This window comes from Carassius auratus, unplaced genomic scaffold (genome assembly GCF_003368295.1).
Source record: "Carassius auratus strain Wakin unplaced genomic scaffold, ASM336829v1 scaf_tig00021147, whole genome shotgun sequence".
Classification (NCBI taxonomy): Eukaryota; Metazoa; Chordata; class Actinopteri; order Cypriniformes; family Cyprinidae; genus Carassius; species Carassius auratus.
In genome coordinates, this window is record NW_020525085.1 from 297,435 (window position 1) to 369,523 (window position 72,089).

General features: G+C 36.3%; 1 protein-coding gene across 3 annotated transcripts; it reads right to left on the minus strand.

Annotated features, from left to right (window-relative positions):
- Positions 1-5,902: 5,902 nt before the first annotated feature.
- On the minus strand, positions 5,903-37,504 carry LOC113076756 (protein FAM168A-like). 3 transcript variants are annotated; one of them, XM_026249451.1, is made up of 9 exons: positions 37,122-37,501; positions 21,281-21,403; positions 18,387-18,478; positions 16,026-16,106; positions 12,727-12,852; positions 10,966-11,108; positions 9,806-9,980; positions 7,224-7,354; positions 5,903-7,109 (listed from the first exon to the last, which is right to left on the minus strand). In XM_026249451.1, exons 2-8 carry the CDS (start codon positions 21,349-21,351, stop codon positions 7,242-7,244), a joined length of 801 nt encoding a protein of 266 aa, XP_026105236.1. In that variant the 5' UTR covers positions 21,352-21,403; positions 37,122-37,501; the 3' UTR covers positions 5,903-7,109; positions 7,224-7,241. The 3 variants fall into 3 exon arrangements, with proteins under 3 accessions (XP_026105236.1, XP_026105237.1, XP_026105238.1); XM_026249452.1 differs by lacking the exon at positions 21,281-21,403 and having other exon boundaries at positions 37,122-37,504; XM_026249453.1 differs by lacking the exon at positions 12,727-12,852 and having other exon boundaries at positions 37,122-37,498.
- Positions 37,505-72,089: the final 34,585 nt, after the last annotated feature.

Here is a 72,089-nt window from a genome sequence, read left to right on the forward strand (position 1 = left end):
CTAAGTAATTCTCCTTAAATGACGTTAGGAAAAAAATATCACATGTAACTTCAGAGACGGCCCCTAAATTTGATTTGGTTGCTGATGTCTTTTCCACAGGCATAGATGTCCATTCATCAGTTATGAGTATTCCATGCAAACACGAAGGGTGAAAGGTCGTGAGCGCAGATTGGGGGAATGGTGGTGCGTGTTTTTTTGAGTAACTGGGATGATGTAAAAGGGATGCTATATACAGGCAGTGCACAAAAATTGTATTAACTAAACACATAACTAAACTAGGCAAACAAACACCCACTCATTCATAGGGAGGCTGGAAGTAGATGACTGAAACTATGAGAGAAACCAGATAAAGCAGTTATGTAAATGTGAAAACCATCAGCGATGTTTTATAACAAGGTTTACAGCTTATCCTAAACCTCTGTTTCTTTTACTTAAATGTACGATACTTGCATTGCTTTGGCCTTGAACGGGTGTCCGGATGCAGTCTCGGATGAAAGTCTTGATGGTTTTGAGGTTCGATGGTGTAGGAGTCTCGATCACTTTCTTCCGCGTTTAAAGAGTGATGAACTCCAAAAAGATGTTATTTTGACTCTGTGGCGGTCGGGAGAGTTTTCTCCAAGATGGAAGGTGTAGAAGAGCTAAAAGAGACATCAGCTGAGATCCAAGGAGCGTTGGTGAATGTAAAGACAAGGCCGAAGCATGGTGCTAGCTCACATCCTCATCTTCTCAGAATCTGACAGAACCACAGACTGAGAACAGGTCACTGGTGTGAGGGCTTTATCTTCTATCGAGGTCACACCTCCGGGGATCAAGGAGCCAATGGTGTCTTGGACTTTTGGAGGGAAACTTTACGACGCTTTGTCTTTGTCTCCAGCATGGTGTTTTGAAAATGAAACTCAATTGGGTGGGGAAGAATCTTAAATATTCTTATAATGTTAATGTGTTGCATCGACATATAATATACACTCTCATAGATACCAAACATGGTATAGCTGAGGTTATATTAACTTGTGATCTATCATAAGCATGCATAAAACATATACAATACACAAAACCAAATACAAGAAAGTAGTAATCATACACTATGACCTGGGGATATGCATGATAGAAAAAAATGGCCTATAATTAATGTAAGAAGTCATGCCGCATTATGTGTCTGAGAGAATTAAGCAGTAATGAAGATTCTCTCTAAAGATCTGATCGGGCTCAGGTGTCCTGGCTGTCATTCACAGACATATAGTCTGGTGTTGGATGAGGGGTTTGTGATTGTTTCTTAATCTAATGAATAATTGATTTGTTAATTCTAATGAACAATTGTGTGTAAATGCAACAAGTTAATAATTTAAAGAACCATTTTCGAATACACTAATATTTTTTCGTTACTAACATTAAGGTTCCATGAAAAACATTTAAAAATTTCCATTCCACAATCATCAACCTACATTTTTAAGAGTGTTTGATGATATTTGAGGACGCTAGGCCCAAAATACCCATAATTATATTCCTTTCTCTTCTCTCTTATAGGTGAATCCAAATCTGGCCTCATTTTAATCTTGTTTCTTTTTCTTTTGACCACGTTTGTCAAAGTAGTGAGTAAGGAAATCAAATAAATAGTGTTCCTGTAGCTCAATTGGTAGAATATTGTGCTACAGAGCGCAGAGTTGGGGGTTCGATTCCCTGGGAATACATGATAGGTAAAAATTGATAGCCTGAATGAATGCACTGTAAGTTGCTTTGGATAAAAGCGCCTGCTAAATGCATAAATTTAAATAAATGGGAATGGGATTGGGAAACACATCACATTGCCCACGTAGAACTTGTAGGAACACGTGCATTTATGTTCCAGTCATGTTGAGTGGGATGCAGAAGTTCAGGTTCTTCAAGACATCAGGCCTGATTAAGATCTAACAGACATTTCCGTCCATGACAGGGCTGGATTATGGACTCCGGGGCTCTTGAACTGCCTCTGAAACCTCAATCTGTGTGGTCCGAGACCTCCAAAGGAAACATAAACATGAAAATAGTTGAATCCATCTCTATCTGATCTCCGGTTGCCGGGGCTGATTCTTGATCAACAGAGACCCCAGCAGAGGGCCTGTATGATTCTGCACACATGCACTAATGCTAATTAATGAGGAAAATTGGATTGTGGGAAGCATGCAGCTGGGATAACTGGGGCGATTAGGGCAGGAAATGGACACATGCAATACAAACGACCATTACGTCCTTTCTAAATTTACCCAGAAATGACCTCTAATAGTGTTTTTGGGACAGATTCCACAGTCTACTAAATCTTCACTGGAAAACAACTTCTGGGGAAAAAAAACAAATATAAAACAGAGCATTCATGGGAAGGCAAATATAACGTGCTATATTGGTTTCAAAGCAAAAAAGTTATATTGATGATTCAATATTCTTAATAAAGTTATATTTCTGTCACTATTCTTTTCTATTCACTAGAAATTTTCAGGGAAAAAGGCATGATACTTTTTTCCACATAAGTCTAAGCTGCTTGAATAGAGTTCAGAATTTTCAGAAGATGCATAAAACTGATCAAATGTGACAGTACTTTATAATGTTACAAAAGATTTCCATTTCAGCTAAATGATTTTACACATGTGCTTGCGAGTATATGTTAAAATTTCAAAATAGCTTTTAAGTGATTTCTCTGTGTCATATGCATGGTAGTTATTTTACTTTACTTTTATTTATTGTTATTATTACTATTGCGATTATATCTTTTTTTTCTGTGTAAAGAACTTTGAGATGGACCTTTTAAAGGTGCAACAGAAAATAAAGTTTATTATTATTATTATATTAGGAAAAACTGGGAAAGTTTTTGCCATTAATGGGAGAAATGTCTTAATTAACCTGAACTCACCCTATCTATATCATCAATGCAACTTGAAAAATATCATATATAATATTTAAGCATATAATAACAATTAACAATAATTCAAACATTCATCATCAGTATTATACGTTGAGTGTGTGTGGTAGGAAAAAAAAACAATATTTTTTTTGGAAAGATTTTAATAGTTATTGAATGTTCTACATCTTACAGTAAATATTATACAATTACAAACTTGGCTTAATTATGTCACAGAGATCACTAACTGATCTTCAAAAACAAAACAAAACAATAAAAAACCCCAAAATAATAAAAACAGTTTTACACTTCATTTCACAAGCCTGATGTGGGTCTCCTTGCTCAAACGGTTGAACGGCACGGTCCGGACCGCACTGGCCAAAACACGCTCGGACCTGCCACAACCTTGCAGGAATGAGATCTTGACGATGCCAGAACCACGCAGTAGTGCCTAATACATACTATATGGTGTAAGGGCTCTTTAACACTCACTGAAGGGAGTTAGATTCTGGAAGACTTTCCCCTTTTTGCTCTACATTTAGGATGCAAACAATGAAGTCTTATTCTCCGTACAGGTCAAACACAAAAAGCTGTTTTCCTAAACATTAGTGTGAAATAGCAACCCTTCGTTTGTTTGCATTTAAGCCTATGGTACATAGCACAGGTTTTCAGCAAGAGCGTGAAACCAGTGCCACGATTAGTTAAGAAATACCTTAATTAACATACTGGTGAGGTGACACCGACTTCACTAGAGCTAATAACCCATTGCATGCATCACGGGCGCTAGTAAACAATCCTTTGATCGATGCCCTGAAACCAAAGAACAGAACAGTGCATGGGTTTGCAATAGCAACATCAGAACGATCCAAACAGAAAACAAAAAAAAGGAAATCAAAGCCTCTTCCACACCACGACCAAAAAAAAAAAAAAAAAAACAACACCCAGAAAAGACCAATTGATTTCATACAGAAGACAGGTGGATTTATTTTAGAATGGGAGAAATTCAGCAATAACCCTCACTGGAATAATTTGTGGTGAGCGTTACTTGCTATTGGGAAAATACAAGTGTTCAGGATTAAAGGAATAATTCATCCAAAAATGTAAGTGCAGTTATCATTTTGACTTCACATAAAACAAGATGTTTTCAAACAGTGTTTCATTTTTGGATGATCTGTCCCTTTGAATTCACGATGACCCTGCATTAAAACATTGTAAAGCCTCTTCGCTACCATCTAATTTTCACAGAACGCTGAGTAAAAGTCTGCCACTTTTTGAATCGCAGCTTCAGATGGCTGAACTCGGTACTCCGTGTCATTTGGCCGAAAAGTAGAAGAGAAAGACAGATTGGGGAGATGCATGAAGAGGAAGAGGAAACCCTTTGAAGACTTGTGCTCTGAAATGTCTCGACCACATGGACTGTATCACTCCACCCCAGATCAACTATAAAGATCTCCTAGTTAAGAAAAATGAACATCGATCATTAGTTCAAACTTTAAATAACACTTACGGAAAAAGCGCCTAAATTACATGTCAGAGTTGATGGTAATGTCCTCTTATTCGGATTTAAAACCCTTTATTCAGGTTGCAGTGTAAAAGGTCACTCAGAGGTCTGACGGCGGTCTGCTTGCGTTTCAGATGAGTTTCATATGTCGACTACAGTGATTAATTGCATCAATCAAGTCTTGTGATGCAAACTTAGGCAAAGACACAGAAAATATAGTTCACTGCTTGATATAATACTGTATAAGACCAGAAAAGGAAAGAGTAGGGCAGAAAAATGACATCATATGTCATCAAAACATGCTGTGAATTATGCAATTTCATCCAATAATTAACCGATGAGCCAGTTTGACTCATTTGCATTACTTATTGATGACTTCACATGAATAAAATTCAATCGTTACACAAATATTACACACACTGAAGGACTTTTGACTCGCTTTACCTGCTTTTGCCAAACAAATCTGCTCTTACTAAAGGAAAATGATCATACTGCAATGAAGTTACAGTCATTTTCAGATGAAACCTGTCAAGAGCATGTCTAGGTATTTCACCCTAAAAAGAATACATATATTTTGCATAAAGAAAATGAAGCCTATTTTAGATTTTTTCTTCTATTATTATTTTCATGACAATTTCCTTTATAAATGTAGAAATATTATCCACGCATCATGGTGATATTTGTTGACAGCAAATATCTGTAAAAAAAAAAAAATCTATTACAATATTGCAGAAATTCTATTTAGAATAATAAACAATAATAAATAAAATATAAGGGAAGTATTACATGAATTACAATATGTGGTGAAATTAATTATTCTGAAAATAAAAGGAAAAAAAGCAACAACAAAAAAAGGCTTCACTTAATTTATGCAATTATATATATATATATATATATATATATATATATATATATATATATATATATATATATATATATATATATATATATATACATATTCCCCATGAGATTCAGTCACTCTGCGCCCTCACTCTCTCCCTTTACTTCAACGAAAACTACCAAGGGGTATGTGCTGTAATGTTAATGTATTATTAAAAGCAATCCATAAGCTGCAATTCAACATGATGCAACCATGCTTTGCGAGGGCATAGTTTCCATCTGATTACACTATACTGCATTCACCCGCATGACACATGCATTACTAGACGTTATGACTTTCACATAAGATCAGACAAATCGCTTCTTCCCACTTTTGAGTGTACTATATATCGAAATAGTGGTTGCTTAGCCAACAAAACACTGAAAAGAGTGATACTGTTCTGTACTGACAATAATATTACTTCCAGAGACATTACCAAGACTAATGGTTTGCAGAGTAAATGCTTGATTTTCTTAATTACATCATTTAATATGAGAGTGTACCGTATAATTGGTTATTACGTTATGTCTATTTGTCAATGTGCAATGCTTCGGTATGATAACATTTCATAGAATACTTCGATACGTCACTTCTGAGTACACTATTCATGGATACAGGCGAGGCCTCGGGATAAGAAATCAAAATTTTCTCTTTATCTCTCTAAAAATGCGGTAAATTACAATTAAAGGCCATTCAAGCAGGCCCTTCGTATTATTGCATTGAACAACTCCGTTTCTACGCTTAAAATCTGTGCAACTACAGGCCTAAAGGCCCAAGGATTCACAGAGGACCAGGGGTTAGACCCACTCTCGAGCCGGAGCTGATTGGAAATGAATGCCGGAACGCCGTCCCTCCCTTGTTTTATTCGCTTATTTTTTATTTTGTTTTTTAGTGCTACCTACGATACCATAAAGTCCCTTTGCATGGGATGCGATCCTAATCGTTCCGTCAGAGTAGCGTCCGTCCTGTCTGGCCTCAAAGTTGGCACACGTTTCGATCGGGTTCGATGTCAGCGGGATCGACATCGCACCCAGAGGCTCCAGCTAAGTGCCACTGATAGATTTTTTCCCTCAATATTCACTGTGAGCGCATGCGCGCACACTAATATAATCGAATATACACGTTATAGTTTGGAAGCTTACGCTATCCTGACACATAAGCTAATAAAGTAACCAGCTCACGCAAACGTTCTCTATTTAGTGAATAACTAAGATTACTGAATGTACTCGATATCCTAATGAAGGTTAAAGCACGTTTGCACTGCCCTACTAATGATATATTCCTTACAAATCTACATGAACAGCTACAAGCTGGAAGACACCCTTGTTATCGATGACAGAACGAAATGGGAGAATTGAGTTTAAATGAAATCAAATGATTCCCAAGCGCTTTGGGAAGGCTGAAATGAAACGCCGCTGTATATAAATAAAATGAAATAAAAAACGAAACCCTGTGCTGATATCTAAAGTTTATCAAATTTGGCAGCGTAAGTGGATGATTATGATCCGAGTGTTGCTGATATTGCGTCGGTACATTCCTGCACGCACATCAGCGTTTATACTGAACACAAAGACAGATCGTGATTGGTCGAAATCATTCTGGAGTTCTTAGAGAAGTAACTATGGAACAATGAAGAATTAAAATAACCTAATGCAAGAACATCATCCCAAAAAATGAGAAGAAAAATAATAAAACAATTAAAAATTAAATAAAAGGATAAAAAAGCAGCTTTTACAAAAACACGTGACCCTTGCACTTTTTTTCTCTTTTGTTCTTGCAAACAGACGTGGCGCCTCACTGTTGAGCACAGAGCGCCGATGTAAGACTTGAGTAGTTGCATACAATGTTTGACTCCAGATCTGTGAGAGAGAGAGAGAGAGAGAGAGAGAGAGAGAGAAAACGAGAAGTCGGCGAATGCTCCTGCACTGGGTGGGTGGAGCAAAGATGAATGAGTCATGTGGGCGGGGTCTCACATGATTGGCAGGTGGGCTCTACCAGTGAGGTGGAACGTAGCTGTATCCAGGTGTTCCTTGTGGTCGGTACGTTGGCACGGTGACGGGGTGTCCTCCGATCTGAGTGTGCTGAGGGGTGGTCAGCAGTGTTCCTTTTGGGAGGGATTGAAAGGTCATTTTTTTCTTAAATCAAAATTATTTAATTACACTATTACACAAAACACATTAAGTCCTGTAACCAATAAGAACAATAGTGTGCTGCCTTGCTGCTGAACTAAGAGAGCCTGTAGTATGTATGTAATATAGCCTTTAGTAATAATATGTAATTTTTTATAAATCTAATTAATAAATAAAAAAATTATGTTAATATATTTTTCAAAAATATATTTTTAAACAACTTTTATAAATGATAAAAAGTATTTTTTATAAAATATGAATTTCATTAAAACAATTTTTTATTAATTTCTAATATATATATATATATATATATATATATATATATATATATATATATATATATTAGAAATGAATTAAAATTTTATTTTTAATGAAATTAATATTTTATTATTTTATTATATATATATATATATATATATATATATATATATATATTAGTGCTGTCAATCGATTAAAAACAATTAACTAATTAATCGCACAATTTTTTAAAATTAATCGCGATTAATCGCGATTAATCGCAATTAAAAGACTGAAACTTTTTGGATATGTAAATGTAAAATGTAAATAATTAATGTAAACTCAAGACAAAGAAACTATTTAAATTCAAAATATGATTGTTTATTGGAATTTTTGTTTAACTTGTAACACAGATTTTCTCATGTAAACAACATACCTGCAATAAACCATCAATATCCTCCAAATTAACTGTTGGTTTGAAAGCCATATTTATTACAGAAATAAAAACACAGGCATGTAAGTACCATTTGAATTTCAAAACAATCAATGCCAATAAAAAACAAAAATGATTTCCATGTTGAATTCTAAGTGGACTGCAAAAAATTCCAAAGTATAGTCATTGCCAGTGCTTTAAGTGGGCCAGTACGCACCAGTACGGCCACTTCCAAATATAGCTCTTGAGCGTACCGCCACCTCTCCGTGCGCCCAGAACGTGCTTGTAGCATACCGGTACGCTCATTTGGATATCTGTTTTAATAGAGGTTTTAATCTTTTACCTGCACTGCCGATTTTCAGAGCGCCCTTCACAATGCAAGCTTCCTAATTCATCCCACCCAGAGCAGAAACTACATTACCCATTCAGACTTAAGTTATACAAGTGAATAGCGCATGTGTCGCTTTTCCCACTGTTAAGTGTCAACAACTCAACGTGGCCGGAGAAGGTGTGTGAAACTCGTTGTGAGTTATACTAAAGCAAAATCTTGAGTATTTATTGTCTGATAAAAATTAAAAACTGTCTGCGGAGGTTGAGTCGTCCTGCAGCCCCCGCTGGCTGCTCATTGGCTGCAGCATCTATTTTCTAAGTTCTAATAAAAATACTGTAGACGGCAAGGCACAAATTTAGATATTCATTTATCTAATTAATCTATAGCCTATGCACAAAGACAATATGATATGTTTGTCCCCTTTTTGTTTTAAAGCTTGATGAAGAGAGAGAGCGCAAGTTGCTGCAGCTGCGGGGAGGACAGTGATGCACGCGCACAGGAGTGATTGACAGTTCGCGGCACTGTGTACAAAAAATACTCCACTACACAATTATTTCGTTATTTTCGTTTAAGCTTATTAACGTTAGCGTTACAGAAAGGTCATGATTTTAATGTTGCTGTTTCTTGTGGCAGACTGAATGAAGAGTAATGTTTCTTGTGGCAGACTGAAGAGTAATCCAGCAGAGTTTTATACTGAAACTTTCCGTCTAAAAGTCCTTCCTTGGTCTTATCCATATTTCTTTGCACGTTGAACACACATAGGCCACAACTGGAAATAAAAAAAACTGCAACCGCGTTAATTGCGTTATTTTTTTTAACGCGTTAAATATTTCAAATTAATCGAATGCGTTAACGCGCTAATTTTGACAGCACTAATATATATATATATATATATATATATATATATATATATATATATATATATATACACATACACACACACACACACAATTATAAATAGTGCTTTATTGTAATTTAATACTTGTGATAAATCTAATAAATAAATTAAAAACATTTATTATATAAATGTTGCATTAATTTAACATTTTTTCATTATAAAATTCCCCCAAAATATTAAGAGATATATAATGAAAATAATATATATTTAAACATAGACATATATGTTGCTTAATAAAAAATACACCTTAATGCTGAACTAAAACAGTAGATGAAATAGCATTTAAATAAATTAGTTAATAAACTAAAAATGTATTAAAGACATTTATTCGATAATTTGTGAAACCTACTGTTTTTTATAATAAAAACTTAATTTTATTTTATAATGTTTATATACCTAATATACCTATTGATGAAGTAGGAGAGTAGTAGCTGTATTTTTAATACACATTCAAGTACATATGAATTAAATTTTTTTAAATATAATTTTTTTAGCTTCAATAATATTCTAACTTTTGAGCGTCTCACCAGCAGACATGGCCATCGTTGTCCCGGCCACCATGCCCATGGCCATCCCATTGGAGCGAGGTGCGTGTACAGGAGCGGGGTAGATGGCGGAGGGGATGCTGTTGGGCTGGACCACGGTGGTGTGGTGGATGACATGAGGCTGGGCGGCGTACACAGGCTGCGTGTAATAAGCACCCTGATGACGAGATCAACTCAAATTACAAAAGACCGGTGACGGGAGCTGAAGGCTCAACGTTTAAAACCTGTGAGGGATGATTCACTGGACTGGGATGGTGGGTGTTATGGGAACAAATCCCAAAACGCCTGGATGTGTGGCAAATAAAGGGTATAACCATATTTTCCGGACTATAAGTCACACTTTTTTTCATAGTTTGACTGGTCCTGCGACTTATAGTCAGGTGCGACTTATTTCTCAAAATTAATTTGACATGAACCGAGAGAAATGAACCAAGAGAAAACATTACCGTCTCCAGCCGCCAGAGGGTGCTCTATGGTGCTCAGTTCTCCTGTAGTCTACACTGAAAACATAGAGCGCCCTCTCGTGGATGTAGACGGTAATGTTTTCTCTTGGTTCTTGGTTCTAAATAAATGCGACTTATAGTCCAATGCGACTTATATATGTTTTTTTCCTCATCATGACGTATTTTCGGACTGATGCGACTTATACTCAGGTACGACTTATAGTCCGAAAAATACGGTAAGCAGACTACAAAACATCAACCATTTATTGCACTCAAAATAACAATATGGTACTTTTTGGTACTCAAACAGCATTTGCATTCCATTTTGTGATGTGAATTATTTGGGTGAAACAATATTCTTTGAGGAAAAATTAACTTATTTTTTTTAAACTAGGATTTAATTTCACATTTGCTGCTATTATTGCTGTCACCTTTATTGTATTCCTATTAAATGCATTAACTATTAGCAAGACTTTATAATGCTTGCATAGCTATTGTTTGACCTCGATGACGTGAGCTGAAAATCAGTGTCATTTCAGGTCAGGCTAATTCATATTTTCTGAAAGAAATTTACATTTTTTTTTTCCTGATGCAGAATAAGTCAAGTTGGATTTCTTACTTAGTCAAAACACAAAGCATTTTGCTAATCATGGATTGTGGAGTAATGCCAGCTGGTTCCAGGTTAGAATCGGGTCTTACCTGCGCATAGAGGTTCTGCTGGGGATAGGCACTTCTGATGGGGTACATGGCCGTCTGGTAGGGGTTAGGAGACGGGGAATAGGGTGGAGGAGCTCCATTGGTCTGAGTAGGGGGCACTTTATAAGGTGTTCCTGCAGTATATCCTGAAACAGAGAAGGAGACAGAGAAAGAAAGCATTAGGTCAAGCAGGCATCTGCCACAAAACAATGGAATAAACACTATTTATGTCTAAAAATATATTCCTGTCCATGTCTCCGGTTTCCAACACCTCCATATCGCCACCTTCTGGTGATCAACAGTAAAGCACACTAGAGTTGCAAGGATGGAGTGCACTGTAATTCTACAAAAGTGTGCCAAACTAAACTAAAACACATATGAAGTGCACACATACACACACACTTTCCCCTTTTCTACACACACTGTCTGTTAGGCTTTTATTGGAAAAATGTTGACACAGTGCCCAAGAATGTGACTTCAGCTGCACATATGGGAAGAGTAGATGGCTTGAGGCGTTATTAGTTAGACAACACACCAACAGATTCCCTTCATACCAAAGACACACTGTCAGACATTACTACACGTTTGATCAACCATTGATGCAACACACCGGATTCAGCTCTCTTTCGTCTAGCCGAGCCTTTCAATCTGTCTAATTCAGTCCCACAACACTCATTAACATTGCAGTCTCAACTCTAGAAGCCCTGCTGACTGTCTGTGGAAAGAATGAAACCTCACAAACTCTAGTGAGCTGCCTACCTAGACAGTATTTTAAGACATCACAAAAGAAACACTAAAAGAAAATCTGTCGCATTTCAAAATGAATTAAATCCATACTTTTTTTTTTTTTTTGTACTATACTTTTTGTACTTCAACTTATTTCATATCACCTAGTTCATGTTCATTTAGTTGATGCATTACAATAACTATAACTGAAATCAAAACTAATAAATATGACAAAACCACACAACAAAATTACTAAAATTACTTAAAATGAAAATAGAAAATTATTCATAAAAACTGTAACGGTATTTCAATGATTTGCACTTTCGGCCAAATTAGTATAGTATTTCTATTTTGCAGTAAGTATGCAATGTGAAAAAAATCATCCATTATAATAATAAATCAAAATAAATATAAAAAAGGCTTGTTAATTAATAGGCATAATACTTACAAATAATGTTTTTTATTTTATTATTTTTAAATTATAAATATTGAACAAATCAATATAAAAATATATTGAATATATATATATACAATAATTCTATTCAACTACAAAACAAAATGAGTATTCAAATTATTAGTAATATTATTATTATTCAAAATGATAATAAACACGGTAATTTTTTTCCCTTGCATTTACCAAGTCATAATTCAGGTCTTAAAATATGGAAATCTATATGAATACCGAAAATTGCATCCCCGAATGAAATAAATGAAATAAATATATATATAAAATGTATTTGACTTAGGATGCTCCCTTAGAAATCAGTTGCCTACGTAAGCAGCAGAGCAACTCACTGGGTTTGGAACAGAACTTGTTGTAAAGTGTGTTTACACAGCATGCGTGAAAGTCTTTATGTGATCAAATCCTGCAGGGCCAAAAGTGTGTGTGTGTGTGTGTGTGCGCGCTCACTCAGGGGAAACAGAACAATAAGGGCAAGTGTTCTTTCTGTGCCGTGTGGGGAAAGGGTGTGTGTTTGTGTGTTATAGAGTCACAGGGAACACACAGCAGTTACAGTAGAGTATAGTAATGATATTTACTGAATGCTGTAGATGAGGCCTGGTACTGCCTGCTCTCTGAGCCAGCGTCCATAGCCAGGTCATAGGAGCCTTCTGCGGGCCCCGGAGCAGATGCCGTCTGGGGCCAGGCCTGCTTCACCAGCAGCACTGTCCCAAACAAACACAACAACACAAGAAGGGTTACACACATGTGTCACTATTGTGTGGCCAAGTCTTAATCTCCAAAATCTGCCTGACTGCCTGTCTGTCCTCCTCTCAGTCCATCAGTAAACCTGCATTAACAGAAACACCAAAGTAGGGTTCCAGAAGTAGAAATACCATTCAATTAAAGACAGATCCACCATAGCAACCAACACTATCAACCCACAATCCTGAAGCAAGCAGTTGCTGAATTAAGCATGGAGAGTTTTGCAGGGCAGGTAAGTGAAACTACAAGTTTCCAGCTAGTTTCCTAATATGGGACGTGGCATTGTGTAAAACACGACAATAAACTACATGCACTTTGTTCTACATTTATTTATATTCTTCTCTAATGGCAATAAAAAAAGACAGTAGTTCAAGCAGTAACGCACATTCAAATCTTCAAAAACAAAGAATTTTCCATTCCAAAAAACAAAATAAATAAACTACATTCACAAAGATTTTTTTCTTAAAAAAGAAATTACAAAAATTAAAACATTAAAAAAATTCTGCAAAAAAAAAAAAAGATGGTTCAATTCCTCCCAAGAACTGAACATCACTGAATATCAATAAATCACACTATTGTTCAGAATCAAAACAATATCATACTGCTTACTGAATGCTATGGAATCTGCACTGTACACAGTCCAAAATAGTAATAATAATAAAAAGCATATAAAACAATAAGCATTATTCACTTCTATCTGAAATGGCAATATGCTAGATTGCTGTATTTCCTATCCTTAATTCAATTTTGCATCAAATTCAGTTCAGAATGACGGAAACCTGGCATACAATTCAGTATATAACATATTGTATCTTTAATTCAGCACGTGGAGTCTAGTGAGATCATCCCAGCAAGGTTCATTTGCACTTTAATCCAAGTTCAATCAACAAAGAGACGTTAAAAATAATCTATGGTTCATAACGTTTTTTTTTTTAAAAATGGAAGATTCAGTGTGTGATACTCCATGTATTGTGCTACAAACATCTACTGCACATTTGGACAAATGTAGTTATTGTTATCTGTGGTGTTTGTGATGTCATGCTACATATACTGCAAAAAAAAAAAAGTATTAGAAATATGGTAGAATGCTAACACGTATGACTTGAGTTGACATAGAGGACCTCAAAGGGAGGTCATGAACTACTGGCCATTAGATAGCCACACACCGGGTCACTCCAGGAGGACTGTCTGTCATAAGATTGATGGAATCAGCTGTACGTCAGATAAACGCATCAGCAAACTGATTAAAAGGTATTTCTTCCCAATGCAGCAATCCTACCAAAGCCGCGAGGGGGCGATTGAGTGAACTCATGCAATGTTCCCAAACACAAGAGAGCACAGAGGGGCCGAGAGAGAGAGAGAGAGAGAGAGAGAGAGAGAGAGAGAGAGAGAGAGAGAGAGAGAGAGAGAGGGAGAGAGAGAGAGAGAGAGAGAATGGCATGGGACTCTGCCGCATAGACGCTGCGCACATGATTTTACCGCATTATTACAGCTCTGCGTTATGCATGCATCAGGGCTTTAGATCTGATTCAGATATCTATTATGATAACCATGATACTAATAATGATTCATTATTATATGGTACTGTTGGAAGTATGGTCTAAAAGATCCATACATATAATAGATAATAATATACATTTTGCCCATACTGATAACTAAAATGGCAAAATATAGCTGATAACCCATTATAGTCACGTCAATAACGTGGGAAAACCTTTCACTAAATGTAAAGCTGGCACTGAACATAATTAGAAAACTGACAATGACTTATAATTATGAGAATATTTTGTAATTATTAAAAGAAATTGAAATACATACAAATAGCTAAGCTTCATCACCACTGATGTTTTTATTATTCTTTATTTTATGGTCATGTGAAATATAGAAATAATGTTCTATTAGTGAAGAGAGAAAATAACATACATAAAAATCAATAATAAAAAATAATGGATTTTGTCGGTAGGATAACTAAAATGAGGCAGATTAATTGCTAAAAGTTTTTAAAATCAATAATATGAATGAAAACGCTCCAGCTTGTAAAAATGTGCAAAAATAATGACTAAACCATTAGCATGTTTAGTAATATGCATTAGCATATATATATTTAGCATTTAATAATCACTAGCCTTATGGCACAGACTATTATCTTTTTTGTAAGATGTATTTTAATGGTATGTAATGGAGATACTGGGTGGAAACCAAAGAAACTTTTTGAGGAAGTGTATCAGATTGTGTAAATAAAGTGTTGATCAACCAAATCACATTCAAAAAAGCCAGAAACTACACCAAACATAAAAAAATCTGAATAGAAATACATACACACACACACACACGTTTCTATCAGCAAAATGTCAACTCGATCTCTGATCTAAGACAGGCTGTACAAGCATCTGAAAATGGCAGGTGGCATGTCATAACATTTCAGACAGAAATTCTACAAGCATCTGTTCAGCGTGGCTCTAATCACAGCTCAGACCTCACAAACCAATCCACTAGAGCACCATTTACATCCTGATCCAAAAGTGTCTGCTAACAGCACAAATCTGCTTGAATTTTTGTACAAAACAATGTTAACTGACATGCTAAAAGCTGAGTCACCGCTGGCTCAAACAAGTCTGTTAACACAATACTAATGGGAAACGATCTGCATTAAAGTCAACCTTCTTCACATGACTCATCCTCACTGTGTCTGGTTTGTCTCCAGACTGAATTTCACACTCAAATGAAGCAGATCTACACCTGAAAAACTGAAATGTAATTTGCATACATCACTCTAGATCAAAACACAAAGAGATTTATAGACTAAAATCATTTCAGGAAGCAGCTCATAAAGAGACAAAGCAGTGGCTTTATGAGTTACACTGTTACACGGATACAAATGAAGCCATTTTTCGAACCCTTATGTTATGAAGATGTTGTATGTACGTCACAAGCTAAAAGCAGCACTACAGTACAGAACACTGTTGAACTCTTTCAGCATCATCAAAACGAGGCTATAGACAGTGTAATGTATTAATGCTTCATTGGTGTTAATGGAGCACTAATGTGTTCGGCATCATGTGTTTTTTGCTAATGTAAGTGTGTAATACTCCATGTACACTGGCCAGCGTTGAGAAAGCATGTGTGTACACACCTGGTGGGTATCCCGGGCTACCTGTCTGATAAAGATTGGCTGTGTAGGTCGGGGCAGTCGTAGGGTAACCTCCTGGATAACCTGCACACGGACAGAGACAGCAGTTGAGAAATGACACTAAAACATCTTGAAAAACAGCATGAAATCAAAACGAATGGCCATTTTTAACGACCGAATGGTACTTGCTAATAAAGTAATGTTTAAGCAAGATAATAAATCGAGTAAATACTGTGGATATATGTCATTTGTACTGATATTAAATGATGTATACCATTGTTCAAAAGTTTGCACAATTTTCTCTTATGATCATCAAGGTTGCATGCATATGATTAAAATGCAGTAAAAACAAATGGTAAAATATCATTACAATTTAAAATACCAATTTTTCTATTTGAAAGTATATTTTATTCCTGAATTTGCAGCATCATCACTACTCATTACTCTTCAATATGCTGATTTGCTGTTTAGAAACATTTCTGATTATCATGTTGACAACAGAAAACATTCTTCTGATGAATTGAGAGTAGAACAGCATTTATTTGAAATAGAAATCTTTTGTAACATTATAAATGTCTTTATTGCCACTTTGGATCAATCTCATACATCCTTGATCAATAAAAGCATTAATTAAAAAAAAAAAATTAAATATATATATTTAAAGAGATGTATTGGTTGAGCACTAATCAAAACCGACCTTTTTAATACAAAACATCTGGAGATTTGATCAAGTACATGCATTCGCTGGAAATCAAACCCAAGATCTCGGCACTGCTGATGTTTTTGAGCATAAACCAAATTAGACAAATGTTTCAGTCATCAGAACATAAGTTCATGACAGCAAATGCAGATTCCTTTCTGCTCAGTTTTCCAGACGTACTGATGCAAGTCACTCTCTGGAACCTGCGCCATCATAAGAAAAGGACAGAGCGAGTCGGAGAGAGCGAGGCGAGCTCTTGATTGGACAGGATGGGCACAGATGGTCTCCATTATGACTAGTCTGTCTCAATAAGACACAGTCGGATGAGTGTGAAAACCAGCGCATCGCTCTCATACAGAACAGCATGAGCTATCAGACGTACAGGGCATCATGGGAAAGAGCGTTCAGGTCTGAACAGCTCGCAGCCAGGGATGCATCTGATCAACACTGAAGGATGCAGGTTCAGCTCGTCAAACGCGAGTCTGTGAGATCACCCGCTTCTTACGACTTCTGCAACACTGACATATTATTAAACTGAACACTGAACTAAATTAAGCTGAATAATACTAACTGTGATTCATAATAGTTTCATCATTTATGATTTGAAACAACCTGTAATGCATATGTACATTTATATTAATAAATGTGACCTGACTATAAGCTTTTTAGAACATTTAATTAATAATAACCTAATTAATGACTGAAATAAATATTTGCTATTAAAACGGATTAAATTATGATGAAAGATTACAAAGACCGATATATATTTTCTTTGTAATAACATGCACTGAGGAATCATTAGCAACAAGAGCAGAAACGTGTGCTAAGAAAGTGAATACGCTGAAATATTCGTTCTGTCTTTAAAGCTGAAATTTGTCATTTTTGACAAATGAATTCAATTAATAAATTCAAGACTACGCTAACTAACTAACTAATGTCCAGCTCCCCTCTGATTGCATAAGTGCAGCAGAGTTTTGAAGAGTTTTAGAAGAGATCTCAACAATGTCTTAAAATGTGCATCGAAACCAAAGTCGATTCATTTCCCGTCAAACTACGTTGCGCAATAATCTACATTCATTGTATCAGCTTATATCAACAACGGTCACATCTGTCTCTATTCTTATTTTTCCTAAAGTATTTTCTAAAATAAAACTGACACTTGAATCTTAAGTGAGAAAACCTCTAATTAATAACATTTTCCTCTCGGTAACGGCAGAAAGGCATTATGAAAAGACTGAAAGCGAGGGAGAGAGAGAGAGAGAGAGAGAGAGGTTGGCATGTAAACAGTCTCTATTGACCCAGAGAATCCCTCCAATAAGAGGACATCAAATATGAGCCACTGTTGCCATAGCAGCAGACAAAACACCTGCCACGAGTGACAGAGATGCACACGGCTCTACATGCATGAACACACACACACACACACACACACATACACACACAGAACAGAGGTGAGAGTAATTCACACACTGCAGCATTCCTGCTCATCAGACAAACCCTGCCGTCAGTGATGATAAAAACTGCACTTATTACAGAAATGTCCTCTTATTGCTGAATCATTACATTATAATGAGAGATCTTTTTTTTTTTGCATGCACTGTTGAATTGTATGGAGTAAGACATGAATTAATAAAGCACGGTGTTGTGTGTCTCTCATCACATACCTGCGTATGCCATATTCTTGGGGTTTCCGTAGGGGGTTCCCGGCTGCACTGGACTGTACACCGGGTTCATGGTGGAAGACAGCCTGTTCTTACTGAGAGAGAACAAGACATAGAGAGAGAGAGCGAATGAGTTAGAGCAGGGTTGATTTAACACAATCCTCTGCCTAAACAAACCAAAATTATGAAAATACACACACGCACTCATACGCACGACTCAATTTGTAGCCCGTACATGATGCATCATATTTCCTGTATAAAACACGAAAAGCCCATCGCAGACCATTTTTACCTGGTTTTGAAGAATTATGTCAAGCCTGGTTTAAGCTTCATATGTGTTTGACTGCAGCTTTTCACATGATTGGGTTGTATTTGGATGATAAAACCTTGGGTTTCAAATTAAGTATTAGATTACCATTAATGTTCATTTACTTGTCTGAGGTAGTTTAAAATGTTACTTTGGGATCAGTAAGATTTTTTTCATTATGCTCATGATGGCTGCATTTGTTTGTTCAAAAATGTAAGAAATTCTGTAATATTCCAAAATATTATTACAATTTAAAGTAACTGGTTTCTATTTTAATATATTTTTAAATGTAATATATTTCTGTGATGCGCAGCTGTATTTCCAGCATCATTCCTCCAGTCTTCAGTGTCACATGATCTTCAGAAATCATACTGATTTAATGCTCAAGAAATATTTCTGATTATTATCAATGTTGAAAACATTTCTTCAGGATTCTTTGATTCTTCTTTGAAGGAACAACATGCGTTGGAAGTTTAATCTTTTGCAACATCATAAATTGTCATTTTTTAAATATCAATATAATGCATCTTTGCTGAATAGTATTCATTCATTTCAAAAAAAGGTGCAGACTACAAACGAATGAGCAGTGTTTAATCAGTAACTACATCTGATCATTTTACTTCTATACTCTACACACCATCTGAAAACATGTAAAAATAAAGTGGTGGCCACTCTACACTTTTACTTCTCATACGCATACAAAGACAGGAAAAACCCTTTATCTTTCATTGTGCACTAAAGTTTAACTTTGGTCAATCCATTAGCGAATTAGCAAAGCCACAAAGCCGTGAATTAATTTTTCCATCAAAATAAGCAATTTCAAAACAGTTATCATTTATTATTTACTATGCAATGTATTAATTATTGAAAACACAAGTCCTGGAGTGTAACATCACATCTGGTAGCTAATAATCCCTGCAGGGTCTGGAAAAATCTTGCATGTGATGGATATTTACCAAGACTTCAAAAAGAATCATCTCAAATTATGTAACTTAAAAAAAACAAAACAGTGCTAAACATGGAAACAGCACTAGATTTATATTTCCATCGTGAGACTTAATTTGTGATCAGATGCTTATGGCAAACAGTGTGTGTGTGTTATCCTCTCTCATTGTGCGTCTGTGTGAGTCTGATCTCCACTGACCACTCTGATGGATTCATCAAGTCAGTCAATCAGGGGAATGACAGGAATAGAGGAAGAACAGTGAATAATAAGGGAGGATCATGCGTCAGATCCCTCTCCTCGCACCTCGGCCACACACGACGGAAACAGGAGACGGCCGCGGGCACAGAGCTGTTAGCATGTGTTCAGATGTGCCATGAGTGTGTCACGAGCTCGTGTGTGGGAGAGGTGATATGTCAGAGGGGAATGTGGCGTCAAAGCGAGTGGATTTATGATCTATGATCACACACTCACGAACACCATCATGAAAGATGAAGATCACCACATCCAACTTGGATACTGCATGAAACATATCAAAGATTCAAAAAGAATATAGCTTTCAATTGCCCTAAACATTTTATAAGCATGTAAAAATCACTAGTAGAGAAGTATATTATAATATTGGAGAAAACAGCATTAAGTCATGAGAGCTCATTAGTTACAGTGGTTTTTACTATGTTTAAGGGGGATCAGTTACTTACATCGAATAATCATTGTAACACATGGCCTCTCATGGCTTACTGCTTTAATAAACAAGTATACACTTAATTAGAGACTGAAAAAAAATGACATTATAATACTATGGATGAGCCCTGTTTAAAAAGGCACTGTAAAAGTCAACACACACACACACACACACACACACTTGAATACTATTGACAACCATAACCATGTTTATTGTGATTATTCAGCAAAGATACATTAAACTGACTAAACTTGACAGAAAATTATATTTGTTCTTGAAATGTTTCTTGAGCAGTAAATCAGCATATTAGAAAGATTTTTGAAGAATTGCGTGACACTGAAGACTGGATGAATGCTGGAAATATAGAATAAATTACATTTTACAATATATTACAATACAAAAAAAATGACTGTATTTTTCATCAAATAAATGCAGCCTCTGTGAACATTAAATATATATTAAAAAAAAATTACTGACAACTTTTCAACGGTAGTGTATATTTAATAAAGTATATATTTAATTGAACACGTATTATAATACCACTTTTTAATTTGTGGTAAATTAGGATAAAACTACCCTTTATTGCTTACAGTCAACATGATATCAGAGTCTATTTACTTTTTCTAATACACATTATTCCAGTGACATCACTGAGACCTCTTGTTTTTTGGCCACACAGCGGGAATCCCCTGATTCTATAATGGACATTTTCCATTCGGATGTGATCTGGAAATCTATGACATCATCATTATGAAAGCAAAATGGGTTATGAATGACATTTCACGGTGACTTTAATAAGAGGTACAGAACCAGCAACGAGCAGGTGAAACCCGTGTGCCGCTCTGACACGAAACACAAACTCAGAATCCTGACATACAGCTGGAATCAGAGTGAACACAGCATCACTAACGCAACACAACACAAACACATACACACACACACACACGAGCACTAAGACTGACCTCTTCACGTTCTGACTGGTGTCTGTTGGGTACAGAAAACTGAATTTGTCAGTGGAATGCCCGCTTGCCATTCTCAGTGAAGGAAAGGCAAATGAAGGAGGTAGGAAGAATGGATATGCAAATCTGGAAATGACAAAAAAAGAAGGAAACAAACAAAAACGAGAGCAGGTCGTGAATAAAAGGCAAACCATCAAGCACAAGCACAGCAGAGCAAAGCAAAACACGGCAAAGCAACATAAAGCGAGCAAAGCAGTGGCCTGAGTGAGCGAGCGAGAGAGAGAGAGAGAGACATAAAGTGACAAGCAGCAGAAATCAAAGCTCACACACCTTCACACACTGATGGACAGATCAGTACGGGGTGAATGATGGTGTGTCGGGGACAAGCGTTCTGGGAATGTTCTCGCATACATGTAGATTTGATTCAAACTGCAGTCAATATTCCTTCCCTTAATAAGCCTCAAACAGCTGAATAAAACATCACAATAATCCTGCGAAGCCAAAATCCACTAAATTAACCGCTGGACTAGAGTGGAGTGGATTACTTGTGGATTATTATGATGTTCTCATTCTGACGGCACCCATTCACTGCAGAGCATCCATTGGTGAGGAAGTGATGCAATGCTACATTTCTTCAAACCTGAGGAACAAACAAACTCATCTGTATATTGGATGGCCTTAGGGGGAGTAGGTCTTCAGCAAATTAATATTTTTTAGGTGAACTATGCCTTTAAGTAGGAATGTTTGCTTTGCATAAATGTGCTTAAAGGGACAGTCCATTAAAAAAAAAAGATTCTGTCAATTCACTCACCATGTCATTCCAAACCTATATTTAAGTTATTATTTTGGGGAAAATAAAACACGATATTTTAAAGAACATTGGGAATGGGAACCAAACAAAATAGAAGCCTATTGGCTTTTTTATGGACAAACTATCTTCATTTATGTTCCACAATGTAAAATTAAAGACTAGACAATATGTTACCCATGATTCATGCTCAACAGAGGCCAGATTTTTCTAAGATTTTTCACCAATGCATTTGCATGATTTATTTTCATGAGATTTTTACAAATCACTTTACAAGTACTCCAATATGAACCTAAATAAAAGTATATGCATTGGGTTGCATGACTAAAAATCACCAAATGCAACGAGAAGAATCAAAAAATTTCTGCACATGTCTAGGGTGCATCTGAAAGCACACGGTATCACCTCTCAACACATCAATGTCATATGCATATTAAATGCATAGTTAGCTTCCCAATTAACTGCTAGCTTTCCATTTTTATTGTATGAAGTTTTCATCCTACTAAGCAAACCTGTACAATTATTATAAATTCTGTTTTTAAAGCACTACAAAAATACAACTAAAGTGGGATTCTTGTGGAGCATTTGACATACATTCACAAATGCTGGATTGTAGACTCCTGTAATGTCTTTATTTATCTTTTATTTCTTTATGTAAAGTAGTGCAACCAGGTAACAATAATGCATGCAACAACAGCATGCAAGCAAACCAACAGCGCTCTCTAGTGAAGGTACTGTGCACCTGCGCTTGCCATCATCAGATTATCATCACTTCTGTTTAATGGACGATTTAAAGTGACATAAAGCAGGTTTGACTGCACTTTGTGCATGTGCATGGTGTGTTTTATGTGCATGGGTGGCTCTGAGGCGCTGGTGTTCTGCAGACCACCAGTCATTAATCAGACCGTGACAGATCACCTTGAGCTGCTGGAGGATGAAGGTGCCCCTCGCAGCAGCACACAGTCACCTCTCCTCTCTTCCTCAGTAGGCCAGAATGATTGATAGCATGGTGAAGGAGTCCAACGGGGAAATCTACTGAAACTGCAGGTGTGTGTATTCAGATAACGTTCAGACGTGATGTAATCGACTGCCTCGCGATTCAACGATTCTTATTCTTATCAAATATGCGGATGGAAAATAAAAGACCAGATAACATGATTCTTGAGCAATAGAGACAAGATGCAGGGATGCTATTCTTTTTCAACAATAAAATTGCATCTCAGTGTCATCAAGCTGGCAAATTTTCCATTCATAAAAATATTATTTAGTAAATTAAATATTTTACAGCAGAAAATAATTAAGAAAATGCGTAATCAATACAGTCATTTATTATAAACCATTTATGTTAATTGGAAAAAATAAACATGAACGGTAATGTACATGTATTTAGCAGATGCACTTATGCAAAGCAACTTACAAATACACACACATAAACATATATACATACATACATACACACACACACACACACACACACACACACACATACATATACATATACACGCACACACACAAAGGATCCTTCTCATGGCTCGATGAGCGAAATGCAGCACAAATCTGGAGGCAGAACACATTGACGTTCCCTCATTATCAGGAGCAGGTATTATTCACTGCTCTCTGTGCTCTTCTACAAGCCAAACACACACAGTGGCTCATGACGGGTGGAGAATGGGGTTGTGAAGAGCACACTCGGGGAACTAACCAGCATTAAACGGCACCAGACTGCTCTTCCTCCGTCCCCATAGAGTCGTTCATGGGAGAAAAGATGTGCAGGAAAATGGCTGACTGCTAATACACGGCTGGTTTAATAGATAGCAGAGCTCAGAGACGGCAATAAAAACATGGCATTAACTGATATTAATGTATGCAGATGAGAGAGAGAGAGAGAGAGAGAGAGAGAGAGAATATTACAGAGAAACTGGTGCTCAACACTTCCTTCTCGTCTTCATTAAGGGTTTCTTTTATGATCCTCGCTTAATTCTAGGCTTGGATATCGAGAAATGGTTCTGGATATTTTTAACAATTAAAAAATTTAATTAAATTATTTATTATGTTCGTTTACAGTTCTGGAATGTTGCTTTCTTTTATTCATGCAAATGAAACAAACTATGCATTTACAAACATACTTCCTCAAAATTATATATATATAAATATATATATATATATATAAATATATATAAATAATGCACAATTGAGCTTTCTTTTTGTAATTTTTTTATTTTCATCTTGACAGAAATGGACTATGAAACTGTAACTTTAAAATAAAAAGCATGCTGGATTGTATAAACTATTCTTTTTTTTAATTATAAATTTGTTATACATATATATGCATGCTTATTTATATTAATGTTAATTTCTTTATTGCAACGGTTATAATAAAATATGTAATTAGGCACAAACATACTACCTCAAAATTATAAATATATATATATTCATTTTACATGAACTGTTCCTTTAAGAAAAGTGTAATCACTATAATCTAAATCAGAATCCTTCTGTCATCTCTCCTCTATTTGACTGACTTTCAGCATCTCTCCTGTCCTCCTCTAAGAAAATCAATGCCTCCTCCATTCCAGCGTCTTTCCTCCTCCTTTCCTTCCCTCCCCCTTTCCCCAATCTCTATGAATAACTCTTTTTTTTTTTTTTTTTTTTATCAGGGTGAATCTGAACACACTGCAGTGCCCTTGAGCTCTCGCTCCTCTCCTCTCCTCTCCTCTCCTTCTCTCTCAGGCTGAACACCGTTATGTAACACGTTGCTCTTTATAACACATTGTTGAAAGGTGCATTGCATACTGCTGATTATATCTGCCCTGCAGCATCAGGAGACGAGAAACCAGATGAGGGGAAATCCAGGCGCTAATTCTGCCTATTGATACAGTATTCAAGATGATGTGGATCTGGATTTGATTTTATGATTCAGCATGAACAAACCATGTGAGCACAGCTTACTCAAAGCCTTTAGATCTACAGAAAGAAAATCCTACATTTAAAATGCATTCTACCTCTAGATATAGGTATATTGCAAGATAAAAGTAATCGGGACCAAAATATCAAATAATAATAATAATAATAAACTGTTTAATGGACATTAAAATATTATGCTAGCAAATCTTTTAAATTGGCAAGTAAAAATAAAATAAATTAATAAATCTAACAAAATAAATCTAACAAATCCTGTCAAAAATGTCTGGGTCATATTTGACTACAAAATCGTAAAAAAATGACATACAATTAATATAGACAAACACATAAATAATAATATTTTAGAAATCCTAAAAATCTTACAAATAATAAAACGTGTAAAAAATTATACTATTAAACTTATTTAAAAGGTTAGTACTGCCAAAAATCTTAAAATAAATAAATAAACTAAAAAAAAAGTTATGCTTTGTGATAGAATAAGATCACCGCTATCATTTTTTTTTTTTATGCAAACAAAAAAATTATATTTTATATATATATATATATATATATATATATATATATATATATATATATATATATATTGAAAACACATTAGACAGCAGTCTAGTCTGCTGGAGGTTGTCCCTGCTGACTGGGCAGTCAGGGTAAATCTAAGGACACACACTCAGCACTTTGACCCCGTGGTGACCCTGCGGTGGACACTGCATTGACTGCGCACATCAGCTTCCTGCAGCACAGGATGTGTTTTCCTGTGACTCTCAGACTGTAATTCTCTGTTCTGAACGGTGCGACTGCAACAATGAAGCAGCTCAGATTCTGTTGATGAAAGCACAACAAGAAGCAGTTCCTCTGTCTTCTGCTGGTCACTCATGACTTTCATTCACTCAGAGATCCTCAGGCAGGGGACATACAAGATTTCATTTGTTCAGTCAATAGCTGCAACATCATATCTCATTTTCACAATCCAAAGTTTTTTTATTTGCTAAAAATGTACACATAATGTGTCACTGAATGGTCATCGTTGGTGTGTATTATGTTATGTGATGTGGACAGTATCACAGCAGCTAGCACTAGATAGTATCAGCAGATGTTTTAAAGCCTGATTTCACTAAAAGCATAAAACTCTAGAGTGGGGCTTAGGTATGCACTAAACCACACAGTATATATTTAGTATAATATCCCTCATAAAAATAGCATTAAACATGAAAAGAATTTTCAAAAAGGGCCACATTGCTGCGTCATTTCATCATGAATCGATCTCTGCGTGCAGAACTCGTCGCTAACTCATGAGCTAATGTGAGGGTGGGACGGTTCTCCCGGTGATGAACACATCCATCTCTCTTCTGCTCAGCTCCACAGCACAAACAGACTGAGTTAATGATGGCACTGAGAAGAGTCTGACCACAGAGGTGGGATATCACTGACGGATGATGATTCTGGGAGCGCTTTCCTTTTACTAAGATGCACAACAGTCAAATAAAACATTCAGAAATGCATGTCAATTTTAAGTAAGAGCATGCAATATTAATGTGTAGGCTGTGTATAACGCCTGTTTAAGAGTGACAGAAAAGAACCGTTCCTCTTTCTGTCTTTGGGGGGCGACAGGAAAAGAGGGTTTTCTGCCTCCATTACTCTGATCTGACAGGTACAGCACACACACACACACACACACACACACATGGTGCAAGAGGGGGTGAAGCACAGGGGCGTCTGAATTATTTAGATAATAAGCGCTTAAAGAGCTGCTGTGAACAGAACAGACACCACCACCTGTGTATCTGTGTGTGTGTGTGTGTGCCAGTGATCACGCTGTGGGGACAAAACAGCCTCTGCTGTGAGGTCCAGCTGTGTGAGCCGTGCAAACAGTGGGAGAAAGACAAGCTAAGCATGCACACACAGCCCGGTGTCAAAGACTGACACCTTCACACCAGAGCTGTATCTCACAGCTCACAACAGATCAACTCAGACATTTGGAAAGTAATTCTGACTTAATAACTCACAATTCTGACTTAATAACTCACAATTCTGACTTAATAACTCACAATTCTGACTTAATAACTCGCAATTTAAAAATATAAATATTCATAAAATTGTAAATATAAATATTTGTACTATAATTATAATATTATACACAGTAATATATACTACTAATAATATACTACAGTAATGGGTACTGGAGAGGAGAATTCGGCTGATAGTGGAACCTCGGATTCAGGAGCAACAGTGTGGTTTTCGTCCTGGTCGTGGAACACTGGACCAGCTCTATACCCTTTCCAGGGTGCTGGAGGGTTCATGGGAGTTTGCCCAACCAGATCACATGTGTTGTGTGGATTTGGAGAAGGCATTCGACCGTGTTCCTCGCGACATCCTGTGGAGGGTGCTCTGGGAGTATGGGGTCGGCTGCTCCCTACTTAGGGCTGTTCGGTCCCCGTACGACTGGAGTAAGAGCTTGGTTCGCATTGCCGGCAGTAACTCAGACCTGTTCCCGGTGCATGTTGGACTCCGGCAGGGCTGCCCTTTGTCACCGGTTCTGTTCATAATTTTTATGGACAGAATTTCTAGGTGCAGCCAAGGGCTGGAGAGTGTCCGGTTTGGGGACCATACGATTTCGTCGCTGCTTTTTGCGGATGATGTTGTCGTGTTGGCCTCCTCAGACCAGGACCTTCAGCGTGCACTGGGACGGTTTGCAGCCGAGTGTGAATCGGCTGGGATGAGAATCAGCACCTCCAAGTCCGAGGCCATGGTTCTCAGTCGGAAAAGGGTGGATTGCCCACTTCAGGTTGGTGGAGAGTTCCTGCCTCAAGTGGAGGAGTTCAGGTATCTTGGAGTCTTGTTCACGAGTGAGGGAAGGATGGAACGTGAGATTGACAGACGGATCGGTGCAGCTTCTGCAGTAATGCGGTCGCTGTACCGGTCTGTCGTGGTGAAGAAGGAGCTGAGCTGTAAGGCAAAGCTCTCGATTTACCGGTCAATCTACGTTCCTACTCTCACCTATGGTCATGAGCTGTGGGTCATGACCGAAAGGACAAGATCCTGGATACAGGCGGCCGAAATGAGCTTTCTCTGTCGGGTGGCTGGGCGCTCCCTTAGAGATAGAGTGAGAAGCTCGGTCACTCGGGAGGAGCTCAGAGTAGAGCCGTTGCTCCTCCACATCGAGAGGAGCCAGCTGAGGTGGCTTGGGCATCTATTTCGGATGCCTCCTGGACGCCTTCCCAGGGAGGTGTTCCAGGCACGTCTCACCGGGAGGAGGCCCCGGGGAAGACCTAGGACACGCTGGAGGGACTATGTCTCCCGGCTGGCCTGGGAACGCCTCGGGGTCCCCCCGGAAGAGCTGGAAGAAGTGGCTAGGGAGAGGGAAGTCTGGGCGTCTCTGCTTAGACTGTTGCCCCCGCGACCCGGCCCCGGATAAGCGGAAGATGATGGATGGATGGATGGATGGATTATTTTATATATATTATCAATAATTGTTTAAGATTTTATTATATAATTTTACAATGTCTTGTATTGGTTTCTTTTTATATTAGAACACCACTAAAGAATTTATTCACTTAATAATAATTATTCATTTCAATATTGTATCATGATTGATAACCATGCATAATGGGTCTGGCTATGTCAGATCATCTCAAAACATGTATTAGTATTAACCTAGAACTAATTTACTGCTCGGCCGAAATGTTTTCGAATGAATCTGAGCTAAAACAACATCCTCTAAATAGCTATACAGATTTCATAGCCTGCCATCTAAACGTTAATCAATAAAATCCATTCATTTGCCGCAAAAATCAAGTGTTTTAAGGACTCCGTGAAGCTGTGAATGAACTACCTGACATTCAGCGATGACCTGAGTGAATAAAAATCCTCCCAGGCCGGCTGGGTTTTAACAAACCTCATTTCATCATCTCAAGTCTAGAAGATCAGATCAAGAGGCAACATTTACAGATTCAAGCTGCACGACAGTCATTTTCCAATTCCAAGTTCTGAACAAGAACAGGCTCTCCGTTCTCTACGGTAATAACAAGAGGAACAGTCAGACAAAGAGAAAGCTATTCATCCGCCGCTGCCAATCCACGCGTGAATTTCTAAAATCTAATTTGGTGAAAGAAGCGCTTCAACAGCTGAGAACGCTTCACACACACATACAAGCAAAGGACACACGGTTATCCACACACAGTCTATAAATACTGCGTTCCTACACCTGCTTTCTGCTTCCAGATGATTTCCTACAATTCATCTAAACGTCAGTTTCAATACGCACTATATGTGGGATTGCTTTATATCTGTTTCTCATATTGCAGATCACGTACACAACGTATGAACACGCTGTGTGTCTCTAAACAGTGTCAACATCAGTTTCAGGGATTTTAAACCTGTATCATTTTGGTGGTTACCTAACACAGAAAACAATTCTGATTTTCAGTCAGTTTTGAAAAACTTATAAAAGATTAATAAAGCATTTAAAGAAACTATAATATATAAATTCACTAACACGGTCATGAAATATAATATGCAGTAAAACTTTTACACTAAATAATTAATGTAAGTGTGCTTAACATTTTTCTTTCTTTTAAACCCTCAGGAATCTCATCTATTTTTGTGAAACTGTGATGCACTTTATTTTTTATAGTTCTTTGACGAACAGACAATTCTAAAGAAATGCATTTATTTGAAATACTTTTCTTGTAACATGTCTTACTGTTTGAGAAATACTAAAATTATTATTATATATATAAAATCCCACCAGCCCCAAACTTTTGAATAGTAGTGTAGTCTACTTTAGTTTCCCGCAGAATAAAGTCTGTGTAAACTGTGTGAACTCTCCTTTAGGTCGCACTGAACCAGGAATGTTCCTTTAACTGGGTCAAGCACTAACTTTTGATTTGCACAAGAGAAAACGTGTGAAACAGCTGCTGGAAATGTTGGTCACTTGTTACAGGCTAACAGGTTCAGGAGGAAAGATCTCACCTGAACGGACAGCCTTCAAGCCTTAATCTCTCACTCTCTCTCACAAACACTCATAAGAAGCTTAATTAGCTATTCATATACAATAGTCACACAATAAGCCTTCCACTCCCAGCGGTGCTCTAACAGGACCTGAATGAGAACAGGGCACGGAGGGGAGTGGTCCTGTCCCATTGTTTTAACTGCCCCGCAAGAGCTTGTCCTCTCCGATTCTAAAAAGGTCCATTCTGTCTCAAATCCTGCCTTTCACCGAGGCAATACCTCGATTTTGTATAGGACATTATCCTGCAAACAATTGCCTCAAAACCAACATGGTGTGCGGAGATGCCCCTCTCACGCTTCAGACCCCGGGTTCTTCTGTTGCCCCCCGACTCACACACACAGCGCCGCTAACTACAGCTCCGCAAGAGATGCATTTTTCAGCTTCTTTCCTTTCTTCACCCTGACACCTTCTTCCTCCGTGGAGAATGGTTGTCTTATCAAAGAGCTTGACTGGAACTACTACACACAGCATACTGCTTTCAAAGTATGCATTGTGAACAATATGTGGATCTTCTTGAGGTTGTTAAAGGCTGTGTTTATTTGAACAAAAACTATAATAAAACCATAATGTGAAATATTACTATAACTTTTTTCTCTTTGAATGTATTTGGAAGAAAAAAAGTATTCCTGTGATGCGCAGCTGTATTTCCAGCATCATTCCTCCAGTCTTCAGTGTCACATGATCTTCAGAAATCATGAAAATATTCTTATATGCTGTTCAAGAAACATTTCTGATTATTATTAATGTTTAAAACAGTTGTGAAAAAAATAAAAAATAACTGAAATCCCTCTCTAAATTTAAATCATGTGACAACAATGTAGCAAACTGCAGTTTAACAAATATCTCCCGCTGCCTAGTGCATGTTATTTCACACCAGAAGTGCATTTTATTCCACTGCAAACACATGCATTCACTGAAGTTCTCCGTCCTCCGTCTGCGTCGTCCAGTCTTTCGTCAAACCGCTGCATTCTTCAGATGGTTATGTGTGAGGGAGTTCACACTGAACACGCTCAGTTCTTGTGTGACACTAAATTACGTTTGCAAGGCTGTACGGCACCCAAGCACACACACACACACACACACACACACACACACACACACAGTGAATCACTCTTTACCCAAATGTGTTGGTTCAGCAGGATTTCTGTGCAAATTATGACAATGGAGAGGAGCCAGCGGCTGGTCGAGATTGTACCCCCCCACACACACACACACACCCACACACACAGGATAAACGAAGCTGTAATGTCCTTCATCTTATCAACGGTTATTAAAAACAATCACATTCCGATGATCTGACGGGCAGCAGGAGGACATGAAACTATGCCAGCAGGTCAGACCTGAAGGCACGTGTGTGTGTGTGTGTGTGTGTGTGTGTGTGTGTGTGTTTGCTGCTCGAGGGTCTACAGTACTGCTGAGAAAGCGAAGGTCAGCTTATATGAGTGATGGAAAGGGCAAATTAAAGAGATAAGACAGATTATCACTCTACTGAATACAATCTTCTAATCTAAAAACAGCAAGAGTTTCTGTAGATTGATTATACATGAACTTCTGAAAATACAGCTTCAACTACAACCAAAAAGCTTCTTCCGACATTGATTCTCAAACATGCATTTAAACAGATGTGATGTGACTCAACTTAAAATATGAAAAATACTTTTATAAAAATGTATTATTATAAAAAACTTTTATAATAAAAATGTATTTAATTAATAAAATACGTACAATTCACATAAATAAAAAAATAAATCTTTTTTTTTTCCCAGAGATTTTTTATGCAGCACGGAGGCAGCATAACTGCATCTACACAATAACTACTGTGGGAAAAAAGCCTTATTGTGTATAAAGAAAGCATTGCCTTCTTCCATTGAGTGATTACCATGCACAGCGTGCAGAAAACATTTTTAGATTATATTACATTTCTTCCATTATGCCCAAGCACATTAATTCTTCATTTGCATCACTTATATTCCCAAATTAAATGTGCATACCACACAGAACTTTTATGGTTTTTATAAAAATGTGGCACTAGGATGATCTGACTGAATGTTTTAAAAACTTTAAGAACCATTACAAATTGTTTTGGTAATGGAAATAAAATAATAATAATGTCTTGAGAAAAACTTAAGTGTTTTATTTCAGGTAGCTGCCAATGCAACATTTATAATATTTATTTAAGTTGAAGTGGTAAAATGAATAAGTGAAAAAGCTAAACTGAAATATATATATAAAAGGAAAAAGGAAATGCAATATGAAAATATACAAAAATAATAAATATTATATGAATAATACTAAAAATCACAGTGGGTTTTAAGAAAACCACCTGGTGCAATAAAGAAACCCGTTAATCAGAGCAAAAATAATGAAACATCAAGAACCTAAAAGAGAACCATAAAGTAACTGTGAAGAACCACTAAAGAACCTTCAGCAGACTTAAACTGCCCCTGAAGCACGTGTTCCTCTGTCTCAGCTGTGCCATGTCTTGAAATAGACTTGAATGAGTATTTGGGTGGCTGTGAGAATATGAATGTACCGTCCGTGTTCATGAGCTGTAGTTGACTGTAGCTCAATTACAGCAGCTTTTCAAAGGAACCGGGGACGCTCACAAAGCCAGACTCCTTTGTTTACTTCCTTGAAAAGGAGACTAATCGGTTTTTTCGTTTTGATATGTTTCGTGTGACTAAACCTGTAGGAGTTTCATTTTTCCCACAGAGAAATTCAGCAAGGCTGTGATTTCAGTGTCTGCCCACAGAAAGTCCAAAAATACGCCCATCCAGAAGCGTCTCAGCCTACACGCCGCTCAGATGATGTTTAGTAGATGTTTGTTCACGCAGTATGTGTCTACATATACTACAGCATGCACACTAACAACAGCACAATCACTCCGTTATCAAATTTTAGTCTAATTTCTTACTAATTCCTAAAAATGAAGCTTTTTTTTCTTAAGTCAAAGGTATGTTTTCTACTAAGACTTTAACCAAATAGCAGTTAATTAGCACCAAAAGTGAGTACCGTATTTTCCGGACTATAAGTCGCACTTTTTTTCATAGTTTGGCTGGTCCTGCGACTTATAGTCAGGTGCGGCTTATTTATCAAAATGAATTTGACATAACCGAGAGAAATGAACCAAGAGAAAACATTACCGTCTACAGCCACCAGAGGGCGCTCTATGCTGCTCAGTTCTCCTGTAGTCTACACTGAAGACATAGAGCGCCCTCTCGTGGCTGTAGACGGTAATGTTTTCTCTTGGTTCTAAATAAATGTGACATGTTTTTTTTTCCTCATCATGACGTATTTTTGGACTGATGCGACTCATACTCAGGTGTGACTTATAGTCCGAAAAATACGCTACAATATGGTCCCAGGGAGCATCATCACCACCAGGATAATCTCACTAACTCTAGTACAGTCCAGCTTTCACTAGCTGGTTATTATTCCCTTTAACCACCTTAACTCGGACTGATCTGTGACTCGTGCTGTTCACTCGGTTGAGGTTGAAGGCATTTGTGAAAATCTGAAAAACAAGCTTCTTGTTTAGCTATATGGAAAGGCTTGCATACAAATCTTACTAGAAAGAAAAATAAATACACGAAAGGTGCATTAAACGTGTTTAATGACCAAAGAATAGCATATAATTGTCTTAAAACCCAATGGTTTTATTTTTAGACTAACAAAATAAATAGTTCTGCATATTAAATAAAAGTCACTTGTAGCACACAATGATAAATACATTTTCTGGCTTCAAATTTTATTCTACAGACACAACATTCCTACATTAAAACTAAATAAATAATTGTGCGTGATACAGCGAACAGTGTGCAGAAGGATGCTTCATTGTTTCCCGTAAAAAAAAAAAAAGAGAATCACGTAAATACTGTGGTTTAAATGAATTTAGTAATCATACTGTACCATTTACAAGTTTATTTCAAGTTCACAAGATACTCATGCTTAATAGTCTATATTTTATATGATGTTGCATTTCCCATGTTCCTGTGAGCTGATCTCAGGAGGAGACACTGATGCCCTGCAATGTCATCGCAGATCTAATGGGATTCCCCTGTAGCCAAAAGGCAGGATCGCTGAGCATTTTCTGCTTCTGTTTATCAGGGGGAACCAACATCCCCTCAGGGTCTGTGTGTGTGTGTGTGTGTGTGTGTGGTTAATCTGAGCTCTATAAGCACTATTACAGGGAATGCATCATAATCTTTGCATTTCACTGTGCACTTGGCTCACAGCCTCACACAGACAGTTCATCAAAAAACATCCATCCGTTTATCCACTCAAAAATAAAACCACCTCTGATGAAAAAGGAGGCGCACAAAAGACACATTAATGCCAAAGTGTGCAGACATGTACTGTGACACAATTAACTCGCTGCCACACACTCACATTCTAACATCTTTGACTTTCAACCCTTGTGAGAAATTCAGCGTCCCAATTATTGAGAGTAAGGGTGAAGAAAAGCTTCTAGGAAAGTCGTGGGAGGAAAATGCAGCAGTGAATTTAACTGAGTGTCCTCTCTATGCTACAGTTCTCCAGGCCATCATTAAAGATGCCACTGAAGAACACCAAATAAATAGTGCAAATACTCTCCTTTTACATGCATTCTTAATACCAAATCATTTTGAATTACTACATCCAAACCAGAGAACTTCTACTTGAAATTCTGAAGAACGTGTAGTAAACATTTTCAAAATTATTGCAAAATTATGTTTAACAAGAAATTAATCTTTCTACTTCCAAATTTCAGGTTTAATCCAATATGCTACTCCTTGTTTCTTTGGAAAATTCCTGAGTGAAAGCTGTTTTTTTCCCCTCTCTCACTAAGATGTTTGGAGTGTTGCTAGGTGGTTATTTAACTGAAAAACAACCAGCAACCTACAAAGATTATATACTTAAAAAAGCCCACTCTCAAGAAAAATGTGATTTTTTTTTCATTATAAATTGGATAATTTTGCAAAGTAAAGAAGTATGCACAGAGGATTCATTGTAAAGGTTGAAATTTGAAGCATGAGCTGTTACTAGTGGTACTGGCTTGAAGTATGCACACTAATTAAGACATTCTGTAATTAGGCCATTTACATACAGACTGAGATCTCAATCTTAAAAAGCACATTTGTGTTGTTCCGGTCCATTAGAACACCTGCTCCTCAAGAAATCCTTTAATTATGACAAAAACCCAAACGCTTCAGCATACTTGCAGCTCAATCCATAAAAGAGTAATATGTCGCAGTCATACTGTGATGGGGAGCTTTTCTGAACAAATTGAATTTCGAGCGGATAATGAAACTATCAATGAAAACAAACGAAGCGTTTTCTGTGTCTCTTCAGCCACTATAACGTTAAGACCATCAATCAGAAAGCTATCGACACTTTTATTGCAGGAATGGTGGATTCGACAGCACATGATCAGGAAGCCAATCCAAGCTTCATCGATGCGGAGCACAAACATCTCAGATATTAACTAATACTGGGCAACGATTAATCGGGATTAAACACATCCAAAATAAAAGTTTTTGTTTACATCGAACAGTATGTGTACCGTGCATATTTATTATGTATATAAATCCACACACATACAGTATATGTTTTGAAAATATTTACATGTATATATTTATATTAATTTAATTTATATTATTTATAAATATATTAAATATATAAATATAATATATTTTTTCTTAAATGTACACATGCCTGTGTATTTATATACACATAATAAATATACACAGTACATACACATATACTACGTAAACAAAAACTTTTATTTTGTATGTGATTAATCGTTGTCCAGCTTTCTGGACTTTGGATTATGAACACTTTACATTACATTGCCTCTGTTGGTTAGAGATATAACAACAAACGTAACAAATAAATTGGAATTATTTTGATGTTAAGTTTAAACTGAAACAATGAAGAGATAATCAGACTACAACAATAAAAACATAACATCCATTAATAATAATAATAATAATAATTATTATTATTATTACTAACAGTAGTAGTATTTATTTATTAATTTAAAAAAAGCTTTACATTAAAGTGCCCAATGACCTTTTATTTCTGCATATTGACACAATTATAAACAGATTATTAGATATAATAAAATCCATTATAAAATACAATAAAAAATTAAATAATAATAATAATAATAATAATAAAGTATTTAGAGGAGCTGCTTAATAATTTATATGTTTAAAAAAATTATATTCTCTCTATAATAAATTGTATTTATTAAACAAGTGGACAATCGTCTATTGTTATATCCGTAACTGAAGGTGGTAATAGTTAACATTGATCAATATTGTTTTGCATTCCTTTACTAAAGCACTAAGTACCCATATACTGTCTTATGAATGGCTGTAGATTTGACCAATGTGCTGCTTCCCTTTGTAGCAATCAACCAGGAATGCAATGACAAAAATATGCCCAATTAAAATCGATAACGCCAAAAAAAAAAAAAAAAAAAAAAAAAAAAAAAAAAAAAAATCAATGGAAACCGAGGGCATCATGTATAAATGCAACCAAAGCAAAAAAAAACAAACAAACAAACAAAAAAAACATTGAGAATAGAACTGACACTAGAACGCGCATTACATTGTACCGCTGAACAACAAAAGATCTTTATTGCGTCATAATCGCTGTTACATTGTTGCACATGAATGCGTCGGATTCTTTGATCGCGCCCTAACAGCGCTTATGATCGGCTCTCTCGTGTGTTTAAAGGCCTCAAACTCTCCCAGACACCATTTTGAGCGTCTCTGTGTCTCAGCTCTATGGAATGTCCAAATGCATGACAAGGGAATGAACAAAAGTCAGCTTGAAAAATCCCTCTCATTAGTGGATCCGTCCCGAAAACGCCGTTCATCGATATTCTGAACTAGAATAGCTAAAGCGAACGCATTCGTTTTCTCTGAAATCACCATCAGGCAAACCAGAAAGAGCTTCACCATCACTAACACACACACACACACACACACACACACACACACACACACACTGGCAGGAGAAAGGCATTGCTGCTGTTTGATGGTGGTGAAGCTCTAATGGTGGCTGATGGATGGTGTTTCTGGACTTTAGGAAGGAAAACTACATCAAATGTGACTTACCAGAGTGAGACGGTTTAGATGGGTCACCCTGATCCAGTCTGTGTCCCCGGTTTAAAGCGATCTTCTGGGTTGCTGAGGGTCGGTCTATTCTCCGCGAGTGTGAAGGTTTCCTCCTCCGGTTGATTTTTCAGGCTGTATGGAAGCACATAAAGCGATGGGGGATGGGGGATGCCAGAAGAGAAGAGAGGAAGGGAGGGGGATCGAGAGCGAGAGAGGGGGGCAGTAACATAGAAACACAAGGGGAGGACCTCTGTGTCTGACGCACGACTGAACGCACCAGTCATTCAGTGCACCATCCATTCGCCATATGCAAAAATCATCCAATATGGCCAAATGTGAATGCATGCGACTGCATGAAAATAAACCACGCTTCGTTCTGCCCTGATGACTCGCATGCATTAACATCCACGCATGTGCAGGGACTGACCAAAACGAAAGTCAGAAAATACGCCAGCTTTCATGTTTAACTTACCTGAGGCCAAGCACTGCTTCTTCATTTTAAAACCCAGGGCTTTTATCACACTAAACATTATTAAAATAATATTAGTATTATTCAGATGCACGAACAAGAAAATAAATAATATTGACCATACCTATTGTTTTCTAAATAAATAAAAATAATAATAAACTAAAATATAAAATAAATGCAAATACACAGTGTTTGCTAGATTACTTACAAATTGTAGTACGTTACTGATTCTAGATTACACGACAAAAACTGTATTAAAGTAAATAAGGGCGAATTTACTTGCTTGTATAATAATTTCTCATTTATACAAAAACCTTCACAAAGAAACTAGTGAAACTTTGGTTCGCGCGCCCTCTGGTGTCTGTAATGCACCTCTACATTAGGGAGAGAAAGATACGAACGAGTTTTTTTTCTGTTTTAGAAGATTCAAGCAATTGAAACAGGGAATATGTAAACGAGTCTCACATTTCAACAAGTGGGTCAATGAATAAATCTCAGCATCTTTCTGAATGGCTAATTTCCTCGTGAACTGGATAGAAAGAAAGCAGCTCAATCCGCTGGGAAAGATCAACAATGCCATCTAGTGTTTCCAACATGTTAGATCCTCACATTTCATCTGTATCAGATTTCCTTTTGTGTACTTAACAGATGATTTGAAATTTAGAAGATATATTACATAAATTCCATTACAAAGAAAATGAAATTACATTACACCAAAGAGCACAATTAAATTTCCATCATGGTAGATCACAGAACAGATCACCATAGTGCATGCACCTCTGATACCTTTTTTATATTTTTCATTTAATGCGTCACATTTTCATTAAGTTGTAATTCTAAAAAAAATTACTCCAACCTAAATAAACTTAGACTAAAACGTTTAGCCATATTAACATAAAAATGATAACTAATAAAAACTAATTACAAAATTACAAACGCAACAAAATTACTAAAACTAACTACAATTTAAGTGAAAACAGTAAATATAAAATACAATTTAAGAAAAAAAAAGATACTTAAATAAAACTGTCTTTATCTCAGAAGGGAAAGCTGCTTGTTTTTCTCCTATACCTCAAGCTATGAGAGAAAATCCTCCCTGTATTGACAACGAATCGCCACTAGAGGGAAATGGAGGTCTATTCTTATTGGGCCAGAACATCTGTTGGGCTCCACCCAAAGTACTGCGTGTCCTCAGTTCAAATTTCTCACTTGTTTTTGAGAATCAGAACTGAGAATCAACCAGGCAGAAGAGTGTTGGTTTTTTGAGGAACTTCAAAAACTACCAAGGTGCTAAATGTCCAAAAACATGCTACTAAATAGGTTACATTGGTATGAACAGTGAGGTAATTAACATAAGGAATAAGTATATGTAATTGATTTTATTGCTTTTGTTTGAGTGGTTAAAGCTGCAGTAGGTAACTTTTGTAAAAATATATTTTTTACATATTTGTTAAACCTGTCATTATGTCCTGACAGTAGAATATGAGACAGATAATCTGTGAAAAAAATCAAGCTCCTCTGGCTCCTCCCAGTGTCCTATTGCCATTTGCAGTTACAGACCGCTCCCGGTAAGAAACAACCAATCAGAGCTGCTGTCCGTAACTTTGTTTGTGTTCAAAATGTAGAAAAATGTATATAATAAGCGAGTACACCATGAATCCATTTTCCAAACCGTGTTTTTGGCTTGTCCTGAATCACTAGGGTGCACCTATAATAAGTGTTTATATTCAGACTATTTTAGATTGCTTCGGGGGCACCGCGGCGGAGTAACCCAGTACCTTTGTGATTCTTCATAGACATAAACAGAGAGAAGTAGTTCCGGCTACGATGTTCTTCAGCAAAATGCAAGCAGTTCTGTTTATTAACCGCTAGAGCGTCAAAAGTTACCTACCGCAGCTTTAATTCCACTACTTCTTTCCATGACAGAACAGAAAAACCTGTTTATCTCACCCAAGTAACTCCTGTGGCAGATACATTTTTTGAAGTACAAGTAAAGCTAGTGTGAAGCTAATGTTATACTTTCTGCATGTGTGAGTGCACAAGGGTCCGCTAGGGTCAGTGTGACTTAAAAAAATGATCATCGGAGGGTGCACATGGAGGCTCTGGCCCTTTCCCAAATTGCATCCTAAACCCTTGCGGTCTTCCACACTTTTGTCATGTAACGCTGCTTTGACTTTGGGTAAAAGTCTGCTGCAGAGCTTGCCTCAGTGCGGGCTCGGTAGAAGTGTGCATTGAGGGTGCATAACGCCCACAAAGGGGGCGCTCGCAAGCACCCTTCTAAAAGCTAAAATGACTAATAGGGCACCCTATGGTCTCATGGATTTAATGGACACATGCAAGCGACAGCCATTGTAAAACCACAAGTGCACATGAAGTGTGCCATTTGTGACAGGGCCTCTTTGTGGACATCCATGTGCTTCCCATTTTTTGTGACAGTGCGGACAATGCGGTCACTAGGCTACAAGGAACTAGAGCATCTCGAGGCAGTTGATATGCAAGCATTGCTCCAGGTCTGACCAGGAGCCAAACGCTGGTCTTCCCTCATACAGAGCTCCCCAACCTGAGTTGGAGGCATCTTCTGTGACCACCTTTCTTTTGGAGGTCAGTCCCAATGGGACGCCAGATTGAAACGTGTGTTTTTGTGACATACTTGTCCCTGTTTAAAAAAACAACAACAACAACAACAAAAAAACTATTCAACATAAGAAAGCAACTCATACAGGTTTGCAATGACACGAGGGTGAGTAAATGATGACAGAATTTTCATTTTTGAGTGAACTATCCCTTTAAGTTTGCTGGATAGCTGCAGGGGAAGTCAGAGCTGTCAGAGCTGTGAGCAGGCTGAACGTCTTCTTCTCTACTTTTTGCTTTTATAGTAATCGGCTCCTCCCCTTTTGGTGGTTTGAAGTGCCAATGGTTCATTCAGCTACATGAACGTGAACAAATCAGGCTTCAGTAACAGAGTAAACAGGAGTTTCCCAAAAGCATCAGCGACACAACGGGAGAGACCGATAAACAAAGTAACTTGAAGTCAACAAAGTGAGTAAAACTTTACACACAGGTCAATTTCTGTTCTCATAAACATCATGAAGGCATCCCGATATGTGCAGTCCAGCTCATTGTTACTTCTCTACACGTCTGTCTGGTTCCAAACCCTCAGATATTCCAGACTGTTTCATCTTTTTTTTTCATTCTGCATAGAGTAAGGAAAAAAAAAAAACATGCATTTCCCTTTGTATTTCTCCCCCCCCACCAGGTCCCACAGAGATACCGATGTGACTTTGAATGAAGAACCTGAGGGCTGAACGTTGATGTTGGTAGGTCTCATGAGATGCTACAATCTCATATGACTTCTAAAAAGCCCTACAACAAGCCCATAGAGCCTTGATTCGGCAGCCGTCGAACACAGCCGAGTTAAAACGGGACAGAGAGAGAGACAGACAGAGAGAGCGCGACAGTCTTGAGATGTTCGTTTGGAAGGAACAAGGACAACAGGTGATAGCCATCAAGAAGACAAGAACATATTTCAGAGAGACTCTTGTCACAAAATAGTTGAGTCGTCAGATAGTTTGTTGTCAGAGCCACGTTCTCAGTTCAATATTGCATCATGGAGAGGTAACTGCAGTCAATGACTGTTTTGCCAAGGACAAGCACCTGAGAGTTTTACATCATTTAAAGTATCCTAATGCCTGGAAGCAAGAATTTCAAACAACTGAAAAAGTGAATGTCCTCTCATTACTGATAGAGCTGAGTGTTTTTATCTCGATGGGACCTGCTGTTGCCCTGCTAAAAGAACGTGACTGGTATGTTGAGTTTTTGATGCTGGTGTTCACATCAGGCTTTTGAGAATGTTAAACCAGCAAAGACATCCTTAACCAACCAGCTTCACTAAGTTTTTCTGGTGAATAGCATGGCTGTGCAAACTAGATTCATGCTCCAATTCTGAGATGCCACAATTGCAGCCATATTGGAAAGGTCAATAAACAAATGTGAAGTGAATTGATAAAGTAAACGTAGCTTGTGATTGATACAAATCAATGATGGGATCAACTAAATCTTTTTTTTAAATTATTATTAATTTAAATGATTAAAAAATAATTCAAACACAGAATGATTTGCTAAAGAATCATTCAGGCCAATCTGTGAATCAGTTGACTCATTGAAAGGAACCAACTAAGAACCATTCATTCACAAATCTAACATCATCAATTTTACACTGTAAAAAATTATTTTTCAAAGTTGTAAAAAAAGTTTTCAAATTGTTGGAGTATAATATTTCTGTCTTTCCACTAAAAAATTTCCATATTTAATTTAATGTGTTATTTGCTGTTTTTTGTTTGTGTGAATTCTCTGATTGAAAATTGTTCCTAGACCATTTTTTTTCAGCCAAAACAATTATCTATCTCATTGAATATATATTAGAGTCAATTATGTTTGACCAAAACTATAATGAAAACTAAATAAAATACATTAAAATAAGTACTAAATATAAATAATTAAATTGAAAAAGTTTACTCAAAATATTACTAAATACTATAATAGTACATATATAGTACTTAAATAACAAAGAGCATAACTAAAATTCACTAGATGTAGACCTTTTTTTAATTCCCATGACTTTGCCAGGACTATTTTAAAACGTATTATGCTGTTTTGTCTTGGTTCAGTGGCTTGTTGGGGTGGTTGTGTCTGAGCAATGATTGTAGGTTGACTAGTGATTATTTTTGATGAGTCTAACCAAGTCTTTCCAAGATGGCTGATACACGGATAAGCCAGAAGCAGCACGCATGTATTCCATTGCATGGTTCCTCTTTATGTCATCATGACTTTCTTACTGTCAATAATGGTGGTAGAAAAGCCAAAAGCATAAAACAAACAAACAGAGGAAGCATTCAAAATGATCATGCTCTGTTTTAGTGCTCCAAATTAAAAATAAGATAATAGAAATAAAAAAAAAAATTTTAGGCCAAGGGGGATTGCTGTTAAACGCCATTAAAATATTTATTATAAATGTGTATAGAATGCACAGAGTCACATATCTGAGCACTATATTTTAGTGTGGGAATCTTGGCTAAACTCTAGCTCCTTAACTTTAGGTTTGATTGAAATATTTCCTTTTTTTTCACGAAAAAGAAAAAAGATCAGGTAAAAATCAGCAGACCTCCTGCAGTACTGCCACTGACCCCTGTTGACCAATTTCATAAAACCTCCAGAAGTTAGTCAGAGTGTATTGTCTAATCAGGAGAGATCAGTTTAAATAAAGTGAATGATCTGTATATTCTAGCTTGTAATCGCAGACGCTATCTCATTATAAAGCCACGGTCGATGAGGGCTTCCAGTTTTGCTTCATTAAAGATGAAACAGAAAACAACATATGCTGATTGATACAAGAGGCTCCATGTGAAGCACAGTGCCAGACTGAACTTGTGAAGGTGCGTCTCTCTATCCGTTAACAGCCCATTACATTCAGCACTGGAGCTCTTATGCACATCTCCATGAACACCTCACCACTGACCTCTCATCAAAGGGCCATGGAGATGAGGAGAATAATAAAAAAAAAAAAAAAAAAAAAAGGAAATCATTTAGAAAATGGTCAAAATATAGCCCTGAAATACACTTTAAACTGTTGAAAATGAATTAAAATGCAAAGAAATTCATAACTGTATTTTTTGAATAATGGCTTGATAAACATGTTTGATAGTTTAAAAAGCCTTTGAAGTTTGAAGGTTTATAGACCTAACAGACAGCTAGCTGGCTGGGTGGATACATAAGATGATAGATAGAACAAGACACAGAACAATAGATAGATGATAGATAGATTGATAGATAGATACATAGTTAGAGTCAATTTTAATTTCACGTTGACCTTTCACCAACACACACACACACACACACAACACTGAATGGCTCTGAGTTTAGCTTGATGTGACTTTGAAGCAAAGCTCGGTGGAGTTTTCCAGCTGTTAACATTTGTATTTACAACAGACAGTGACCACAGTCACAGCGATATAATGCTGAGAACCTCCTGTAGATTAATTTTACTTTCCCCAACTTTCCTCTGTGTCAATATACCTTTCTATCTCACTTTTTTTTTTTAAATACACTGACTTCAACCTTTGCTTTGAGCATACATTTCTATTCTTTCATTAACAATGTTAATACTTCGATTTCAATTTCCATGTTTGATTGGAGAGACATTTTTTAGGGAATGGATTGGGATGTAAGATCCACATGTCACTCCCATATATGACTGAACTCTGTGCGTACAGAACGAGTTTAAACTCACATAATATGTCAAAGACATATCAATTCATGCAGTTTCTATGTCATTACGCTGAGAGAAAACATGGAGGCAGTTGTCTCATAAGTACCCAGAAGGAACCATTGCAACTTCAGTTGTACTTTATTTTGAGATTGACCAGAAGGTGCTTTCAGCTGATGCTCTAGTCCGGGTTTCAAAGACTATTGTTCCTCTCAGTGTGGAAAACTGCCTATTTCTGTTACAATGGGGAAACTGTGTCTCAGCTCACTGTTTATCAAGGAGAAAACTTTCAAATGTTGCGTCCTGCTAAGTCTGCACTTCTCTGCTGGAGTGAGGATGAATGGAGCCAGTGGGGGAGAGAGTGAGAGACCAACAGAATTTAGAAAACAGCAGTTTCACGCACTCTCCACCTGGGACAATTATGCCACACCAGCAAATTTCTTCACTGCACTCGTTCCATGTATGTGGCCTTTACCATGCCTAAAGCTTGAATATAACTCTCTGACACTCAGTAGTCAGCTGTTTTCTGTGCTTAGAATATCACACTAACATAATGCTTACTGCACAGAGCCAAATAATTAAATATGGCCACACTGTCGCCGCCAATATTTGAAATTATTAATGCTGCTCTGCTGCACTCCATTATGCAGCGCTCTGCTGATGACAAAAAGTTATGAAGGTCTAGGACAGACTACTTCAGCTGTCTTACCGTGCTCATCGGTGGCAATGTGAATGAGATGACCAATCAAATCAAGGCAGGGTAATACTATTGTAAGAAGTTCGAGCACGACGCTTCAGTTTTAACGGCTGAAAGTGTGTGTGGTAAGATTTATGTGGCTAAACATAGAATATATGACAACTTTTTAATTATAGAAATGTTAAATGACCGACAGAACTATGCTATGATGCAAACTACTCGACTTTTTTTTGTCAGATTTGATAGTTTTATAATGACAATATAGAAAATGTGTTGAGACAAAATGTTTGTTGGGCTTATTTTTAAATCAAAATATATTTGCAAACATTTCTAAGGGATCAAATACTAGGTTTTCTTTCTTTCTTTCTTTCTTTCTTGGTTCCCTTAAATTCATTTTAAATCCTTATTCACTGTAATTCCTTTAATACCATTTTTATTCTGTTAATTTTGTTTTGGAGGTCTAATTAAATAATGAATCAAATATGTGCTATATACAGTTTCCAGTTCATTAATTACACTAGAATCAATGGATGGTAATGTTGAATATTGCATTCTGGGATACTCTACGCCAAGTAATGTGTTATAGTTAAATACAGCACATTTTGCCAAATGTAATAGATCATAGACATTCTAATCATATTGAAAATTGACTGTGTATGCATATTAAGAGTAGTTGCCCATGCTATTACAAACAAAGCTAGACTTTTCTAAGTACATACTGTGGGCAACTAATTTTATTTATTTATTATTGGATATAGTGGAAAAACACAATGCTTAATATTAAGGAACCACTTTGTATTTATAATTCGTCATTTTCTTTACAAAGTGTCCTGGATATCCATGCACTACTACTTTTATTTTTTCCAAGTAACCAAACAAACATTTCTCATCCAACTGTAATAATTCAGAAATCATCTCTCTAATTATTCTCTATATCACAGCAGACACACAGGATCAGTGGGCAATTAAAATCTCACTCATTATCAGAGCCACAGCAGCGCAGACTCACCTCTGAAGCAGAAGTAATGAGGTATGAAACGATATTAAATAATGTTCTCTTTGACCTTCGTTACTCTTCTTTCGTTGTTGTTAAAACAGCACATCACCTTGATGTTTACAAACTTGCAAGACATGAGAGCTCATAAAGCTTCTGATGAAGCACTTTCCAGAGTCAGAAATGTTCTATTCTTGTTCTAACTTCTAAACAATCTCCATTTGCTATCATTTTGAACATGGACCACCAAAATGCATCTTAAAATCCCATCCAAACACTTGAACATGGTGATCATGAGGGAGATGTGGGTTTGAATGTGACTTCTGTCCTCCCCCTTTCTCCATTATTTCCTGTCATCTCTCTTTTATCAATGTCTATATTCAGAATTGCATACTACTGTACTATAAATAAAACTCTAAAAGGCCTATACACAGACAATTTCATGCATGCATTTACAAGCTTCAGTCTGATTGGCTGAATTCAACACATTCACAGTTTCTACATATTTATAATAAATACACAATCAGAATGCACATTTAACAGTATTGTTTATTTTATCTAACCTACAAGTTGAGAAAATGTCTAGACCTTTGATACTACATTTGGAAACATCTTAGCATTTTGGAGAGTTTTAGTAAAAATGCATATTTAGAAATGTAATGTGACTAGTAAACCCATTTACATTTTACAGTGACACAAACAAGACAAAAAAAAAAAACTTTTTACCTTTTCTCATGAAAAAACAAAAAACTACATGAAATGATTTATTTACAAACCTTTGATGAACTTGGGACAATAACTTTTCATACAGAAATATGACAGGGAAATGCAGACTGGATTGCATTTTTGCATTGCATTTTCATATTTCAAGGAAATATTAGAAACAATGCAACTTATAATGGGGATCCATAAAAACATTCAGCAAAAATAAAGTATCCACACCATTCCTCAAAGTAGAACAAGTAATCAGAGCAAACATAATGAGTCTGAAACTATTTAAAAGGAGATAATGCACTGAGAAAGCAGAAAGCTAGTTTACAAGACATAATCCAAAATCAGCAATTATTGTGCTTTTACTTTTTTAAAAGACCTGCGAGGATCAACAGCATTGCCTGTACACAGAAAATGGTGAAAATGTAATTGTAACGTCCCTATAATAAGCTACTCCAGCTGTCTCGCATCAGATATAATGTTTGAGAAAATTACGAAGCAGATGGCAAAGCTGAATTTAAAGAATGAGGAATTTAATTTGCATAATGTTCTTTTTTAGAGAAAATTACAAAGACAATTCTCACAAGTTGACCTTGAAGTTGTTTTCATCCTACATGACTCTAAACCCCAGGGAATTGAAATCAGGACAGATCCTATAACCCGCACCAGCACTTGAAGGTAAAAGTACGTGAAAGACTACAAAGACTTTATATTGAAACTCTGAAGACTTTTTAACCGTAAGTGCCATCGGCATCAGTGAAGCGAATTTCTGTCAACTTGAATTTCAAGCCATACTAAAGATGCCATACTATAACACCAGATGAAAAGTGAAAGCTATATTATTAATAAATATGCTAAAGTGGTGTGACCCAAACTTGAACTGAATATGTTAAAATAAGAGGCTCATGTTAGAATAAGACGCTGATGTGAAACGCAGCATAACATGGCAAATTTAAAGGTATAGTTCACTCCAAACATCATTCACTCACTCTGAATTCGTTTCAAACCTATGCATTTCTTGTTTTTGTTTTTGTTTTCTGCTGAACATAAAAGAAGATCTCTTTAAAAATTTATGTAACAGTTGCTGGTAGCCATTGACTCCCTTAGTATTATATTTTTTCTCCAAACTATAGAAGTCAGCAGGGACCATCAACTGTTTGATATGCACCACAGTTTCAGAAGCCTGCCTTTGTGTACTTTGTACAATACCTTTGGGCAACCAGCACGCAGAACAGTCAGTTATCTGAGGTAAAGCCTGAAGATGGTTCGAAAGCAGATGTTTTGACAGAGGAAAGACATTTACTGCTCTAAACTTCACAGCTGTGCATGAGTGTGTGTGTTTGTGTGAGAGTGTGTGGCCCAGTGGTGCTGATTTGCTTGCGGTTGTTTAGTGTCCCACAACTTTTTAAGCATTAGAGAGACAAATCCATTGGTTTTTGTTGTGATATGTTAGATGAAGTTTCAAATTAATCTAATATGAAAAGCAGAGAGATGCAAAAAATCCCAGATCACAAAGCTAGCTAACTACTTTAGGATCACGATTAGCATCATAGATTATTTAAATAAATTCACTGACGATTTGTTAAAGAAGGAAAAAATACATAATAAAACCTTAATTTTATTCAGGCTGCATTGATGGAAAGTGCCTTGCAGCTAGTGTGGTGGATGGTTTTAATAAGTCAAAAAATGCAAACGGAAGAGTGAGGCAATCCGCATTTCAGTTTGATCTGAAACTGTTGTGACTTTATATGTCAGCTGAGCTGTGAATCACAAAACCATCCACTAACACTGCAGATTTCTACATTTATTTGATCAATTCAGTGTATGGCATATTGAGAAATACTTTAAGATATAAAACTGACTTGGAAAATTTATCCCTTAAATTAGACCTTGAAGGAATAATCTGGTTCTGATTTTCTGATTTAACATCTATGAGTCATTTCAACATGTCCTTCAAGTTTGTGGAGCTCAACTCAATGTAAATGGTGTTTTATTGATAGTCTACTGGTATCATTGCATAGATACCATCCACATGGTCATGATAGAAGTTGGAAAAACAAATACTTTAGATGTTATATTGTGGAAATAACTTTGGAACGTTAAGCTCTATCACTTGTCATGGCTATGTTTTTAAAACTGTGGATATTTATTTGTGGTGCTTCCCTTTTTCATTAGGCTATACTGTTTATAACCCTTATATTGAAAATTAAAAAAGTTAATTATTGTCTGTGGTATTTGACAACATGTCCCACATGATGTGTTTAAAAATGTTCATTTCCAATAAGTCCACATCCTAAAAAACATCTTAATCCAACATTAGTGGGTCTTCCGTCCCTCTGACAAAAGCTAAAAATGGCTGTAAGACCAGACCAGCCTGACCAGACTCAGAAACCAGTGATCTGATTAAGCTAGACAAAGGTCAAATTGAACAGTACAGTTACAATAAAACAGTATGATGATAATATAATATGTTTCCTATACTATACATTCAAATAAACAGCAATATAATTTTTTATCATACAACAAAACATCAATATTTTGAAATGTTCCTTGATATAATATATAAGCTTAGTCGGCTAATTGGATTGCATGCTAGATGTATGCCAAAAATTAAGCCAAAAATGTTTAATATACCTGGAGAAAGATATCCATTAGCATTTGCATTAATTTCTGGCATTTACTTGACTGGCACAGCATTCCTTGAAAGCACACCACCTGTTTGCAGCCAGTTTTGCTCAGAGCATTCAGTTCTGGGAACACATTTGTTCAACCAATCACTTGAGCTGTAATTGTCAGATGACTGATCACTCAGGAAACAGAAAAAATGCCCCATGACAACACTGATTAGATGATGGCAGCACAATAACAAAACAGTGGTAAAACATTGTGTTACTATTACACCAAAAAAGAGTACTACTTTGAAATGGTTGTCATACAGCAAAATCGGGTAGTTAAAATACCAATCACTAGGGGCAAACTTACCAATGCTACTGTAACTAGCCAAACCAATCAAACCCTGCTAATGAGAAAAGTCTACCCAAAGACTACCCAAATCATCAAGTGATATTAAAATAATTATCCTTTGATATATATTTTTATCAGGCACTGAATAGAACACCTAAAATGTTCTGTATCCCAATGGAATCACAAGAAAGATTGAATTGATATTACACCGGCACTGATCATTTGATTAGCATGAGAGCTATTTATGAGTTATCATTAAAAAACAACAAGTAATCAATCAGCAAAACCACCCTGGGTTAATGTTTTATCTGAGTTAGCTACTTGCTGTGTTTTTGTGCTGGATAATGTAGTATTCAACACTAGTGTTTGATCATATATTTATTTATTTATTTTATTAATAAATGTATATATATTTTTTTATTATTGATTTTTTTTCAAACTATATCTGAGCATTCAATACTGATTCATAAAAATATGTAGCCTGTATGTATTTTGATCAAAGTGAAATTGTCAATGAACTAAATGCAGAGTAATGTAATCTCTGAGTCCATTATCTCTTCTGCAGTTCTGTGGGAACACAATTTGCACACAACTCATTTTTTTCTACACTTGAAAGTAACCTTATTACAAGCTTCTCTGGAATACAATCTCTCTATCTCATAATGAAAATGTAGTTGTTGTAACACAAATCTAATGATTAAGAAATTAAACTGGAATTTTTTTTCCAGCTCTACAGCTAATTACATTTTTTAATTAATAAATAATGAAATGTAGGTATGCTGTTCCTTTGGCAAGTAACCACAAAGACCATCAAATGACCATCAAGCAGTGATTCATCTGCTTGAACAATGATGTGAAATGCATCACGTGGTTTACACACTTACAGATTGTTTGTCATGTTTGGTAGTGTAAGGTTGTCACAGTTCCCACTGCCATTTCCGAAATCACATTTAAATGTAACATTGTACTGAACAGTCCTTGTAAAATTATTGAAATAAAAATGAATGTAGCCTTCAAGTATTTGTTAGTAAGTGAATTGCTTCAAGTTCTCAAGCAATTATTCCAGTCAGTAATGAAGCAATAAAGCTTTGTTTGGCTGAGCTGCATCTTGTATGAATCTCAAATTACCTTCTAAAGTCATTTGAGTCTTCATATGAAGTGACTTGTGGCCAAGATGCATATTGCGGTCTGGCTCAAATGCATCTTGGAGGACAACTGTAGATAGTTATCCAATCAGGACTGAAATACTATGACTTGTTTTTCATTTTAGCACTGACTTGTTACCAAAGTACCATTGTTTTCCAAATCTCTAGAGTGTCATAATAAATTATTATTGCCAAATCAAAAAGATGCTTTTAGCTGCATTGCTACAGATTCGTCCAGTTTTTTTTCCGCTGCTCTGCAAAATTAAACACATCCAGATCAATCCGAGATTCCAGTCTAAGACACCTGATTTCAGGAATCAATTAGTTTTGACTAAATGTTTATTTACTGTTTTGGAGGATGAAACTCTTTTCTGTCATATGTACTCAAATGCTGCTTCTCACATTGGACTACAAAGAAGAAATGTCTTCATTTTACACATACTGTTTACGTAATGGGCTGGGGGTGACAAATAAGATCCAAGCAAGCTTTATTAAAAGTGTTGTAGAGACAGGCAAGGTCAAATACCAGCAAACAATTATTTCCAGGGCAAAGCAAAAGAGTAATCCAAAACAGGCAATGGTCAGGGCAGGCAGCAAATGTGCCAATGCTTGTATCAAAATGACAACATTACATGATTGATGGCATTTGAAGCTTCGGACGTCATGCAGTATTGGACGATTGGGACAGCTGGTTTAAACAAAATGTGTGCGTCGCAACCCCAACGGATGCAAGGTACCTCAAGCAGAACATAAAGGTTAAACAGGTCACCCAAAATATTTTTTCAGATTCCTACGTCAATTATTAACTATGCTCACATGGTGCGTATATATTATTGATCAATATGTGGATCCATTGACCAGGCTACACATAACACATGTCCTGGTCTCATTGGAACAAATTATTTTACATTTATGCAATTAGCAGATGCTTTTATCCAAAGCAACTTACAGTGCATTCAGGCTATACATTTTTGATCAGTATGTGTGTTCCCTTGGAATTGTGTCACGGACGTCCAAAGCTCTGTATGGTCACATGATTTTGCTAATCGTATATACTCTGCTCCACTTTTCTTAGTTAGATATGGTGGAGAAAACAAGTCTGACCACCAGCTGTCGCTAAAGCTCATTGTGTTAAAAAGCTATGAGTGTGTTAAAAAGCTATATTGTGCAGAGAAAAAACTTTTTTCTCTGCACAATTTAATGAAAGCTTAAAATGGTGCAGTGTTAATAACACTGTGTGCTATTGCCACCTCTTTAAATCAATATATTAATACTGGTCACAAACAATTCTGACAATTAATATTGTATAATTTCATTTAATGAGCTTTAGGCTGTTTGAATGGGCTGTTAGAGCTGCATTGAAACAGCAGTTTGGACCTTTAGCTTGATAATCCCCACCAAAGTCCACTATATGGAGAAAAATCCTGGAAAGTTTTTCTCAAAAACTTTTATTTCTTTGCCACTGAAGACAGAAAGACATGAACATCCTGGATGGCATGGGGGTGATTAAATTATCTGGAAATTTGATTTCTGGATTGAACTAATCCTTTAAATATAGACTTAACATGCAGTCACAGGTACAGTGCACTTTGAGTTCGACATCTTTGAGTGTGAGGAGAAACGCATGCTTCAGTGGACATTTGCACTGTGAAAGCAAAATTGGCTGATCAGTGACAGATGAAATTCAGCAGTGACCGCTGCGATACAGCAGAAGACAAAAACACAAAGACATGTCATATTTTCTTTCTTGAGGTGTTATGGGAAGGGGAATGGAAATCAATCACTGCTTGTCCAATACCAAACACGAGTCGTAATCCCCAGTTCCTCAGAGACTGTGTTGTTGGATCAATAGATGCTTGCTCTGAGCAGTGTGTTATGTTATATACTCACTGTGATGGTAACAGATGGCAGGTTATCATTTCTTATCTTTAAGGTGGGTCTTTGATAATTAAAGTCCAAAGTACATTTGGTTGGCATATATGAGAGGTGAATAATTGATTGACCACGGCTCTTCTGAATGTAAAGTTTTCCAGAGAGAGCTCTCCGATGGTTCTCCTGAAACATTCATGGGAGCTCAACTTCAGTGAATTTCCATTACGCATTTGGTCATGTATGAAAGGGAATGTTTTTATCTCAAATCTTGAAAACCATTCAGTATATATTACAGTTTTAATAGGATTTTTCTAATGCATGAATGAGTTTCACAGAAAAACAAATAGCAAACAAACTCGCCGAATACATGGAGGAATATCCCTTTGTCATGAGAATAGAGACGGAGAGAGAAAGGAGGACCAAAGGGCTGGAGGGAGGCAGGCACAGAGACATGAAAAGTTCCAAAACAGACAATAATAATCATTTTCTTCTCAAGCTAAAAAGGGAAATGGAGGAGAGATTGACAGCGATAGAGAGCGAGACAGAAAGGCATAAAGTGACAGATTTATGAGGAGGATAATGGAGGGTTGCCCCTTCTTCTCCTCTGTAGAGTTTTCTGCGATGGTAAGATCTCTATACATTATTCATCCAGAAAAGGGTAATTGGAATCAACTCATCCCTGATTCAGATGGAGCTTTGGCAAGTGATGCAAGAAACTCTGTCAGTATTTCCCTGGAAGACAGATGGCTGAAAGACGCACAGTGATTGATTTTTTCTGAGCACAAGCAGGATATCTACCTGGATCAATATGCTCTGAGTTTCTCTTATGTTTTTGAATTTGGGGTTTCCATTGTGTGAAGAGTGGAGCTTGTGTTTGGTTTGACAGGAATACTGATCCAGGAATGCGTCCTACCTGGAATCATCACGTTAAAATGTTCAGCCTTGCACTAACAGAAAAGCAGTGAGCCACGCATGGCTTACATTACTTACCAAATTGTAGTAGATGTTGATATTAGAAAATTTACAGGATTTTATTTATTACAGATTATTATTATTATTATTTGGTTTGGGTTGTATTTATTTATTTACAATCAAAGTTTACTTTTTAATTATATAAAAAATAAATGAGGGAATTTCTTTTAAGCTTGAAGTACCGTATACACACACTCTCTCTCTCTCACACACACACACACACACACACACACACACACACACACACACACACACACACACACACACACACACACACACACACACACACAAACACACACACACACACACACACACACACATTTGTATTAATTTATTCACAAGCAAAGCATACAACTACAAAGATTAAATGCCAGTGTTTTGAAAATAATTGCTAAGGTTGTCAAAATAAAGCTTTAACTTTAATTACATTTTTATTTGTTAACCATATGAAAAATGAACACCCCCCCACGCACACATTTGTATTTATTTATTTATTGTAGAGCAATTTTTCTGACTTTCTGACTAAATGTAGCAGTAAGAAGTTAACTTAGTGATGAACCTTTTGTCGGTGCCATGCAGGCATCCTATAGGACCAACTTCATATATTTGCAATAATATAGAATTGAATTGATTTTCTGTCATAAGTATATTAGCTACAACAGCTCAATCAGTCAGATTTATGAGCTGCGCCTCTCCCTGAAGCAGGTGTGTAATGTTACCATTGCCAAACCTGGTTTATGTAGTGATCTATTCACTTCATCACCTTCCTCCAGTTCTGTTAAATGTTCAATTTGAACGTGATCCTCAGCCAGGCTGCTCAAAGTAGCGTCATATATCAGAAAGCGCTGTCATGTGCTTGCTCTTTCCACGTATGAGTGAATGGTTCTTATTTAACGATGTGCTAATTAACATTTATAATGTGGAATGAATCTCACCACTTACTGCAGCATGCTCCGGCACCTGGAGTAAATCCCCTCGGGGACTTTTCAAGGTTATTTTACTGCTTGTGTTTTCATTTGAACACACAGGAGTTAATGAAATTACATTTTGCAATCTTTGCTCCAAGCCAAGCACTGCCATCTTGTCCTCTGGCTCCTTCAGTTCTGGTATTTTTTTTGTTTTTAATCTAGATTTTATTTCTTTTTATTTCTCTCTCTATTCCTCCTTTCCTCCTAAGCATAACATCTTTACCCAAAAATGGTTTCAAATTGAATTGTAGGCAAAAGGAAGATACTAAAAAAGATACCAAAAAAATACCAAAGCATTTGAATGCTGAGGTCCTCAACACAACCCAGATCAGTAACTACAGGCTAAATCAGACATCTTCACAACTGCCTCCCAAGATCAATCTCATCTGTTCCTATCTAAATGAACTAAAGCCGAACAGTGCATGCTGCTGTTGATTATCCAATGCTTCTGCGTTACGCCCACATAACCATTAAAGAGGTAAAGCATACTTTTTTTGCATAGTTTCACATTAAATGCCTTAAAATGTTTAATAGTAGCCCAACAGAACAGAAAACTGTCACCAGTAGGATTCCTTTAGAATTGCCCACAAGCAAACATCTAAAGTCACAACTGCAATTAGCTTAGATTGCTAGATATGTCCTCATACAGCTCAAAAAGCAAAATAATAAAATGCATGATATTATTAAAGAGTGGATGACCTTTATTGTTAACAACGTTCTAGATCGTGTCAATAAGACACTGTTTGCTTCATTTTAATGTGGATTCATTTTTTTTTAAAGACACAGGTACTGTAGATGCAGGCTTTTCAGATATATTGAAATTATATCAGGTGATACAGTGCTGGCTATATTGAATCAGACAGTAATGTTGCAACATACAAGTAGGAGAAACATGGTTTTACCATGTGACTATTGCTTTGTCTGTAACAGGTCGTTTGATATGTATTGCGTTAAGTTTTTAGCCCAAAATATTGTTTCTGGAGTACATCACAGTACCTCTGAGAGTTACCTTTTATTAATATGCAAAACTGTCATCCAATCAGAGCAGTAGGTCTTAACTTCCAAGTATTTAATGAAAACCTATCAAAGCTTGTTTAAGTGATGCATGTAACATTTGTATATTAAAAATACTTGCTTCTAAATTATATATCATATAATTTCATGTCATGACCCCTTTAAATATGGTTTAAGTGTCTTTTATGTATCTGGTTCTCCATGGACTTGACCTTGAAGACATGTCATTGTCATTATACAGAACATTTTCCCCAGCAAATACATCTAGATATATTTAGATAAATTATATTATTATTTTTATTAAGTTTATTAAAGATAATTTCCTTTATTTGAGCAGATTGCAGATTGCTAGTTTTGATATGTACCCCAGTGTTCCTTCTAATGTGAAAAACTGGCAATTTATTTTCCTTTCAATGCCCTTCTCCAGTCAAAATGTTTCTTTAACTCAGTTCGACACACTCATGTCACTGAACTGTCAGTCTCTCACTTAGTAATGGCTAACTTTAGCTCTATGCTTTTATTCTACATTCCGTTAATCATTTTGATAGGTGTAAATGACGTTATAATTAATACAATTTAAGTCCCTTAGCTAGGCTACAGTATATTTCTAAAAGTCTGTCAAATCCTTTTAATGACCTTCTTCCTTAAAGTACAACACAATCCTGTTAAATTTCAGTTCAAAATATTCCGTATAACAGGAATGACCCACCTACAGTCCTGAGGTCCTTTAGACCAGCCATCTTCCCTCTTCAGTTCGGTTCAACATAGTTACAGAGAAAAGATTTGAAGGAGAGAGAAAAACAGAAAAGAAAGTTTGATTGAGTGTGACACGTTTCATAATTCATCACAGTGGGTTACATCATCTGAAAGCTGGAGGAGCCCTCCTGCAGTAGCACTGGACGCCTGAGGAGGGTGATGTTGCTCCACGAGCTTTTGATTTCTGCTCTGGCTTTGATTCTGTAGAAGGAGCAAGTTTACATGTTTACATGTGCCCTCTATTCTTCTCAACCCCCTCATTTGTCAATAATAAAAATATAAAAATTCATAAGAATCAGGAAGCTGAAAGAAGCATGTTGCTAGAAATACCAATGTGAGCCCATGTGATATTAACCAGGAGTTCAAAACCCTGAGGTGGTTTGATATCCACTAACACCGAGTCAGTGGTATAGAATGCTGTTCTCTCATAAATAGAAGAAAACCAGTGTGTTTGTGTGAGAAACAGCACGCAGAAAATGGCTTGCATTGATATAAGCATCAAAATACAATTCTCTTTGACTGACAGTATATTTACTTAAATTATGTCATTTTTTTCTTACTTTTTCAGTTAGTTGGTTGTTAACAAAGAAACTCTGATATTTTTAATGTATATCAAAAAGTCATTCATTGTCATTCTTTTATTTTGTGGAGTTTAGCCAAGAAAGTTATGTCGATTTAGTCTTTCTACATTGTTTGAAGTACAGCTGTAGTGAAAAGAGCACGCTTAAAGGTGCCATAGAATGGAAAATCACTTTTATAAGGTGTTTGAACACAGCTGTCATCAAGCCACATGATGCTCTCTGTCCTATTAGCATATACACCGCTCTGAGTGAGAAGCTGCGGTCCGCCATTACTGTTCTCTTGATACAATGTCATTGCCAAAGAGCCATTAAAAGTGTTGTACTGTGAAATACCAATGAACATAGGAGTCTCCATAGCCTGCGGAGGACACAGTGGTTAACTTTCATTTTTGAAGGAAATGTTCTGACCCCCCCCCCCCCAAAAAAAAAAAAAAAAAATCCTATACTGTACTTTGTTCTGACATTGTACTCCAGCCTTGACTGCCTAACGAACGAGGGTTAGTTCAGCATTGGAGTTGTGCAAAGATTGCTTCTGAAAGAGGGATCGATACCAATGCTTCCTGCGCAAACGTCCAGACTCCAGACAAAGAAACTAAGCATATTTTGTTTTCCAAAATAGCTTTTTGGTTCTCTGTAAGGGTAATGTTGCTAAAGCTTGTCTGTGCCTGTTTTCGCTAATGCTGCCTTCATGTGCTTCCGGAATGATCGTGAATAGGAATGTGATAGTTAAAAGTTGTGTTTGGAAGCAATGTGTGAGGTCAGTAACACAGTCTAAGCATGAGCTCTTGAAGCTCCAGAATTTTCTGAGAAAACCCTCTCGCAGACATGAAAAGCAACAGTGTTAATGTAGCCCAATTCCAAAGCTGCAGACTTGGCAACACTGGAAGGGAGGCAGGAGCACCAACTCATTTTAATTTAAAGGGGACATACACACAAACAGAGCGTTTTGGCTCACACACACTCTGGGGACATTAGAGAACTATTTAAAATACTGTATCAATGCATTCTATGGCACCTTTAAGTGTCAGAAGGAATTTGTTACTAATAATTGTTATTGGTTAAAGCATTACATTATAGGTAGTCATGAGCAAATAAAATATCATAACACTATAGAATATACTTTCAACAGTTTAAAGGGATATTTCACAATTCATTACTGCCACAGAAAAATAGTAAGGACATTGTTAAAATAGACAATATTTTTTGTGCGCAAAGAAAACAAAAATAACAACTTTGTTTACCAATTCTTCTCTTCCGTGTCAGTCTCCACTGCCACAAAGCATGCGTGTGTCATTTTTGGGTGAACTATCCATTTATCAGGCTTGAAGACAACCCTTCTCTGGTGTTTTTGCTATGTCTTGAATTTTGGACTTTTTGAATGTGGCATAAAAGGAGAAAGAAACATGGAGATGCTGGAAACAGTTGAGGATTGAACTGTATAAACACAGACACACACAGGACCTCCCCAAACCCACATGGAAAGAACCTATATGTCCATATAATATAAGAAAAGGCCAATTTCATAAATGTCACATATATTAAAACCTATATCAAAACCTATATTAAAACATATATGTTTATATAGGTTCTTTCCATGTGGGAACACACCAGCTTGTGACTGAAACATTTTTCTAGCTGGTCATGGGAGTAAAATCTGTTTTCAGCATGCCTCGAGCCAAGGTACAGTAAACATTCAGTCATGTGAATAATTAATATCTGTCTAAAGTGTGCTGCCAACAACATACAACCACAGGAAAAGACCTGATACTGCTATGTGTGTATTCATCGTGACTCGTGTTTCACAGGACTCGTGTCCGATCACTCCGCATCGCAAATGCAGCATTGTACTAGGTGCGCCACAGAGTAAGTTTACCTAAGAAAAGCTATGTTTATGGTCAGGATAATGTCACAAACATTAAAAAGTATGCGTTTATACATCATGCACTACAGTAAAGTGTTTTTGAGGACATAACATAGTATTGTGCAAGGGAGTTACGTATTTCCAATAAGCCTGGGGTGAAAATTATGGATAGGGCCCTATGGAATCTCTTACTGCTAATAGTCTTTCTCTGTTTAAAAGAACATCTCAAACCACTAGACAGCTTTTACAACACTTTAGGAATCCATTTGTGCTTTTTCATAATCAAGCACATTAACTATTTAGGAGCATCAGTACATAGTTTCATTTAGCTCTTAAAATGTATGATGTTGTGCATCGTAGAGCACTAAAACATGAGTGGCTAATGTGTTATCCTTTATTAATGCACAAATGAGCTGTTGATCACACTGAGAAGCCGTGTGGCGGTATATATGCATTATATGGTAGTGATGTCAGGAGAGTGTGAAGCGTGATCGAGGTAGGAATTGTGGTGGATCTGAGTGGGTGACGCAGAGGTCACGGGTTCGATCCTGTGATGGGACGACCTGTGAACTGCTGCTGTTGTCGTCTTTGTGAGCAAAGCCTTTAACCTCCAGTTGATCCAACGGGCCCCTGCTCATGTGATCAGAATAAAATGCATCACTTTGGATAAAAGCTTCTTAGTAAAAGTAACCATGTCTACCTCATGCTCTCCTGTTGTTGCCATGGAAATAGAATGCAAAGGATGCCGTGCCGGATCTGTGGGAAATACGGAGGGGTGGATGGATACGTTTTAAGAGAGTTTAAATATGCATCTCTTCTGATTGTTTATATGAATATTTTGTATGTATGTGTGTTTTTTTCCTCTTAAGTAATTTGCAAAGCTCTTTGTGGTTTGAGGTCTGACTGCAAAATGAAGGGGGACCAGCTACAAAGGAAAACAGGAAAGCCACTGCCTGTGGATGTAGAGATTTCCTTTGAGAGTGACTAGGAAGTGTCTTCATTTGCATGTGTATGGATAGATAGATAAATAGATAGATAGATAGATAGATAGATAGATAGATAGATAAATAGATAGATAGATAGATAAAACACTTTATAATTTATTATCTTAATAAAAGAGCTATGCCAAAACATTTCTTCCTTTGACAGTAACATTTATAAATATAAATCTGTATTATTCGTATTGTAAAAATAGTAAAAATTAGTATAAATATAGTATAAATATTAAACCTTTTTGACATGATTAAAAGTCGATTACATACTGTGACTAATACCATCTTGTTATGGAATACGCTTGTTGGTTTTCACAGAGTTCACAGTTTTTACGTACTTGTTTGCTTTATATTTTCAAGATCTCAGGTAAACTATATGTTGTTGCTTTCAGTATGGCTGTAAAGGTCATGCAAAAATGATATTCGAACTTACATTAGACACTTTTAACATTTGAATAAAGTACATAATCAGTACCTGATTATCATAGTTTGCACGTTAGTAGTTTGCAATGTCACAAACTATGATTTTTTTTTTCTAAAATAGAAACTTTGCTTGTAAAGGACAAAAGCTCTGATTAACATGATAAAGATACCTTTTATATTGATTCATGTGTAGTTAGGACACAGTGTAAGGCAGAGTGAAACCTGTTTGAAAACAGTCATTGTTTTTGCCGTTCCATTTAGTTACATACTTTAGAAAAAAAAAAAAAAAAAGTATCTGATGTGGTGCATTGGCAGTGCACAAAGACAGAAGGCCTCCTGCAGTTTTAGGGCATCATTAAAAAGAAGCAGCTGATTTATGAAGACTGTGCAGAATAGAGCTGCTGAAGCAGGTTAGCTCAGGCCATCACAGTGAGCCCCTCATAGGCTATTTACAAACTAAAATGGAATATTTTGAAAAGGTGGATTCATTCAGTAGATACCGAAACGCCACTGTGTTGCTGGGAGACACAAGAGTTCTGCTGTTGCTTTGATAAGAACTGGCTGGCTGTTCTGGCTGCAGTTATCTTTCAAATGATAGAAGAGCTTTATACAGGTATCAATCGTTTTTTGTAATAACAGAGCTAATTTTTGTTATTTAGTTTTATTTATCTGTTTATAAGTGTGTTTCATATTTTTAAGTGCTCAATATCCAACTTTTTTAATAGTTTTTTTTCATTTTTTATACAATATGCATTAAAACAAATAGCTAAACTATGTAAATAATATAATAAATCAATATATTTGTGAACATTCTTGTAATAATCGTAAAAAGAGATGTTCCTTAGAAAACCACCAGATGGTGCCATTTATTGGTAGTCCCATTTTTAAGTAATATTTGAGTAATAAAAAAGTGCAAATATCTGTAAAAATATTGGTCAGATTTATTATTGTACTTTCTGTAGTCACATGTATCCAGCAGACAGATTGACGGTGCAGTTTTTACTCATGAGCGTAGCTCAAAAATAAATAAAACTATAAACCATAAAAGAGAAAAAACTGAAATGTCAGCAGTTGAAAAAGTCTTTAATCAGTTATTGTTGGCCAGACTCCATAAAGGCCATTTTTTGTTCTTTCTGTGCAGTAGCTTGGAGGATTTTGACCCATGGACGTCATGTTCAGTGGCAGCCGCTGACTTGTGCTGCTCAGTTAGAGTGACAGTTGGCATCACAGTCATCTGTCTGACCAGAGCCGTCGTTGTTGGACTGCTGAATTCATGGGGACGGCCTGCCATTGGCGGTGTGGATGTAGTTCCGTATTTCTTCCGCTTTTGTGTGATGGACTGCAATGAGCTCCAAGGTTTGAGCATGCGACCTTTAAAATGGTCTTGTGTCCTTCCCCAGATTTGTGCTGCGTTCTTATTATAGTTCTCCCATGTTTTCAAAACTCTTTAGTCCTCATTTTGGTTTATTCCCGAATTACAGAACTTCAAAGTCATTAAAAGTGCATGTATGCTGACAAATATTTGGTGTAGGAATTTTTTTGAGCTTAAAACACTTCTTCCTGAAAATCTTTTATTGCTTTTTTTATTGTATTAAGCCTCAAATGTCAACTATACATTAGATTGATTTCTTGATTGATGAATTAACGTTTCTATTGGATGAGAATAAGATGGCATCCATCACGTCATGAAAGTTGTCACCTCAAACTCGGCGTCGCTTTTGCTGTGTATGAGAGAGACAGACTGTGAGAGTGATTAGACAAAACACACAAACAAGCGATTAGTCTTCCATTCTGAATGCTTTTAAATTATGCAAATGAAATGATTATGGTTGGCGCCGTTTGTATTATTTTCCTACCATCCCATGTGTGATATTTGTAGCAGATGTTTGGCACGCCGCCATCAGAAACCATTTCCAACTTTTCACGAGACTTTTAATGGGTTTCTATTCAAGTTATTGTTATAGTCAAATGCTAAATGGGTCTGATTTACTTGAATGTGAGCACAATGAGTTGTTTTGCTAAGTTTACCCTGCTCAAGGCAAAAAAAAAAAAAAAAAAAGATGTTATATAGCTGCCTTTTTAAAATCATCAAGCCTTTTCACTGCTGACTCAGTCTGTTATTGAGGTTTGTGCTTAGTGGCCTTGTTCATAGATACAACCCAAAACTTTCCTGTAAATCAGAATCATTTATAAAGAATGGAAATTATTTATTTCTAGTATTTTTTTTTTTTTTAAGGAAAATGTGTTTTAAAAAAGTTTATTATAATGACTCTTTAGTGACCGGTTTATTAATTTCTTTATTTATATCCAAGAAGATATCGTGTGTGACAATAAAATAGCTTTTTGGGTAAAATATTGAGCTACATAGAGTACATGTTTCACCAAAAAAATAAAAAAAATAAAAAAATAACCTAACCACTCGCGACAGCTACACGCGACAATAAGCATCACAGAATTCTATTTTAGAATAATTTTTATTTTCTGCAACGTCGCAGCAGGAACAACATACAAAATATGACAGTGATAATCTTAAGTAATGATTATGTGCTTTATCCAGTGTTAAAAGTGTCTAATATGAGTTTGAATATTATTTTGCGTGATCTTTATAGCCATAGTGAAAGCAACAAAACGCTTTCTTTAATCACTTTTTTTGCTCTCTTCTCTTTAACTTTTGACAGAACTCTAATTTTTTTTAACCGATGCGACCGATTAGTACAGACCAAAACTCGACAATTTTTTTCAGCAGCAATAATCAGTAAATTTGCGAGTCCGTTCAGAGGCATTGTTTACGTTCTGTGCTTCCAAAATGGCCGACTTCCGGATTGATGACGCGTTGTGAAAATCTTCTATAGATATTTTACCTCAGGTCTTGAAAATAAATTATGCTAAAGCAAACAAAATGTGCACTCACTGCGAACCAGCATCCATAACAAAGATGGTATCACGCACTCAAAACTTTTCAGTCCATTCACATCTGAATCATCTATTTTCAGTGTCCACGCTTCTTTACACTCGCCATGTTTTCGCTATCACATCGTATATTTACACTGGACGCGACAAAGCATTGCAAATCATTTGAACTTTGTGTCAGCGTGTCATAAATATAACGATTCATCAGGGTTTTTTTCGTGCGGCGCTGCGCCGCATCCAGTGCAGACAGCATCACTGATTATAAGTTCTGTTGTATTTTGTTGCGTCGCTCGTGTCCAGCGTAGACACGATGTAAATTAATGTTTTAACGATTTCGGATGCTGCATTTGAATGTTAATTACACTTTATTTGAAATTAGCGCGGGACACACATTTTTCTATTGAGTCATCCTGCTCTAACCTCTCATAAACAAGGATATATAGACAACCTCCAGAATCTGACAGATTGTTGAGAATAATAGTCTCTCATAGTAACATATTTTTAGTGTGTAAACCTCACTTAAAATTCATTGTGCTTTCCGCCAATATGTACTTTCTTGTATGTGTCTTTTGAAACTAGGTTTTTCGCTGTAACATCTTAAATGTGCTCATGCTGTGTGCTATACGGTCATAAATGACTGTGCTCGGTTTGAAGCCGTGTTTAGAGACACACGTGAGAAAGGGCAGATAACACTCATTTGCTATTAAACGCAGCATGTGCTCACATTACCATACCGAAGTCACTGAACACAGCCGATGTCAGTTTAAAAGCAAGGCGGAGGGCACGTCAGGATGCACAGATTACTGAATCTAGTAATTGCTGTCGGCTAATGCGACACGGAAACAACAATGGCACAGCGAAAGGCTATTAATAGACTATTATGGTGTACTGGGAGTATTGGGATGTGACAACACACATGGGAATGCCGGTGTAAATGCTCAAAGAAGTTCTCATCTATAGAAAGCAAATGCAAACCGACAGGTGCTAGGTGATAGATGCTCTGCGGGCATGTTTACATGTCGTCCTGCAGGAATCCGGAACGCTGCTTTTGTGAGGCAGTGCTGCTGTTAGTGTATCATGCTGAAAGAGGGATTGAAATCATATGATGCTGCTCTGTAAATTACACATGTTGTCATTACACACATTCATGGCAGTTCATAAATTTTTGTATTTGCTTATTCTTAAAAATGCATGTGAATTTGTACATCTTCCTATGATTTACTTACACCCCACTGATGGTTTATTCTTACTTTTCTTCCCAAAAATCATATAAAAACCGTGCATTTACATATGAATCAGATTGTTCAAATTGATGCAAAATAGCTGCTTCTTAAGTTTTTTCATACAAGATCAGGTTGGATTCACTGATTTTCTAAGCATTTGACCATATATTAAGGAAGCAATGTTACTAGGTCTATATTGTTGTAAAAAAACAAACAAACACACACACACACACACAATTTTTTTTGCTTTTGCCACTTTATTGCCTGGACATATTTGTATGTGATTAACCCATGAATAAACATTAACAAAAATCATTGATTGGTTTATGTTTTACCAAAAATAACAGTGACTCTATTTATAATAAGAGTTTAAAAAATCCTGCATGTTTTGCTTCATAATGTTGTCTGGCACTCGTGTTCTTGCGTGTGCTTTTTCATAAGTCCTTTGTTGTTCTACTTTGAGTAAATCCTCGGTGAGCAAATGTATTGTTATTCACACATTGCAAATCTGCTTGGATAATAGATAACACTATTATAAGCCCGGGCCTGAGCCTAAAAATGATTTTCAGGGCAGAATCATCAATTATAGTGTAATTTAATGTAGGACGGGATTTATCAGATTTTAGTCAGGCCTTCATTTGCAAACCTCTCTGGATCATGAAACAGATACTAGTTGACTTTGCTCACAAAATGCAATAAATTAGATGTCATATGGTACTCAAAATACACTGACTGAAGGTGTCAAGAATGCAAGCATTTGTTTCTCACGTACAGCAGTTTGCTAGAGCATCTTCTCTAGCGATTTTATTCTCTTTTCCGAGGCACCCAAGTGGCTTAGCTTCTTCTAAAAAACGAATTTCAGTCCTCACACATGGTTTACTCTTTGCTGCAGACATGAAACTAATGGTGGGAAAGTGTCAAAATGCACCCAGGCTAAGAAATTAATGGAGAGGTGACTAAGATAGAAGCCAAAAGCGTGTGCGCTATTAATTATTTCGTATTCTGCTTGACCGCCACGTATTGATTTGGGAAATGAATCGCCAGCTCGGAACATCTCTGAGAGATTGACACAGAAGATTAGAAGAACGCCAAAACTGTGTGTGATCTGTGAGGCATGAAGTTTGAAGATCTTAACTGCAGTTTTTCAGCCAATAATGTGCAGTCCATCTATCGGTCATAGTCAGGATCTTGTTCCAGAAATGATTTCCGAGGCTTGTTTTGGCTCAGCAGTCTCTGCGACGAGAAACGGCGAGCTTCGCTAAGAGGTCACCGAGCTACACTCATTCATGAGGAGATAAAGTAAGGTTTTTAGACAAGGGCGACTGCCACTGTGGAGGGGCCACGGCTATGAATAGGATTGCACTGCCACAGGAGTATGAAGAATGCTTTGCTATAATCAGTTTCTGCTCCCATGGCGCAAGGCTTAATTTGTGCAACCAAGGCATTATCCAGCTTAAGCAGTTTTGAGGACGTGGGGGAAATGTCTAATTGTCACATATTTTACTGCAAGTAGATAGTTCTCAGATTCCACATACTTTTAAAAGTATTGTCTGAAAACCTAATGAGTGTTTATGTTGTTGTCAGAAAAAAAAGCTTAAATATATTAAAAAATTGATTTTTTGTTGACAATTTTTTGCATTTTTCCAATATGAGGGTATAGGGCTTGTTGTAAAGTGTTAGAATTACTTAAATGCTCTCATTAGATTTATTAAAATCAATGAGATTGATACGAAAGTTCATTTTAATTTTAGTTTAAGATTTAGCTTTTGTTGTTTGGATGTTTATTTTTTATTGTAATTAATTAATAATAACTTTTTTCTGGTTACAGTTTAACTTTATTTCAGTTTTTGGTAATTGTATTATTATTATTATTATTATTATTATTATTATTATTATTATTATTATTATTATCATTTGTAGAGAAAATATATATGATATACATATGGAATACATAAGATATTACAAAATTCCAAAAAAAAACAAAAAATTCTGATATAAACAATATCGAAATAGATTAAAAATATATATAAATAATATTATTAATATTAAATAAATAAAAATAAAAATAAAATAAAAATAAAAAACAGCAAATTTTTTATATTATTTAACAATAACACTGATGTAGTCAAACTAGATGGGGTAAGTTGTCACAAATGGAATCTGCTGTTAAACAGCGTATCATATGTACATTTAAAATATTGAACATATGAAATGATAAATGAAAAATATATAAAATACCAAATAATTGTTTTAACCAACAAGTGGGTTATTTCACATGTTTGTTTTTGTGAAAAGTGGGGACATCCCATAGGCGTAATGGTTTTTACAAACTGTATATCCTATGGCCCTACACCAACCCTACACCTAACCCTAACCCTCACAGGAAACTTGTGCATTTTTACTTTCTCAAAAAAAAAAAAAAAAAAAAAAAATCTCATTCTGTATGGATTATAAGCGTTTTGAAAAATGGGGACATGGGTTATGTCCTCATAAGTCACCCTCTCCTTGTAATACCTGTGTCATACCCATGTCATTATACAGAGTTGTGTCCTGATATGACACAAAACATGCCCACACACACACACACACACACATACACACACACACACACATTTTTAAAGTCTGTTACCTGTGGTTTGTGTTTGCAGATATTTATCACTTACTGTTAGCAGGGAAAGGCAAAGGCTTTTGTTTATTTCAGAAATGGAAAATGCTGTGGAAAGATTTGTCACTGTGTCACGGTCAAGGCTGAGTTTAAGAAGAAGCACAAATTACTAACATGAGCAATGGTTTGATATGGCCATATGTTTACTGAAGCTGCTACAGTGTGATGTATCACTCTAGATAAACATAAATCTATGGTAAGACATTTCAAAGCATGTTCCTTTATTTTTTTAATTAGTAGAGCACTGTAAAAAAAAAAGTAAGTTGCAAAATAATAATATACTGATAATATAATGTAACTATGTTACTATATGTACTATTAAATTTTGTTTTCTACTTTAAAATCTCACATTTAATTTAATTAGATGTTTCGGTACTACTTTATTTTGATGGTCACTTTTGAACATTCTGTTGACAATAAGTAACACCCTCACGTCTACTAACTCTCATCAGAATAGAAGTGGCCTGTCTGCTTAATTACTGCTAACTATTTATTGTCTTGGTCTCCCATCAGACGTTCCACTGACTATCAGTAACTTTGCAAGTACATGTCAGACTTAATCTAACCCTAACCCTACCAGTTTACTAATACTCTACTAACGGTCTTAAGAGAGGTAGTAGATATGTAGGTGAAATGTCAACAGAATGTGAAATAAAGCCACTGTTTCTTCATAAATACTAGTGAAATTTACTAACAAATTCTGAGTGAAAATAGTTTTTACACCACTTTTTATTATTTCATTTTATTTTATTTCGTAACTTGCTGCAAAAATGTTTTTTTATTTTTATTAATAATAGTTTTCTCTTTGATATGGTATTTATTATTTTTGCTATTTAGAATAATTAGCATATTAAGTGTAAGTGTAAATTATCATTATTTGAAATGAAATAATTTTACTAAAATATGTTGATCGACTGAGGAAGCTTGTACAGCCTTCACCTGGTTAGTTTTAAAAGTAAAGTTTTTTTATTTCATAATTCTCACTATTTAAAATCCTAGTATGGTGTTAGACTCTCTCACTCATAATAACTTCGCTTTAATCTAATGATAAAATAAATAGTGTAAGTTTGCATTTGGAAGCATCAAAATATTGAAAAAATAAATAAAATAAAATCACTTGAGCACAAAAAAAATCTTTCTTCTTGAATGTCAGGGTTAAATTCTATATAAGTTATGTAACTTCACATTCATTTGTGCTGGCAGTATGAAATGAGCACATTAGCATTTAAACCCACATAACCTTGAAGATATTCAACATTTTACACCACCACCTCTTCTTCCCACATTTTTAACAGCATATTTCCCTGCAATTCCTCAAATTTCCCTGTGATGAGCAGTTTGAAGTATTTAAGGATTGCAGGGGAAATGAATGGTAACCGACTCTTGACTTCAGCGGGACTCAAAAGCACAGACTTATGGGGAGGATTTTGCCTGCAGTGGTTTTGGCTTTGCTATCCCATTAATGGAACTAAATTATTTTTACATAAAAGATAAGCCTCTGTTTGCTGGCTGGTCCGGCAACTGAGCGTAAGCAATTAAAACTTGCTATGACATTTGCCATCCTGCTGTTTTGTGAAAGATGAGGGTAATGGTGGCACCGCTGTGATGACCTTCGCTTTACCCCCCTGTCGCTTTTAAAGTGGCTCTGCAAACATTTATGATCTCAAAGGGTGATCACATGGAAACCTTTGGAGGATATAGCAGCAACCTAATAACTTCACTGCTTTTATTGGTCAGGGGTGTTAACTGTAAAACACTGAGGTGAAGTGTGCAGACATACAGTTTAGAGTCCGATTGTGTGTGTGTGTGTGTGTTTTAATTAACTAAAAGAGTTTTCTATTTGTCTGAATACAGTTAAGAACTGCTTTTAATTATATTTTAAACTTACATTTGATTTATATAAGTATTATGACTCAGCAAGGATGCGCTGATTTGATCAAATATTTAAAATATATTCTGTTCTTGAACTTTGCCAAAGAATCCTCAAAATAATGCATCCTGGTTTCCACAAAAATACCAAAACTAAAACGATTCAGATGCCTTAAATATGACTAAAACTAAATGACACTTTTTTCAAATAAAACTAAATCAAAGTTTGCTGTCAAATTTAACAATGCCTCAAACATATTGAACAGCACTGTATTTATAGATGGCTTATTAAAGTATCTTATTTTTAAGCACAAGGAATGCTAGATGTGCTAAAAGAATTCTGTTTCTAATAAAAATTTTTTTATTTTTACTTACTGGAAACATTGAAAAAAAGAAAAGAAAAAACCCTGCTACTGATTTCCATCCTGATCAATATATCACAATATATCACATTTATATTATGTGGGAAAGTCGTGGCCTAGTGGTTACCTAGTGGTTAACTAAGGTTGTGGGTTCGAGTCTTGGGCCGGCGATACCACGACTTAAGTATGAATGGCTGCCCATTGCTCCAGGTGTGTGTTCACTGTGTGTGTGTGTTCACTGTGTGTGTGCACTTTGGATGTGTTAAATGCAGAGCACAAATTCTGAGTATGGGTCACCGTACTTGGCTGTATGGCACATCTCTCACTCACTTTTTATTAATCAATATTTGAGCTAAGTTCCAAAGAAAATGTAATTTTCTGATTTATTTAAATTGTACTAAATTTTACATTAATATTGTCCACTGGTCCTGGACAATGCCACCCTTGATAACTCAGACTACCTGATGTCCTCACAGATCTGTTTTGAAACTCATAATACACACCTTATGGCTCAGATACATTTTTGCTCTTCACTTTTCCTTTCTATCCTAGATCCTTCCAGTTAATTGGCGGACTCCTCTTCAGTCCTCTGACTGGTGGAAGTTCTGGCCCATCTCTCGCTCCGAGGACATGCTAATGAGACAGGGAACAGATCGTCTTTCTCCGGCCTCTCTTAGCTGCGCTTCCTAATGCAGAGTGATGCATGACCAGCTGGCGTGCCCGTGTACAACTGCTGCTGATTAGAAAAATGCCTCTTAGACTTGAGCAGATACAGAGATGAAATAAATGTGTTAATGAGGAAGGAAAAGCGCTGAGGATGGAGGGATGAGAGAGAAGAGGAGAGACTCTCTGCGCTCACTTTAAAGAGGCTTTGAGTTTTGTCCGTGATTGGCATCAGACGGCCTCTTTCTGCTGGGAACTCCGGCTGAAGTCTCTTGGCTCAGAACATTATAATATTGTGAAAGGGCTTTGCTTGCTTTTCAGCTCATCCTGATGCTGAGGATATCGTTATTTCCAGATGAAGCATGTTTTCAGTTTCTAAAATCTACATTTACAGTGGTGTCATTAAGTCTCATGCAGGCTCAATAGATTTATCTGTATTTATTTATATAATTATATTTGTTTATTATACAATCTTGAAATAAGTAATGACTTTGAACCGGTTTAAAACTAAGACAATAAGATGATACTTTTGTCAAAGTCAAAGTTTGTTTTATTGTCAGTTGCATCACATGTAGACCTACAGCACTTACAGAGAATTTAAATTGTGTTACTCTCAGACCCTTGGTGCATACAGAAAACACTAAACAATAATTCTAGAATTCAAAAATACAAATAAATACAGATTAAAATATAATAAAAAAGGTGGAGCGAGGGAGGGACAGAGCTGGAAGAGAGTTGAGCTTCCTGACAGCCTGCACTGGTTTGCACTTTTTCTTGGGCATTAAGATTATGGATTTAACTTAAGTAGAAATTCTGCTGTATAATATGCAGTGAAAAAGTATTAAAATAGATAAGATTGTAAAATCATAGACATTTGGATCCAGCAGCATGTATGGAAGGATTTCCCGGACTATTTTCAAATGGAATTGAAAATTGTATTTTCAAAATGTGGATGCATGAATTGTGACATAATCCAAATCTTGCATTACTGATTGCTTTTCGCTTTCGCAACGCCAAATTTCAAGTGAAAAAGCGAAGTCCATTTGCAAATACATTTCTCATGTCTTACGAGCTATGAGCCATTACTGATGATGCTGTTCGTCAAGGCCACAAACTCATTTAACCTGTCCAAAACCAAATGGCTTCTGAGTAAAAGAAAATCTGTACCATATAAACTGTCAATAACTTGCTGCGCGAGTGACAAAGTGTCCTCCACAATTTCACAGATTGCTTTCATTTTACAAAACATTCTGCAAAATCTGCTATTAATAATTGTTTATTACTGTCGACTGTGTGTTATGTCACTTCCCTATGCAAACACGCCCAATAAAATGTCCCCACCCCTGTCACTTGATTGACAGGTTTCCATGTAGACATCGGAAATTCAAATGCAAAAGGGATTGCGATTCAATTTGAGTTTTGGCAGTTTACATACACAGTGCAGAAAGAGTGAAAAAGCAAATGTGGTAACTTACATTGCAATTTAAATATGACAGGCTCATAGCTCGTAGGACATGAGAAATGCATTTGCAAATGGACTTTGTTTTTTCATTTGAAATTTGGCACTCACTGTGTGTTCACGAAAGCGAAAATGCAAACGGTAATGCAAGATTTGGATTATGTCACAATTTATGCGTCCACATTTTGAAAACGCAAATGAAAATACAATTTGCAATTGCATTTGAAAATAGTCTGGGAAATCCTTCCATATGTATGTCCAGTAGGCTGATCTATTTAAATTTGTGGATATAGATATAAATATATGTTTGAAATGTAGCATCAATCTGAGATTATTGGCATGGTCTGATAGCAGAAGTTTGAACTTCATAGTGTTAATGTCCTATTTCTAAAATCCTTAAAGTCATTAACTAAATATTGTAGAAAATTAAAATGTTAATATTGTTTATTGTTGTTTACGAGTCTTTTTTTCTTTTCTTTTTTGTCTTTGGTCCACTATTGGCACTTAGATATACCTTTTGAAAAACCAATTTACTTTTAGTATTAGGGTGGGAAAAATGTCATTTTCATTTTGATTTTGTATAAATTTTCAGCAAAAGATTGGACTCTCTAGTGTCTGTGTTAATGTAATGATGGGCCTGTCCAAATACCCACACTTGCGGTCTTGGCCACTTGAGAGCTTGTGCACACAACAGGAAGTAAGTGTGCAAAACTGACCCCGGTCTTAAAAATGCCAATGTGCAATGCCCTTAAAACACTAAATCCACCCCTAAGTTGTATTCAATGCTACGGACACCTTTCCATTGTAAGTTATTTTAAAATGCAAAGTATTGAAAATTTAAATAAAGCTCTGTAAACACTTTTTACAATAGGATATGTGTCTTGTTAAGTAGATAAGTGGTCAAGTGCAAAGACCGCAAGTGCGGGTATTTGGACAAGACCACTGTATATGAAAAATAATAATATTTAACTTAGCAAACTCAAAGTGACTTACAATACACTTAATATAGGAACAATCCCACTGGAGCACTGCCTTGAAAAACCAAAACAGTGATATCTCATTGATTTGAAAGTACTCAGATGTCTAGCAACTGAACTGTTTTTTTTTTTTCTTTTTTAGATTTTTAGCTCCTTTTT

Coding starts and splice junctions, on each gene's coding strand:
- LOC113076756 (XM_026249451.1), bottom strand. CDS start 21,351: ATGGCAAGCGGGCATTCCACTGACAAATTCAGTTTTCTGTACCCAACA. Junction 11,109..12,726: donor GGCCTCATCTACAGCATTCA/GTAAATATCATT, acceptor TCTCTGTTTCAG/GATATACTGCAGGAACACCT. Junction 9,981..10,965: donor AGCAGAACCTCTATGCGCAG/GTAAGACCCGAT, acceptor TCTCGTCATCAG/GGTGCTTATTACACGCAGCC.